Source organism: Chlorocebus sabaeus, chromosome 10, assembly GCF_047675955.1.
Source record: "Chlorocebus sabaeus isolate Y175 chromosome 10, mChlSab1.0.hap1, whole genome shotgun sequence".
Taxonomy (NCBI): Eukaryota; Metazoa; Chordata; class Mammalia; order Primates; family Cercopithecidae; genus Chlorocebus; species Chlorocebus sabaeus.
The window spans coordinates 12295239-12365883 of NC_132913.1; the positions used below are offsets into that span (position 1 = coordinate 12295239).

At 50.7% G+C, this 70645-nt stretch overlaps 1 protein-coding gene across 2 annotated transcripts; it reads right to left on the reverse strand.

Annotated features, from left to right (window-relative positions):
- Positions 1-3591: 3591 nt before the first annotated feature.
- On the reverse strand, positions 3592-45383 carry STEAP3 (STEAP3 metalloreductase). 2 transcript variants are annotated; one of them, XM_007964734.3, is made up of 6 exons: positions 45170-45383; positions 27298-27455; positions 22829-23328; positions 20584-21111; positions 13993-14157; positions 3592-6191 (listed from the first exon to the last, which is right to left on the reverse strand). In XM_007964734.3, exons 3-6 carry the CDS (start codon positions 23318-23320, stop codon positions 5910-5912), a joined length of 1467 nt encoding a protein of 488 aa, XP_007962925.1. In that variant the 5' UTR covers positions 23321-23328; positions 27298-27455; positions 45170-45383; the 3' UTR covers positions 3592-5909. The 2 variants fall into 2 exon arrangements, with proteins under 2 accessions (XP_007962925.1, XP_007962926.1); XM_007964735.3 differs by lacking the exon at positions 27298-27455 and having other exon boundaries at positions 45170-45381.
- Between the last annotated feature and the right edge of the window lie 25262 nt (positions 45384-70645).

Below are 70645 nucleotides of genomic sequence, written 5' to 3' on the forward strand. Positions count from 1 at the left end.
TGATTGCTTTTAAGAGCTGCTTAGTGTGGCTAACTGTAGCTTTACTTTTAAATTTGCATTCCTGCCTGGTGCTATACATTACACTTTCAGTGTTTTTGGATTCCAGTATTTCACTAGTTTCAGAAAATCCTTGGTCTTTCTCTCTTTAAAATCTGCCTCTTCACCATTCTTTCCTTTTGGAACTCCAATTATTTGTATGTTAGAGTTGTTCAGTTTAATCTTTATCTCTGTTAATGACTCTTTTATATTTTCTATCCATTTGTTTCTCTTTTGCATTCTGGGTAATTGTTTTAGCTTTTAAAATTCAATAATTTTCTCCAATCTGCTGTTAAACTCACCAAATTGTTTGTTTCTGATCATTTTTTATTTCTGAAAATTCCATTTTTCACCATGCCTGTGCCTTTATAGTATAATATTGCTTATTTATTTTTTGCAACTCTATTTTTTAATTCTTTAGATATTTAATATATTATTATCCTAAATTTACAATTCTGTTCTTCTAAGTCCTTCAGGTTTTGTTTCCACTGATTCTCACCTATGGTTTATTAATGTAAATATTAAGCTTCTTATGTGGTTGATCTGAACTGAGGTTGCTTTTCTTCAGAAAGGACTTGCATCTGCTTCTTCTGCCAGGAGCCAAGGAGAGCTATTTTTTGTTTGTTTGTTTGTTTTTGATTTTTGTGTGTGTTCCCATTTATTTTCTGTCCTGATGATTTCCCCTACTTCCTGCAAATTTAGTATTGCCTTAAAAAGTAGGTCTTTTGTTTAGGAACTAATTGTGTTTTAAGCAGAAAGATCCTTCAGGAAGTTAAAAGTCTGAATGAATTCTCTAGTTGTGGAACTTTTAAATGTTGGCTAAAATTAGATTTTTAAGAATAGACTCTTCATATATGAGAATTATACAAATAAGCTAGGTTTCTGGTCCAATAAATGAAATCAACACTCAATAAGCAAGAGTGATGATTACTCACTTTACGGGAGGATTGGCAGTGGAGGTTTTTGGTTGCCTACTGCATCAAAGTTCCGTTTGTGACTGTTCGTTTCTGAACAGAGAAAACAAAAATGAAGCCAAGGCATTTCTGAGTAACTATTAGAGATGACACTCAACTAAGACAAACTACCTAGAATTATTAAAGAAACTGGTGAGGGAAAACAGAATTTAACTAAACAAAAATCTACTTTGCACACTTCCCAGGAAACACAATTTGGTATATTTTACTCTGGATAAAAAATGGCTATAATCAAATTTTGTTTTTGTTTTTTAAACCCTATCAGTTTTTCTGGTCCGCTCCCTTTTCATTTTCTCCAACAATTATTTTCAACGGTTTTGTCCATCTTCAACCTTCAGAGCTAAACCTTCTTCCTCCCCTGTTGTTCTCAGCAGAAGGGATTGACTGTTTTTTTAAAAAAGAACAAACAACATCAGAAGGGAACTGTCACAGGCTGTGTCATCACAACTAGCCCCTCCCCTTAATACTCAGCCACTTCTTTTCCCCTTTTCTCCTAGTGGCAAAGGACAAGCTCCTCCTCCTCCAAAGCCACCTGTGCTCTGCACTCCATCTCTTCCCAATGTCCTCCAGGACTTTGTGATTCTCTATTATTCTCTCTCTCATCTTCCATCATTCCTTTTCACCTTGTTTATTCCCCAGAAGCATTTAAAACATGTTCAGGTCAGAACCATGGAAAAAAATAACCAGTCCTCCTTCAACCCCCTATACCCCTCCCGTTACCAATCCTTTCTCTTTCCTCTGCTTTACAGCCAAATCTCAGAAGAGTTGTCTAGAATTACTGTCTCCATTTCCTTCTTATTCATACTCAATTGGGATTTTACCCTCAACGTCCCACTGAAATTCTCACCGTTAGGTTTCCATGTTTCCAAATCTAGTTGACATTTATTGGTCTTTACCCTATGTGATTTCTTCGTAGCATTCAACACAATTTCAAACACTCACAGTGGACACAACACACAAACACACACACACACACCCCTTTAGTCTTTATCTTAAAATGTCAACTACAAGAAAGTCAATAATGTTTAGTTGAGTATCACTGCATTTGAAAAGCAATTTATTTATTGTAAGACTAGTAATTTAATAATTATTCATTATTACTGTTACATATGTATGTTTTAGTATAAATTACTTCTACTTTGTGTTTCAATTTAGACCTTACATTGATTTTAAAAAATTGTATGCCTAGGTAGGTTATATTATTTCTGAATTTAATTTCAGCAATTAGTAAAGAGATTTTCAAAGTATTTCTTAGAGGAAGTCAGTGATCTTTGATGGGACTGAGAATTTCTGCTCTAGTGGAGCCAACTGTCTCTTGGTTGAGACCAGGGAAGTGGCCCAGCACAAGAAAGCTTCTGCACTCCAAGAGCCAGCTTCATTGCTTTCGGGAAAGATTCAGTGTGTCAAACAGCTGAATGGTAACTTTCTCTCCTGAACTGATATGAGTGATTTTGGTGGTTCCTTAGATCTTACATGGGCTACCTTCGTAGTGGGTATTTTTCAAGTATTTGATTACTTCTTTGTAAAGTTAACTCTCCCAGCTTTATGCATGGGAGGACACAGAGGAGAAAAGTAAACCTCCAAGCACAAGATGCTTTTCACTTTGAAAACTGTTTGTCCTGAATATATTTCCTGGCCGTGGTTCTTTCTTTGGAAAATCCTTATCATGAACTCAAAATGGCAGGGCCATCTTTTGGTTATTGTTCCCGATCAATGGTTTTTAGCCACTAGACCACTTTCTGCACTGGGTTTCTTGTCTCCTCACCCTGTACCATAAGGCAGTCTGGTTGCTTCAGCAGGAAGGCTCGGCTGCGTGATAGGCGGGTGGTCTCTGAAGAGAGCTCCTCTTGTTTTCCTGATGGACCCAGGGCCAATGTGCCGCAGCCCCTGCGAAGCACAGAGTATGAGGCTGTGGCTCCTGGATGGAGTGTTTCTCCCTTTGCCTTTAAGAGAACGCAGGGGTCATAGCAGTGTGCAGACGTGTACCTTGCCAGGGCTGCCAGGGGAACGCAGGCTCCTGGGGAGGGTTGAGGGGACAGAGATGTGTGTGCACTGATTAGTGTGCCATAGACTACAGCACAGCAGAGGCAACGAATGCCATCTAAGCTCTTGTTGCTCGGAGCGTCCGAGGATCATCACCATCCAGGTCACCCAGGAGCTTATTAGAAATGCACAGTCTCAGACCTCACCCCAGACCATGAATCAGAACCTGCATTTGAACCACATTCCTAGGTGACTCCCAGGCACATTCTAATTCGAGAAGCTCTGCTGCTTTTACCTGCACTCAAGGCCTCAGACTTCAGACCACTCCAGGAAGCCTTCCTTTCACATCCCGACGCCCCCACCCGACACTCTGTCACCTGGATCTTGCCCATTTCCTCCCTGGCATGTCCTTTAGTCCCTTAGGTCTGCACATCTGCCCTTCCTCATTGGCCAGCTCTAGCACAGATCACTGTGTTCACCTTGGCAGTCCCAAGTCTTTGCATACTGCCTGCCTGAGAGCAGGCTCCAAGCTGAAGGCCTCTGGAGTCAGTGGATGAACGGATATGTGATCTACATGGCAGAAATAAAAGCCTGAAGCTCGCAGAAGGTTAGGTGTTTATTTGCACTGCTTTTTAGGCCGTCTACCAGGTTAAAAAAAAATTACACAGACTCTTTTGAAGGCATAGATTTTAGATACCAACCTCAGACTGTGGCATTTGGGATTTCCAGAGCATGTTGTTGAGGCACTTTTGTACCCAGAGGCACATGGAATTTACCAGGCTGCAGGGAGTGATGTGCTCTAGGGGCTGCTGCTGCCAGTAGCCTGGTGAGGTAGGGAAGATAGCAGTGGACACATGGTCAGGGCCCAGTACACAGCCCGCCTGCCTTTCATGTGCTGATTGTCCGGCAGGTGACACCTGTTCCCTCCTGCCACCCACCTTAGAATCGCTTCCCTCTTGATGAGCACCTTCAGCCAGAGGTGGGTGGGAAGGGGAGGACGTGCACTGGGCTCTGCTCTGTGCCAGTATCTTTGGTATAAGGAGCCATTCCCTGGCCCAGGGCAGGCAGCCAGTACCCACCAGGATTGGGGATCATTGTGGGTCTCCATTGCCCATGCTCTCTCTGCCTCTTATTAGTAGGGAATCAATGGGCCCTTGTTATGCCAAGGCAATGCTAAAATCTCTGCTTTACCTGCCCCCTTCTCAGTGAGGCTCTCTGTGGGCCACAGCTGATGCTCCATCAGTGCCAGTTTATGAGACAAGTTTCTACTGCTCAGCCTTGGCACAGCAGATGGAAAACACCAGCAGGAAGAGCTTCCCCAGCATGGCCTTCCCTGCGTCGGTCATATGCCTAATGAGCTATCCTTGCAGTGGGCTTTTCTGCTTTTCACTGAAGAACCCTCATGTGCTCCATAGACATGAGCTCATGAAGCCTTCCTGGGGGGCAGGGGCAGCCTCATCTGTGACGCTCTCTCTGGGCAGCCTTCACCGGCCCTACTGTCTTCCTTCTATCAGAAGATGCCTTCGGGCCCAGGAGACTCATCAAGACCTCACCCCCTTTGTCTTCAAAGATGCTTTTTTTGGTGGCAGATCACCCTGGTTCTGCAGGGGGTTGGGGGCTAAGCCAAGAACACCTGTTTCTCCACAGGGGAAGTAAACTAGAGTCAGGAGGAAGCAGCGAGGATGGCGTGTGACTGGACGACAGACGTCCTGTGGCCCCGGCGGTGCTCTCTCCTCTTGTGCTTTGGGGCAGCAGCATTTTAGGTGTATAGCTTTGGTGGAAACGTCGCTCCCCACTGTTTGGAAGTGTAATGCTCCATCAGGAGGAAGTTGGAGCCAGTGTGGTTTTCTGGGTCCTCTGCCGGAGGACATCTGGAGTCCCCAATATGTTTCCCCAGGAGCGACTTAATGAAGACAATCCTTCAGCCCAGGCAGGGTCCCTGAAAGGGCTCAACACTGGCGCCCGGGGAACTTCACACCCTAGTGTGTTCTCTCGCTCTGCCCCTTGAGCTGATTTCTAAAGGGTCTACTCTAGGCCTTCCTGGGAGATGTTCAAACTACAGATGGAAAGGGTGAGAAGGCACAGTGGTTTAAAGGATGCTCATCACCAGCTTAAAGGAGGGACGGAAATGACGCTTTGTTCTCAAGCCAGGTTCACTAATGGCTCTGGCAAGGAAGTGACTTCACTCTCACAGGAGGATCCATTTGCAGGCTCCATGGTGACTTCTGACTTTTAGGGAAAATGTCTCCCCGACTCAGCCAGGATGAGGTGCAGCAGCTTCAGCCCAATCCCCCCATCCTCCCACCACCCCGCAAAGGACCAGGCACAGACTCCAGGCTGACTGCCTGATTTTGCTCCTCCCCAGTCCTCCTGTTCCTGCCCCAGGTGGAGGGAAGAGATGCGGCCCCTGCTCACAGGCATCAGGGGTGACTCTGGGCAGAGCTGTTGCTTTCCTTCCTCCTTAGAGCTCCAGCTCTGCAAGAGCCTTGGGGGAGTAGCAAAAGGGGAGTTGTGGGGGTGGGATGGGCAGGGATACATCGAACCCACCACAGCACAAGCCTCTTCTATACAAAAAGTGTGTATATCTCTGCAAATGTCACAATAGCATGATCTTCTCTTAACATACGGCACTTGCTTTTAAATCTACAAGTTGAAATCTCAGAGACCCAACTTTTTAGCTAGCTATGTATAATTGCAAATCCTGTTATATATGTGGAATATATGTAAATACATATCACACATATGTGTGTATATCATTCTGAATAGTATTGCATACATTTGAGTCCCAGGAATTTGGACCTCAAACCTCCTATTTGCACACAGTTATACCACTCTGCACCACCAAGGAAAGAAAACCTAACAGGCCCAGGGCACCGTCCCTCGTGTGCCTGGTGTCCAGAGCCCAGGGCAGGCACCTCATACGTGGCTCGTCTTCTCGGCCAGGGCATGGTCCGTGGGCAGCGTGAACTTGATGGCGCCGTCCCTCTCCCAGCCCCTCCGGATCCTGGTGAGTCTGCGGCCGATGCAGGGCAGGAGAAACAGGGCTTTGGCCAGGATGACGACGCACGGCACCAGCAGCGTGAGCGTGAAGGTGGGAGGCAGGTAGAACTTGTAGCGGCTCTCCTCGAAGGCGCGGGTCCAGCCATAGGTGAGCGTGTGCAGTGTGCTCAGCACCAGGGCCACAAAGCCCAGCGAGGACTGTGGAGCAAAAAAAAGGCTGGAGTGAGGGCAAGGGGATGACAGATGCAGCAATCCTGCCAACGACTCATCTGTTGGCCTGGCGGAGGGGAAGGAGGGTGGCCTTAGCACTTGTGGCTCTGGGTTGGAACCCGAGTTCTATCACTCTTAGTGTGATTTTATGATAACTCTCAACTCTCTGTGCCTCAGCTTCCAGAACAGGAAAATGGTTAGAATGCTTCTATGCTGAAGGTGTCTAAGGACTGACAAATTCACGCGGATTCCTTACAATAACCATATAACCATGTTTTTTCCTTAACTTGGTTATTTGTATCTCTGGAGGCTGCTGGATGATTTCAGATGGAATTAAGTTCAAAGAAGTTTAAAAAACATTTAAAGCCTGCTGCGGTGGCTCTCGCCTGTAATCCCAGCACTTTGGGAGGCCTAGGTGGGCGGACTGCTTGAGCCCAGGGGTTCGAGACCAGCCTGGGCAACATAGTGAGACCCTGTTTCTTCAAAAAATACAAAAAAATTAGCCCGGCTGTGGCTGCATGTGCCTGTTGTCCCAGCTACTTGGGAGGCTGAGATGGGAGAATCACTTGAGCCCAAGAGGTCAAGGCTGCAGTGAGCCAAGATTGTGCCACTACACTACTGCACTACTGCACTCCAGCCTGGGTGACAGAGCAAGACCCTGTCTCTAAATATATATATACATATACGTGTGTATGTGTGTGTGTGTATACAAATTTTACTAGTTATGTGTGTACTTTAATGTATATTAGAGTAAAATGTGTCTGCCTGTATACCAAAATCATAATTTCACAGATAACATTTGGCCTAAGTTAAGATCAGATAAAAAGTGGACTGATTTTAAATTAGCTTGAAGATAAATGCAGAGTAAATAATTTACAGATGGCATGTGGATTTGGCACCAGTAGTGAAGGCCCACTCATGGGGCCTGTGGTCTGGGTGACCTGGCACCATATAGAAAGCCCCAGAACACCACACAGATGCCCTCTGTGCATGCCAGACCTTCACCTCCCTGCCCCATGCTGGGTTATAAATATCCCGCGTGGAAACCGGGCTGGGCCTACTCTTCCCTCTGGAGGAGATTAGTGACCGTGGGGAGAGGAGACCGTCCAACTCCAAATGGAAATGGTCCCAGCCATTTTACAATGGAGCTTCCCACCCCTTGAACCATGTGTGGGCTTTGGTGGGTCACTTCCAGCCAAGAGTGACTGATCCACCACCCAAAGCATGACTTTCTGTAGGAGCTGCAATGTGAAAATGGCTGGGAAGTGCTGCTCTGTGACTCCAGTCTCTTGGCATGTATGAGTTTTCATGGACCACGAAGGAAGAGATCCAGGTTCTACTGTTGGTGCTGGTTCAACGGATATGAACCCTGGGCAGTCCACTTAATCAACTTCAGTGGGAGATAAGTAATTTCCAAAGCTAAAGTCAGAGGGGGAAGTGCTGGGTAGGCGCAGTCGCCTCCATCTAGTCCCCTAGACAGGGCAGGCAGTGACACAGCAGAGGGCACCGAGAGCGAGGGAAGAGTGCCACAGGGGGGCTCTGACTGAATTCTGCGAGCACTGGGGAGCCACTGAGAGCTTTGGGGCAGGAGAGACCATGTCTATTACACAGGGATGGAAATAGCAATGACCCATCAAGCAATGAACACGTATGCGTTTTCTCCAAGGAGACATTGCGAGGGTGTAATTTAAATGTGGCGGCACACCGAGACCTCTGGGTGGTCTCTATGGATTCCCTTCTAGCCCAGCTTGTCAGCATCAATCCAGAGCCTCGGCTGACAGATGCTTCTCATTTGCACTCCCCTCAGAAGTGTTTCTAAGTGGGTCTGATTCCACACTGGGCCCTGTTCTTGCTCCTCCCTGGTGTGTGTGTGTGTGTGTCCCTTCGTTTGCACCTGCTCCAGAACAGACACCAGGACGGTGAACGTCAGTGAGTGAAAGAACATGGTGTGGGAGAATTGCTTGTAATGCTTTTGCTAAAGATGATAATAAACATTTTCCAATGGCTGCACACTACAGTTTCACAGACAGGTTCTCACGTTCAACATCCTTGGGCCGAAGTAAAATAACCAAATAAAACCTTCTCTATCCTTCCTCACCCTCTCTGGTTCTTCTTGGCTTTGTGTCCACTTCCAGAATCTTCTTGGCCTGGTCTTTAACAACTTCTGGCTCACCACGAAGAGTGAGGAAGCCACCGTGGGCTTTGTGCTGTCACTCACAGTGAATTCCTATCATTTTAATGTAGTCACCTCCCAAAGAGAAGCCTCCTTGACCGTCAGTTGCACACGGAAGCAAATCCTTGCCACTTCCGGAAGTGCCTATCAATAATTCCAAATCCCCTGCAACTTCTCAGCCACCCCAACTTTTCTAAATTCTAATCTGTTGATGTGGAACACTGTGGTTAAAAAGGTCCCCAGCACTGACCATCAGGAAAAAGTCTTGGCCGGGTGTGGCGGCTCACGCCTGTAATCCCAACACTTTGGGAGGCCGAGGTGGGCGGATCACCTGAGGTTGGGAGTTCAAGACCAGCCTGACCAACATGGAGAAACCCCGTCTCTACTAAAAACACAAAATTAGCCAGGTGTTGTGGCACCTGCCTGTAATCCCAGCTACTCGCTTGAACCCGGGAGGCAGAGGTTGTGGTGAGCCAAAATCATGCCATTGCACTCCAGCCTGGGCAACAAGAGTGAAATTCCATCTCAAAAAAAATAGTAAGTCTTGACGTCAATCACCCTGATGTTCCCCAGCCAGGTTCCCAGCCCGAATTAACTGTGGGCCTTCCCACCCCTCCTCATTGTGGACTTACTGGTGTTGCTAAGATGGCTGGGCGATGCCCTTTATCCCCGAGAGTTTGTCAATCTGTGGCTATCAGACTGTGGTTTTCAAACCTTGCTACACATTAAAATCACCCGGGGAGCTTGCTTGGGTAAAATATTAGTGCCCAAACCCCACTCCCAGAAATTCAGATTAAATTGGTTTGGGGCGGGATGTGGGCATCTGTTGTTTTTTAAGGTTCGGCAGATGAGGCTGATCGGCAGCCAGGACTAAACCACTCATGTAGGAGACTGTCGTCACCACACCCTTCTAGCTTCAGGGTGAAAAGTCCACACGGGCCCCTCTGCTCAGGTCACGTGACTGGGGAAGACCTGGACCTATCTGTTCCTTAGACGAAGCCCCACTGAGAGCCTTTTGGCGCCCACCTCTGTGTCGTGACGCTTTTCCAGAAGGTGCGGCAATGGGAGCCTGTCCAGGCCTGGAAAGCCAGCCTTAGTGGCCCCAGTGAGGTCTTTGCATCTCCCTCGGGCAGCGTGCCCTGTAGCTCCAGTGTTTGGTCTGTGTGGGCCACTGTCCCCAGCCCCTGATCTGGAGAGTGATGAATTTTGCTGGACACTCTGGGCTCTGCACAGGGACAGTGTGGAGACACTGCTCCGAGGCCCACCAGTGGCAGTCACCTCCTCCTGTTCATATATCCTCATGCTTGTGCCATCCAAAATCCCACGGTGCAGACAGCAGGAAGCTCCAGCCTCAGGCTAGTGGTTCATAGCAAGGGCTGACAGCCAAAGGCCAGCCAATAACAAAGGGCCTTTGACTTTCCTGTCCCAGTGGGAAACCTGCATGATTCCAGAGAGTTTCTTTCCCGAAAACTCTCCTTGGGAACAATTTAAAAATCCCAGAACCCAAAGAAGCCCAAAAGAAGGAGAGGGATTGTCATGAGGCAATTAATAAGATCCCCAAGCTAGGGCCATTTTTATTATATGTAAGCTTGTTAGCAAAAAAGAAACAGCCAGGTCGTTGTAGCTCCTGCTGGTGCTCAATTACTATGGCACGAAGGGGCTTTGGACAATCGCTCACGAAGTTGGGGTCAGGCTGGTCTTGTCATTATTTCAGGCAGGTGGCTGGAGTGGGCAAGGTCACAGGCAGTTCCTCTAACTCCGGGAGAGAACTTAGGTTCTGAAAGCTGAACCCTCATTTTTCTGTGCAGATGAGCTGCTCTGACTGGGGTATTTTGCAGTCTAACATCTAATAATGTTTAACTGGCTGAATTGGAACAGTTAGCACAACCCAAACCAAACCAAAACGATAACAAAAAGTACCCAAAGGAACACAAAATAAAATGTAACACTTTGAAAACAGCTTTGGGAACAAAAGGATAAATGCGTGCGCAAGTCACCTCTTCGTGGAATCAACATATTGTTTCAATGGTTTTTAGCTAAATAAAGTGTCTGAGATGTTTAAACCAGAGCGACTTCACCTTGAATGGGGGCTGGGTAAAATGAGGCTGAGGCCTACTGGGCTGTGTTCCCAGGAGGTTAAACATTGCTAGTCACAGGATGACATAGGAAGTCGGCTCAAGATACAGGTCATAAACACCTTGCTGGTAAAACAGGTTGCAGTAAAGAAGCCAGCCAAAAGCACCAAAACCAACATGGCAACGAGAGTGACCTCAGGTCATCCTCATTGCTCATTATACACTAGTTATAATGCATTAGCATGTTAAAAGACACGCCCACTAGCGCCATGGGAGTTTACAAATGCCACGGCAATGTCAGGAAGTTACACTATATGGTCTAAAACGGTAAGGAACCCTGAGCTCTGGGAATTGCCATCCCTTTCCTGGAAAACTCATGAATAATCCACCCCTCATTCAGCATATAATCAAGAAGTCACAATAAGTATAAGCAGCTGGGCAGCTATGCCGCTGCTCTGACTATGGAGTAGACATTCTTTTATTCCTTCCTTTCTTAATAAACTTGCTTTCACTTTACTCTGAATTCTTTCTCACGTGAGGTCCAAGAACCCTCTCTTGGGGTCTCGATCGGGACCCTTTTCCAGTAACAAAAGAATTACAGATCTAGGGGTCAGCCACGGCTCCTCAAGAATCACGGCTGTCCCCGTGGCGTGGTGTCTGCTGTGGACATGTGTGTAGGGGAGGGTGATGGGGCTCAGGTAGCTTCTCACTGGCCGTGCTAACTTTGAAGGAGAAGGTTGCAGCTTACCTTAAAAGCCAGCATGCCACTGTTGGCTGCATGCATCCTGCATTTAACGTGTCCAGCTCAAATCCTCTTAATGACCATGTGGGGTGGACACAGGCACAGGCGAGCAGCAGAAGCTCCGAGAACCTAGGAAACTTGTCTGATGATGTAGGCAGGTAAGTGTGGGTTTTGGGACTGAAATTCAGGTCTTCTGGCTCCACTGTCTGTGTTCCCTGCACTGGAAGTTGCCACACACTGTGGCATGCGCACCTATCAGTCACTCAGGGAGCTGCAAAAATAGTCTGCCAGAGCCATCCCTCAGCATCCGAGTCCATGGATGGGAGGCAGGCCTGGGTTATCAATTTCTCAACCTATTTGACAGGGACTCGCAGTAAGAATCATGTTTTCCTCTGCTGCCCGGTAGACAATGAGGTATGCTACGTTTGCAAATATAACTAGCAAATCCACATAACTGAAAACGTATCCTGACAACATGCAAAACACTCCACTGTTTTCTTTGTCATTCTATTTTATTTCATTCTTAAAATGCTGCTTGTGATCCACGGAATCAATTGCATGATCCACTAGGGAGTGTCCACCAGTTTGCAAACACTGACCTGGACCACTTTTAGGCCCAGCATTGGAGTTCCCTGGCCTCTATCTCACTGTCGCCTACTGAACTCAGAAACGGATGGCTGGTAGCTTAGTCAGGGATAATGGAAATGTGGCCAGATACCCTAAGAATAATAGCAACATGCTTTTTATTTTTCTTTCACGCATAATCTCTTACTGTGGCTCATAAAATCCCTGTAGGGCATTAACTCGGTTTTTCAGGGGTGTAAACTGAGGTTCCTGGAGCAGACATGCTCTGCCCACACTTACAGAGCAGGGTTGCGGGGAGGGAAAGCTGGAACCCGGGCTTCCCAGGCGACGCTGACAGTGCCTCCTCCATATTGACATCTGGTTTTTGTGGATGGAAGGCAGGCATTGATTTCCACAAGTAAAATCCTGCCTCTCTACCCACTTAACACCACCCCGCTCTTGCAGTGGCAAAAGGACTGTCCTATTTGTATTTCAGCGCTTTAATATGTAAAGTAGAAGGCAGCTGCTAGGGTCTCAGTCAGCTCTTGCTAACAAAATCAAATCCGCCGGCTTTCTCTGGCAGCCAGAGCCAGGGCATGTAATCTATGGCTGCTTAAGGGAGCAGCTTTCTGGTGAGGGGAGCAGCCTGCAGTCCATTTTAATTGTGGATAAGCCGTGCACGCCAGATACTTCCAGGTAGGAAGAGGAAAATCCTAGATTTGGGTGTGAGACACATGGGGATTAGTGGCAGAGAAATAAAATTCTTCCCCTTCTCATATGCTAGCATGTGTCAGCCCTGAGCCCTCCTCCAGGGACCTTCTGAGATGAGCAGAGTCAGGGAGATTCAGAGGCAGACACACTTTAAAAAATACATGGCTACAACTCTGTGTTGTTCCAATGGATGTGAAGCATCCCTGGTCAGGAGCAATTAATTTGGATTACATAAGAGCATTACGCTGTCACTGTCCCTGAGTCCTATACCACGTCCTCCCTGCACAGATTTCTGTTGATAGTGGGGGTGGATAGGATGGCTGTTCTCTGCCCTGATACAATGGCAGGATACAGCATTAGTCAGCTCCCACCCAAGAGAGGGGAGGAGTTAATCCGCCAACACTGACCGCAGATTCTGTGTGGAGAACAGTGGGAGATGCCAAAGAAATGTAAACAATGTCCCCGCCTCCGTTTCCTTTATCATGGAAAGATGGCTCTGCCTGTCTTGTTCTCTATTGCATCACAGGCCTAGCAGGATGCCTGGCCTGCAGTAAATGCTCAATAAATGTTTGTTGAATGAACAAATGCAAAAAAAAAAAAAAACTTGCCACTAGCAGCATTTCCCAGAGTATGTTCTGTGGAGTTTGTTTGTTTGTTTGTTTTAGAGACGAGGTCTTGCTATGGTGTCCAGACTGGACACTTGAACTTCTGACTCCTGGAAGGATCGCTCAAGCTCCAGTGATTCTCCCACCTCAGCCTCTGTTAGTAGCTGGGATCCCAGCCACATGCCACAGTGCCCAGCTTGTGGAGTGCTGATAGCTGTTATTTGGAAAAAAGGAGGGGGAGGGTGCTAATGCTCCAATGAGTCTGGTTAACAAAGGTTTGTTTGTTGTAGATGTTATTAGAATTTTTGATGTGCCAAAGTGCATTGTGATCTCTTAGAGGGAAGTAAATCTCAAATTCATTTGATGACAGACCTCCCTTTTCCGGATTGTTTCATAGGAATGGCATCCTTGGGAAAAAGCTGTGCCGCCTCCCCTATAAACTGGGGTCCTAATGCTTGTCTCCCATCCATGCTGCATGAATCAAGGGGTTAAGGGGAACAACAGAGCCAGGCTGAGATGAGGGGTGGAGGGTGGTGGACCAGGCTCGCTCACTCCCTAGCCCACGGACTCCTACCTAGACCAGCAAAATGTCCAATGACTTCATGTCATTCAATTTTGTTTGGAAAGCCCAAGAATTCTAGAAGCTGAGAACAGTGGACCCAGGGCTCAGTGTCCTGGAATGTAATGTTTTCCCATGCCTGTGTCTGGCTTCCTCAGGTATTGGCAGGTTAAGTTTGTAGCGGGCAGCCCCTATCAGGAGGCTTGGATGGGCCCTCTGGGTCAGGAAGGCCTGGCATCTCACTGAGTGGTCCTGCTGTGCGGATGATCAGAGCCCAGGCAGTTCTCAAAGGTGGAGCACTTACTCATGAGAGGTGGGCCAGGGCCACGCTGAAGCTTGCCAGCAAAGAGACTACTTTACCTGAACGAAGCTGAACTCCCTCCAGTTGAGCGAGTTTGCAATGGATGGCAGTGAGGTCACGGCCAGCAGGGACAGCGTGCCGAGGGCCAGCACTCCCAGGGAGAGGTAGATCTCCATCCGCCAGACCTCCTCCTCCACCCAGAGGTGGCTCTTGTTGGCCAAGACCTGACATGGATGGAAGGAAAAGAAGGAGAACCTTGAACGCTGTGGCAAAGGCTGGTGCCCTGGGAGGGCAATGATGAAGGACACGAGAAAGATGATACGGCGAGTACTCACACTGCACCTGACACTACCCGGGTCTGTGACAAGCATTTCTCAGGCACTAATTCATCGAATCCTCAAAACCATCCCACGAAGTAGAGATCACTATTATCCCATTTTAGAGATGGAGGAAATGAGGCACAAAGATGAAATCACTTTCCCAAGGTCACATGCAGCTAACAGATGTAGAGCTGGGACCAGGACCCACGCACTCTGGTGCCAATGACTGGGGCTTCTGGGGCTTTCACACATCTGCCCCAGGGCAACCAATCAGAACAGTCACATCAGCAGAGTAAGGAGTCAACTAGAAATCCAGCCCTTAAGCATGGCTCTGTCTCACGGTTTTCTGGCCCCAGAATCCCAGGACAGGAGAGAGGAGCTCTTCTAGCTCAGAATCCCCTCAGCCAATGAGCTTACACCCTACTGGCTGCTTCCTTTCCCAGCCTGTCTCACCCTGAGCCCTCTGTCTTCCTGGACCCCCACACTGCCCCTGTCACTGGTTCACACTCAGGACATACAAAGACACAAGCAGACACTGAGCCCCCAACACTCCCTGACCCAAAGCTCTCAGCCTCCCGTCTCCCTACCCAGTTCCCTACTTCTTCCTGGGGCACACAGCCTTGGCTCAACTTTGCCAGGCAAGAGAGACTGACGGCCATTCACCAAGCAGTTCAGTGAGCACTTACGAAGCACCTACTGTGTGCCAGGCCCTGGGCTACAGAAAATAAAGATACTTGCCTTCACCCTGCCCTCTGAGAGATCTGGGGCCCCCACCAAGCTCCAGGACACATAAATTGGGGAGCCCCTATGAACCTGGAGATTTCTGACCCTTCTCTCCTCACCTTGCCACTGAGCCCCCTCCTAACCTGGCCAACGCTCACTCGCACAGTGCCCTCGTGAGGAAGAACTTTTATCAAGGTGCAACTAGACCAGGTAGCAGAGTTCCTGGAAGTCAAAGTGTTCTCTGCGAATCACTGTGAAATGCTGGTACTTTAATTCTATAATGTCAGCAGAACAAGGAACAGTATTTCCATTAGAAGATGTGACTACACTTTAATAGGCTGCCTCTCAAAATAGAATGACTCATACAGGTTTTTTGAGAAACAATTTCAGCAGGAAAAAAAAAAATAATAATAACATGAGCTCAGTTACCAGATAAAATGTTAAAAGTGAATCCACTAGGCTGAGCAAAATGGTTATATAGCTTATAAGTGAAAGTTTAAAGAAACAGAGAAAATGCCATCCATTGAGTGCTTTTCCTGCAATTTGTGAAAAATGATTGCCTCTGTTCTATTTTAGGGCAGGCCTGGCTCACTTTGGTGACTTTAAGCCACTAAGGGACCAGGAGTCTGGGGACCCAGCCTCTTGTCCTGACCACCAGTGGCATGTGACTCTAGCAGGTCTGTCTCTGGGCCTCAGTTTCTCTACCTGGGAGGTTTGGATGAGGTCCTGTCTGAAATTCTCTTGATTTTGCTTGTGTGCCTGCTGTGGTTGAAGTCACCATTAGCTGGAAAGGCATGCAGAGGGCGGAGAGGTCTCCTCCGTACCTCTGCCCAGAGAAGTCTTACTCACATCTCGCAGCATGAACTGAGTAAGTCATCTCCTCGCTGGAAGTTGTTTGTTCTTGAACTCTGCTTCATTAGTCATTCCTCTCTGCGTCTCGGGAAGATCAGGCAGTTAATGTCACAAGGCAGAGTTTCGATGATTACACACACATATACCACATTGGCTTGCAGAATGTCTTGTTTTTTTCCTCTAATATTTCTTCTCTGCAGTGACGCTGGGAAGGGAGGGATGAGGTGGGCAAGGGAGCAGTGGATGGCGAAGAGCCACATGAGGACTGAACCTAAGCCAGCCTGAGGAGTCCATGAGATTCTCGGCCAGCCTATTAAACCACAGTGCTGCGCTCAGAGCTCCCCGGTGGCCAGTGGCGCACATGGCTAACTGGAACAGAGGTGTAATAGCTCGCCTAGTAAGTCTCTATGTTTAGAGATGATCAAGTTCACCACCTTGAGAAGGCGAAGGAGAGTCGTCATCAACAAGAGAGGGAAAGACAGCATTCAGGTGTGGGATTTCACTCTAGGTTGCAGATCAGACGCTGAAGGACCAGTGAGGCTGCAGCATTAGCCCCTCTCCATGTCTTCACAGTGGGTGATGGATGGGAAGGGAGTGGTTCTGACTCACTGCCTGCCAGACTCAGAGGAGGAGGGAGTGGCAGGGTGTGGAAGGGCAACCTGGGGGGCATAGAGACCACAGGCCTGGATTCTGACGCTGACTCTGCTACTGGTGGGCAGTCATGAGACCCTGGGCAGTTCCTTTGTTGGCTCATAGCATCCTTGTATCTTGCTGTGTTACTGCAGGACTAAAAGCATTACGTTTGTGGAATGAGTAGCATGGGACAGGCACACGGTGGGCACTTAATGTAATAAATGGCTGTTGTTCTCAGTGGCAACAAGGCAGTTAGGCTAATTCTTGCTCCAAACTCTACGTGCACTCCTCTTAAGATGCCTCGTATTGGCTTTGTGGTGGGCAGTTAAAAATCAGTCACTCAGTGAACATGCACTGGGAACCTGTGTTAGGAACCATGGACCCCAAGGTGTGGAAGACCCAGTCCTGGACCTCTGAGTCGGGTATGAAGCAGTGTATAAGAAAAATAATAGTATTTACAAAATACAACAGATTACAGAGGCAGGTATGGGGAAGTCAGGGGAGAGGCTGTGGGAGCTTAACAGAGGTAGGGTTTTGAAGGAGGAATAGGAGTTTGCAGGCTGTCAAGGTGTCCCAGGGTGGGCATGCCAAGCAAGAGGAATGAGCTCTGCCCATTTAGAGGACAGTATGGGACCCAAGTGTTGACACGTCACAGGAGAAGGGGAGATGAGGCTGTGGAGGGAGTCTAGCTACATAGTGAGGGTTCTACCATTACCCCAAGGACACTGGAATCACTGAACCTTTTCAGCAGTGACATGGTCAGATGAACGTTTCAGACCGACCATCCTATGCCAGCCATGTGCAGATGTAGCTTGGGGTGAAGGTAATAGGAGAACAGAGTGCAGCTTAAACATTTCTTTGATCTTGATCTTTGACTTTGATCTTGAAATGTGTACTTCCAGGGAAATACACAAGCAAAACCAAAGGCCCTGTACAAATATCAGTTATTGTTGGTAATAATACAGGCTGTAAACATGGTCTCAAAGGTTTTCCCTACAGTTGGGATACAGCTTTGCCTCCTAATCTGCAGACTCAGGGCTGTAAGGAAATCTTGGAGGAGTTTCTTGTGCCTGGACTAATGTGCTCCCTGGACCCAAGGGCCCCGTGGGCAGTTGGGGTGGTGAGTGGATGTGTGGCGACCCTGTGGTGAGATGCCCACGGGCTGGCAGCAGAAGCCACATATCAGGCCTGAGCTGCCCAGAGGCCCTGCTGTTTGGGGCTGAAGGCAGAACAGCCTCAGGTGCCCAGGCCCAGAACCACGGGTATGGCTTACCACGGACCGTCCAGAATCTGCTTGGATGTGTCCAGGCTTGGGCACCTCCCCACATCTGGGCTGCTGTGTGTCAAGCCCCTGCCTCCCTCTGACCATCCACCCGACATACCCACATCAGCCCTGGTTTTGCCCTTAAGAACTCTGCAGAACAAGTTTAAGCCCCTTTGCGTGAGAGGCCTCCGGTGTCTCTGACTGATCTCGTCCTGCGGGAGGGATGGTTGCCTGGCAACCTCACCAGGGCCTGCAGCCCTATAGAGTTTCGGGACGTAGGGAAAATGACCTTGCATGCGCCCCTCTGTGCCCTGGTATTTGCATCAGGGCAGAATCGGGTTAACAGAATATCAGGGAGAGCCTTGGCAGGGCAGAGAATTTAGACAAAGGCAGTTGGAGGGTGGCAGGGGAGGGAGGGAGCAGTGGTGTGTCTTGCTGTGAGGGATAGTGGGCACCGTCACCGTCTTTCCCACTGCTGCTGGAAATACCTGCCAGCTCAGGGGAGAGGGAGTGGGCTCGTCCATGCAGATCTGCCCCATCCTGGGCAGCAACATTGTACTAGTCCCCAAGGAGCCCCGCAGAGCCTCCCGCCAAGGGGCTGGCGCTGTGTAGAAGTCAGTAAGAAAATATCATCAAAGAGCATCAAAAACATTAGCAGTAGAAGAGAGCTTGGTCTACCCATCAGGGCCCTGAGGACAAAAGAGGGGCAGTAACTTGCTCAAGGTCAAGATCTTTGTTGCAGTCAGCGATGCTGGAGAGCATGAGTCCAGGCTCTAGCCTTCAGGCCTCCACACTGCCCCACAGCAGCTGAGGCAAGCAGCCAGATGGTCTGTGTCTTTCTTACTCTTTTCTGTGGCCCCAGGGCCTGGCAGAGTAGGTGCTCAGTGAATGAGTGAGTGCATGACCTAGTTCTGAAATCATTTACTCAATTGTTACTTTAGTTTCCCTGTAGAAAGCAGCGTGGGTATAAGCATGGATCTGGAAAATAGCTGGATCTGACTCCCAGCTCTGCTACTTACTGGCTGTGTGACTTTGGCCAAGTTACTTAACCCCTCTGTGCCTCGGATTTCTCATCTATGAAATAAGGATAGAATAGCACTTGGCCTACAGGGATGAGATGGGGTTAAATGAATTCACAGTGGTGTCTGAAGCTCTTAGAATGGTTCCTAGAACACAGCGAGCTCTTGTTAAGGGTTCATGACTGATTTCTTCCCTTCCTCTCATTTCCATCAAGCATCTTGCTTTTCTGCCTGGAGTCTGGGGTTCTTCCTTTGTCTTAGGAAAGTCTGAGCCCACAGATGCAATGATGCCAGTATCTGTGGGTGGCAAAGGATGAGGGCAGTCGAGTAGCTGCTGGCAGAGAAGCAGCAACCCTAAGAGTGAGTAGGGGCTGAGGTCTGTGGTTCTCAGGAGGTGCCCAGCCCTGCTTCCCAGTCCTGCCAGTCCCCCATCCTCGGAGGGGAGGGCCGAGCCTCAACAAGGTCCCTGCATCCTGAGCAGGAGCAGGAGCTGCAGGGGCTGCCAGGCTGGAATGAGGGGTGGATGAGAAGTGTCTCACCGGCACCTGGGCCGAACCCTGTTGGGTGACTAGTGTCCTGGAGTGGGCAGGACCTAATTACCAACCAGACCCAGGGCTGGGCACTGGAGGTGGAATTCATTTGGAGAAAATAAAGACAGACAGTGTTGCTTGAAGATGTGAGCTTGGGACTAAGAATCAAGCCCCGTGAGCTTGTGGACCAGGAGGGAGCATCAGGGGCCTGTTTCTGTGGGCACAGGTGCCAGCTGATGCCTGGGTGGTCCCCACCTGGTGTGGCCTGAAGGCCCTCCACTTCCCAGGAATCCTGCTGGCAACCAAGTGCCATATGGATTTTCTAAATGAATGATTAATGCCACCCCCAGTAAAAAACAAAGAACAACAACAACAAGCCCAAATCTGGAACGCTGACTCCTGCAGCCTCCCCCATCTCCGCTGACAGCAACTGTCTCTCTCAGGTGCTCAGACCCAAACCCCAGAGTCATCCTGGACCACCCAACAAAACCCCGGGCCCATTCCAGCAGCAATTCCGTGCACTCCAGCTTCACATGTGCCTTCGGGATCTCCTTGCTCCTCCACTGCTCCCACTGCCTCCAGCCTCCACAGCCTCAAATCTGGGCATATGCACGGCCTCCTCACTGGCCCCAGCAGCTAGCTGCTTCTGACCTCCTACAGTCTGTTCTCAGCCAAAAACCAGAGAGAACCACTTAAAATGTCAGGCAGATCAACGCCTAAATTCAAACCTTCACCAGCTCCCTATTTCACTCAGAGCCTAAGGCTGAAGCCCTTCCTCTCAGGCTTTGCCTGCCGCCCGCTTCTTGCTCAGCTCCAGCCACATGGGCCTCCTGGCTGCTCCTCCAACATACCAGGCATACTTCTGCCCAAGGCCTATGCCCCGTGGCCTGCAACACCACCCCAGCGGGCCACCAGCCCCTCTCCTCTCCCTCCAGCTCTGCTCACATAGCACTCACTCTGCAAGGCCTCCCGGACCATCTTCAAAGCCGCACCCCCACCACCCACCCCTGCTTTCGTTTGTGCCTTAGCACTCCCGATCCTTTCAACGCCCACTATAATTCACTGCTGTATTTTGTTGAAGTCTGTCCCAGCTGGGATGTACCCATGGGGGCAGGAATTTTCATCTGCTTTGTTCACTGATACTCAAAATCTTGGGCAGGAGGATGTGGGTGCTGCCCCATGAGAACAGAATCTGCAGTTGGCATCTGGTAAGGCTGCACCCGTGGGTATCGGCTGCACCTGGTTGGTGGGGGGCACTAGACAAGCATGTGCTGAGTTGCCAGAGGGAGGAAGGGCGTGGGATGGGTACCTGCTTGACTGCCAGGTTGACCAGGTCGTAGCGGTGGGCGCGGCGCAGCGGCAAGCAGAAGCTGTAGAGGGCGTGCAGGGCGGCGCAGAAGAAGCTGAGTAGCCCGATCTGCTTGCGGTGCTGCAGCCAGTGGTCCAGCCAGTCGGGGAAGCGCTGGTACTTGGTGCCGCGCCGCAGCTGCAGGGCAGCCGCCAGCACGCCGGGCAAGTACACCAGTGACAGCAGCACATAGGCCACGCATGGCAGTGTGGTGTTGACCACGGACACGGGCAGCTTGAAGAACTTGTTCTGGCTCTCCTGCATGTAGGGCTGCAGCACGTCCCGGACGAAGTTGTAGGCATAGAAGCAGACGAAGAGCCCCAGGGCCAGCAGGGTGGGCACCTTCCAGGCCGGGAGGAGGCGCAGGGGCATGGCCTCCACTTCCCGGGCTGATGCCAGGGATCCCATGTCCACGGGCATGAAGCCCATGGCGAGCGCCATCTCCGAGACAGCACGCTTGGCTTCCGGCTGGTCACTGCAGATGGGCACCTGTGGGAGGAAAAGCGGAGCAATCAGACGGGGTCACAGGCCACAGGAGTGGGCAAGGCCTCACTGAGCAGCTGAGGAAACTGAGGCCAGAGGGGCAGGGACTTGTCCAAGTGAGCTGCCAGTCAGTGGTACAGGTGGGAGCTAATGGGACTCTAGCTCCCAGGCCAGGGGTATTTTCTCTGGCACCAAGGCCTCCCAGCCTCTGGCCCAGCTGCCTAGCCAGGCCAACTATTCAAGGAGAGAAGCTGCGAACAGTAAGCGCCTTGCCCAGCTCATGGACATCAGCAGCCACGAGCAAAATGCTCATCCAGGCTGTCCCCATGGGCCCCTGACACGGCTGTTGCCAAGGCTGTGGCCTGCCCTGGGAGCTGCTCAGCAAAAGAGTTTTGCATATGGTGCAGGATGGGCAGCAGTGGCTGCAGCTCCATCCCTCAGTTCAGAATCGCCCCCCTTGATGATGTCTCTCGGCTCAGTAGGGCCCTCAGTCAGCACATAAGGTCTTCCACGAGGCAGCTCCAGCCTGCCCTCTCCACCTTGAAGCCCACTGCTCTGACCCACGAGGTCCCCCTGCAGACACATTGGAGTCCTCAGATCCCAAAGCACCCCGTGGGCCTTGTTGACACTGCATTGGTCAGTCTAGTCTCAAAACACAGACTGAACACCTACTCTGTGCTGAGCTTTACATATATGATCTCTCTGCCTTGCCATGAGCCCGCAGGTAGGTACTATTGTCTTCATTTTTCAGATGAGAAAACTGAGGTCTAGGAGCATTATTTCTTATCTCTGTGCCTTTTCAGATTGTTCCCTCAGACTGGAATGCACTCCTGCTCCCTGAGCCTGACAGCATGAGGTGGGCCTAGGTCAAAGCCCTCCTCCAAGTCTTCTCCAGCCAGCCTGCTTGCTCTGTTCCCTCCACACCCTGCACCCAACACTCCCCACTGTTCCTCCTGGTCCATACCTGGGAGTCCCGTGATGCAGCCTGTATTTAAGGTGCTGTAGTCAGGTATAGCTGGGCACCTTGAAACTATCTTACAGAGCCTGGCACCTGCGCTGGACTCACTGGTGGAAGTTCTCACACACGTGGAGTCTGGCATTCTTTCGCCAAGAAAATGCATTAAAAACCAAGGTGGCATTAAAAACCACGTTGTCTTGGTAAGAACTCCTCATGGCAAGAAATGTATGCAGCTCTAGCTGTTCCGTGGAGCCATTATCTAGCCCCAGAAAAACCCGCTGTTGACTTTTCTGAGAAATCAGTTCTTGGAAGCCCTTAGAATAAATAAGAAAAAGTTGGAGACATGCCTGCCTTCCTCAGGGCCTGGTACATAAGTGTGTTACTTTCCTCCTTCTGAGTCCAACTCTAAAAGCCAAGTCTCTCTCCTTCTTGGTTCCAAATAGCAAAAAGCCATCAAACTTTTCCTCCTTGCCCTCTAGGAAACCCAGTTACCATAGCAGAAAGAACATGGGTTTCAGATCCATAGGAGCTGGGTTCAAATCCCAACTTACCAGCTATGGGATTTTGAGTAAGATCATTAATATCTTTGAGCCTCAATTTCCTGTTCTGTAAAATGGAATTTTGCAGTGATGCAGGATTAGCTATGATAATATACCAAAAAAAAAAAAAAAAAAAAAAAAAAGAGCCTGGCATGCTGGCAGCACTCAATGAAAATTAGCCATTTATATTTATTGTTATGATGGATATTATTCCCCCAGAACCTACCTGCCTATTACCATCCCTCGGGCCAGCCTGCAGGGTCCAGGCGGAGATGACATTGAAGGCCTTGACCACTGTGCAGGTGGGGAAGAGGGAAGCCAGGTACTCAGCATTGGATTCACGATGCTGAAGGTGCTCTTGCTCTGTAGGGTTGCTCACATCCACCAGGATCTTGCCAGCCAGCTGCTCACTGAGACTGCACAGGGAAGTGTAGTGCTCCCGGAACACAGCCACAAAGATGACCTCTGGGGAGCTCACTGCCTCCTCCTGGAAAGTCACTTGGGCCGCTGAGGGGAACAGCCCGGCTGTGCGTTTGGGGTTGCGGCTCCCCACCACCACTTTGAAGCCAGAGCCCACCAGGCGTGTGGCCAGGGAGCGGGCAAAGTCCCCGCTACCCAGGATGCCCACTTTGGGGGCCTCATCGGGGACCTTGGCAAGGCTGCTATCGCTGTCCACCAGGTGGAGGCTGATCAGTGGCTTGTCCATCTCTCCTGACATTTTGGTGGCTGCAAGAGAAGTCAGGAACCTGGTCAGTGGAGGGCTCCTGGACTGCCCCTTCTGCCACCTCCCTCCTCTTATACGTCGTAACTACACGGCAGTCAGACATTCACCCAGCAGGTGTTCACCGAGTGCTACCACATTGCAGCACCAGGGGAACAAGCTGAGCACCACACAGCCCCTTCCCTGGGGAGAGCACAGACTCAGGAAGAGCAGGGAGGACTTCTGCCCTCCACCCTTTGTCCCTCCTGCTGAATTATTTCCTCGAGGACAAGCTGGCAGCGTGAGAGTGCTGGGAAAGGGGACTCTGGAATTTCCATGACCAATGTGATGCAGTGCCATACTTCTTTTCAAAAGGATGATGCAATGGACAGTGTCACTAGCCAGGAGTGACCATCTAACCCCAACCTCACCATCGCTGGGTGTTTGATGACCAGGAAGGGTGAGCATGTCCCTATACCTGTCTACATTTTGCATCTTGGAGCAGTTCTTCTTATGCTGTCCCTGAAGGATGGTGAACAGCTTGAGGGCAGGACCTCATCTCCTCTGACCTTGGATCTCACTGTGTATCATAGTCTGGCACAGAGGCAGTGCTCAGTGTTTGCTGAATGAATGAATGACTGAATGAATGAATGAACACCAAACCCTGATCTCTGAGGCCAGGACTGGAGAGACATGTGAATGGGCCCCTAAGATAGGGTGGGTGCCCTGCCATCTTCTTTGCTGAGCCCAAGATCTGAGTGGATGTGGAGGAAACCCTGGACTCGGGCCAGCAGTCTACAGTAAACTTGGATGGGAAAAATTATTATATATTAATTGTCACCAACTTCTAACTAAAATTTGCTATTTCCTTTAAGTATGAAGGAAGGCAACATAATTTTTCATTAATACTGGCCAAGATTATATCATAAATTTACCTGTAAATAGTTTATCCTAATACTATTTAAATTAAGCACAAATTTAAAACTATGCTAGGAGGTGCAGTGACTCACACCTGTTATCTTAGCACTTTAGGAGGTCAAGGCAGGAGAATGGCTTGAGGTCAGGAGTTCAAGGCCAGCCTGGGCCACATAGGGAGGTCCCATCTCTAAAATAATAATAATAAAAAAAATTAGCCAGGCACAGTGGCACATGCCTGTAGTCCCAGCTACTCAGGACACTGAGGCAGGAGGATCGCTTGAGCCCAGGAGTTGAAGACTGAAGTGATGACACCACTGAACTCCAGCTTGGGTGACAGAGCAAGGCTGTCTCAAAATAATAATAATAATAATAATAAAAGTAAAAATAAAATTATGGTAGACATTAGATCTGCCACTAGAGCTTGTTATTTAATGTGCTAATAAAGAAGCAAGCGTAATGCTACTGTAGTCGTTTTTAAAAAATATTTTCACTGTGTTTCCATATAATATGTTTCCTTTGTAACCCTAGGCTATTTTATTTGGTGCCTGTAAGAACATTATTCTGAGCAGAAGTCCACAAGCTTCACTAGCCCACAGTTCCACAGGGCTTAAGAACCCCTGCCTCGAGGCAGCAGAGCAGTCGGGGGTGACTTTCAACACCCTGCATAGGTGTTGGCCTCTTCCCACTTTTCCACAACACTCTCCTGGAACCTCTGGACAGGTAAGGAGTGGGTCCAGGGACTGACACAAAGATGGGGCAGAGGGACCAGGAGGCTGGGCCTGGCTCTGCTATGAAACAGCTGTGTGTCTTCAGACAAGTCTGTGTACCTCCCTGGGCCCCAGCTTCCGTCTTTGTCAATGGAGTTCACAATCTCTGCTCTCAGATGACAAATAATGCAATCTTAAGAAGTTTTCGAAACTGTGGTTGTTCCTTTTAGAAGGCAGCAGCAGCAGCTCCTGTTAATGGAATGCCTTTCCTCGGGTGATGGGCCTCTGGTCCTCACAAGAACCCCAGCAGGTAGATTCAGTTATCATTCCCACTTTACAGAGGAGGCAACTGAGGCTCAGGGAGGCTCGGGAACTTGTTTCAGGCAGCACAAATAATTGAGGGGAGGAAGAGCAGGAGGCAGGTCTGTCTGTCTCGGCAGTCAGAGTTTCACTCCGTCTTACTGCCCAGACAGAGAACAGTGAGCTTTCCAGAGATGTCCCAGATTGCTGCAGAGCTGGGACCACACTGGCTGGGACGAGAGGCCAGCTGGAAGGAGGTGCATTCTCAGTGTCAAGAGTCAGGGGACGTGTGTTCCCGTCCTGCCTCTGCCAGCGTGGGAAACTCCCTTAGCCTCTTGCGCATCTTTAACGTGGTTTTCAAACATGGCCCTGCCTGTCACAGGATAGCAGGGATTGGCTGATGTGAGACACTGAGGGGTTGCTTTTGTGGGGATCGTGCTTCCCGAGTCCACAGATGGGGCTGGCACACCTGCACAGACGTGCAGGCACCCGCCAAGACCCCCACCCCACACACGCTGGGCACAGCCACCCTGAGAATAGGAGACGATGTTTTCTGCCTGGTTCTGGGAGCGTTTCCTGGGTGGTAAGCTACATTTTGTAGGTGACAACGGGCCTCCTGACCCATCCTATAGTGAGTCCACGGCAGGCGGGTCTGCACCAGGCCCACGAGGCTGCTCGGTCCAGGAGCCGGGCTCTAGAGCCAGACCGCCTGGATTCTGGTCCTGACTCTGCCGCATTTGAACTGTATGACCATGGGCCTGTCTGTGCCTCAGTTTTCTCAGCTATAAAAGGGAGACCATCGCAGCACTTCCCTTATGGGCAGGTTATAGGAGTAAATAAGTCAATTGTGTAAAGCACTTAGAACAGTGCTGGGCACATAATAAGCACCCAGCAAATGGCATTCAGTAATCACTAAGGAAACACTGGCTGCCAACAGAAACGAAGCTCCATGCCAGCAGCAGGGCCCGGGTGGAGGGAGGGCAGAAGTCCCTGCCAGTACCCTTCGACCCCAGGGAAGGAGGATGAAGAGCTGGGTGACAGTTATGTCAGCCCAAGGGCCTTGCAGATGGCCTCAGGGCTCACAGGCCAGCATCTGCAATTTCGGCCTAGGTGAATTCAAATCCCTCTTCTCCTGCAATCGGGAGGGCCAAGGCTCCCCTTGTGGTCAGTCAAGGCTGGGACAGATACACCCAGGCCTGTCCCCAGCCGCAGGGAGACACAAGTCCTGGGGAGTTTTGCCCTGATGGAGAGGAAGAGTAGCCACCCTGAGGCCTCCGGACCATCTTTCCAACATTTGCTAACGATTTGGTGGATCCTAAGTAGGACCCGTCCGGACAGAAGCCTCTCCGCTATCTCTGCCCTCTCTGTCCCCCCTCCCTCCCATCTCCTGAGTGACTTTGTGCTGAACACTCCTAAGGAGATGAAGATGAGTGAGAAGTGGTCCCCACCCCGAGGACTTACAAGCTAGTGTGTGCTGGGGGAAAAGGGGCTTGAATAAAACCCACCGCCGATGACTGGACACGGGGCAGCTAGAGACAGAGCTCAGGCATGGCACAGGTATGGCCCGGGCTCTTGCCCAGGGGGCAGCTGAAGGAGAAGCAAGGGTGGCTTCACTCAGACGTGCATCTGAGGATCCCTGAAAAACCTCGAATGATTTACCTCGAAAGGAAACTGAACCAGCCCAAAGTGAAGCAAGGCCAGCGATCCAGATTTTGAGTCCTGTCTTTGTTGAACGCCAAAGCTAATCACAGGTGGGAAGGGATTGCCCGGGCTGGGCCTTGAGGGTGTTGCTCAGAACCTGACTCGGTATCTGCTCCCTTCCAGGGAGCTGATACGGAGGCTGCCGCAGCCGAGGGGAGCTGGTCCCAGCTCTGCCTCTAACTGGTCCTGGGACATAGGGGGTCCCTGGGCCTCTCTGGGTGCCTTCTCTAACAGGAGCTGCTGCACCAGCTCAGTTCTAAGCCCCTTTCAGCCCCAGGAGTCTAGGGAGCTATGAAAAGTCCTAGACTTATGGTTCTAAGGGGCCCTGCTTTTCAGCTGTAGGATAAATGCAAACTAAACGTTAAGCACCTCCAAAGCTTCTCTTGCCACCAAAATGCAGCCCGCAACAGGAAAACGCCTGGTTGTAACGCCGCCTTGTGTTGCTCCCTAGGCGGCCTCTTCCTTGACCTTTCTGATGCAGGAGCAGAGCCACTCGGCTGGGAGGAGTCAGGCAGGTGGATAAAGGCCTGGGGAGAAATCATGGCCTCAAACGTCATTCAGTAGCTTGGTGCCTTTGGGCAAGTTACATAGCTTCTCTGTGCCTTAGTTCCCTCACCTTTAAAACGGAACGCTAATTATACCTCTCTAAAGGCTGTTTGAAGATGAAATGAGTTAATATGTGTAAAAGCTCAGAGCTCTTTTCTGACTGGTTGTATGTGCACTTGTGTTCCCTAATCTTGTGTGTGTGTGCACGTGTCCTGTTCTTGTGTGCATGTGTGCTGCGTGTACTCTTCTCTAACTTCTTCATGGATGGTGACCACGTTCAATTCTTCTGCCCCCTCCTGATGCTCAGCATGAACCCTCCTGCTGAAGGCTGGCAGGGGTTGGGGGCAGGACAGGTGGTACATGTCCTGGAAGTCTCAGAGGCCTGTCCCTGCGGCCTGAGGTGAGGGTGTGACTAATCCTGTCTGGGCCCTGGTTCCCTGGGGGTTCTATTTATAGCACTGGAGAGGGAGCAGACGGGATCAGATTGCAGCTCTGTGGGCCAAGGCCTGTCTCCTGCACGCAGACCTGCCCACCTCTCCTCCCAAGCTGTGGACAGAACTGCATGGAGGCTCGGGTGTCCCGGTCCCCTCTGGGTCTCTGCCCAGGCTTGTCTATCCCCTCCCTCTTTCCGGCAGAACTACAGCCTGTATTTATGGCTGGGAGCCACGCCTGGCCCATGGGCCTGCCTGCCAGCTGCTGTCTGCTGTTGTGCAGGTCACTAATGGTTAGCGGTATGACATCCACAGTCCCCTGGCCTCTTCTTCATGGACACTGATCACTTTTCAGACATGAGTGGCCGGGGCAGGCTGTGGCCACGGAGAGTTTGCTGTGAGGTCGGTGTGGATGGAGGGGCTGGGGCCACCGACAATCAGAGGCTGGCTGTGGTACCCTGCAGCTAAATGGAGAAGGGGCAGCCTGCAGGCCAAGAACGGGGTGTCTCCCACACCTCCCATGTGGGGACTGACTGAGCAAGGAGAGAGAAAATAACCCAGTCCTTGTCCTCAAGCAGCCCACCGTTATCTTCAATTTTTTTAAAAAATTGTTATTTATTTATATATTTATTTATTTATTTATTTATTGAGACGGAGTCTTGCTCTGTCACCAGGCTGGAGTGCAGTGGCGCGATCTCGACTCACTGCAACCTCTGCCTCCCAGGTTCAAGCAATTCTCCTGTCTCAGACTTCTGAGTATCTGGGACTACAGGCACAGGCTACCACGTCCGGCTACTTAATTTTCAATTAAAAAAATGTTTTTTTATCTGGTCAGTAAAATTACATTTGGGGGCACATATTCCTATTACTGCTCTATTTCTTTATAAGTAAAATACACTGAAAATGTACGCTTATGCAGCAGTACCCTATAACGTTGTATGTGGTATAAATCATATGTAAACAAAGGTAGGTGCAAGGGAGGCTCTGTATGTCCTCCCTGCTCTCAGGGAATGAGCCTTAACAAGCCCCGAGGAAGTCCACACACACCCTGGAGACCTTTGCCCCCTGGGATGGCCAGGCAGTGGACTAAAGTGTTCAAGGTCTCCTGACAAGGGCACTGACTTCAGACAGCGGGGACTGGGAGGATTCCCGCAGGCGGTGGGCCTGAGCTGAGCCTTGACGAATTGAGAGTGAGCCCAAGAAAAGCACTTCAGAAAGAGGGGCCTGCATTGAGCAAAGGGGGCCCAGGATGGCCAGAGTGCAGGGACACATCAGCAGTGCGTGTCCCTGGGTGAACGAGTATGTGCCCACAACCAGCACCGGGGCTCAGCAAGCCACAGGTGAAAACGTCAGTTCTTGCACACAGCCTGGCCAACATGGTGATACCCTATCTCTACTAAAAGTACAAAAACTACCCGGGTGTGGTGACGCGTGCCTGTAATCCTAGCTACTCCGGAGGCTGAAGCAGGAGAATCGCTTGAACCTGGGAGGCAGAGGTTGCAGTGAGCCGAGATCGCGCTACTGCACTCCAGGCTGGGCGACAGAGTGAGACTCCGTCTCAAACAAAAACCAACCAACCAAACAAAAACAAACAAATTATTGCACAGAACTCTTTTCTTGACTGAAAACGTGTAGCGAGGGAAAGAGGAAGGAACTGGGTCTGGGGTCTACCCTGAGTATCTTCTCACTGGGAGGTACTGGACATGTCAGTCCTTTCTCTAACCTGTTTTTTCATATGTAAAATGAAAATACTGATTTTCCCTCAAGGGCATGAAGTAGCCAAGGCCCATATACACCTGGGGCATTGCTCTGTGGCTGGGCTGTTTCTGGGAGTTCTTCCCCTGTGGTCTTTCTTTTCACGTGCTCCTTGTCCACCCTCTGCGCCCACTTCCCTGAGCTTTGGGAGGGCAAGATCGCTGCGTTTTGTTTCACACGCACCCCGAACCCCGCACCATGCCCGGCCCGCTGTAGAGGTTCTGTGCATCTATCTGCCTGACTGCACACACCACTGGAGCCTATGTAGCCTCTGGGGGCAGAAATCCTTCCGAAACGCAGTACAAAATCAGATCCTCATCCAGCACCCCAGGGATCACCCCAACCTGCCTGGGGTTCATCTTCAGTTTTCACAGAGCGTTTGTATAAGCTCTGCCTCTTCTCTCATTCTCAGGCCTTTATGGGCGCTGTCTGTCTGCCTGCTCGCCTCTTAAAGGCCCCCAGGTCCTGCTAATTCGCTGCTGAGGAAATCGAAAGAGTACAACATCGAGAAAGTGAAAAGCCAACTCGGAATGGAGAAAAGTTTGGCAAATCATATATCTGAGAAGGGACCTATTTCTAAATATCTGAAGAACTCTTACACCTCGGTATTAAAAAGACAAACAACCAAAAAAAAAAAAAAAAAAAAAAAAAGACAAACAACCTACATAAAGTGGGCAAAAGACTGGAAAAGACACTTCTCCAAAAAAGATATACAAATGCCCATGAAAAGATGTTCAGCATCATTAGCCCTCAGGGAAATGCAAATGAAAACCACAATGAGATACCACTTCACACCCACTAGGATGGCTACAATGATAGATTTTTTTAAAACACAGGGAGGATGTGGAGAAATCAGAACCCTCCTACACTGCTGCTGGGATTGTGAAATGGTGCAGCCGCCGTGGAGAACAGCCTGGGAGTTGTTCAAAACATTAAACAGAGTTTCTACATGACCCAGCAACTCTACTACTCTATATATCCAAGAGAAGGAAAAACGTATATCCACACAAAACCATTTTCACCCATTATTCATAATACTCAAAAAGTGGAAACAATTCAAACGTCCATCAACTGAGGAATGGTTAAACAAAATGTGGCCTATCCCTCCAGTGGAATCATATTCGGCCATAAAGAGAAACTAAGTACCCGTCCATGCTCCAACAGGGATGAACCTTGAAAGCATTACTCTAAGTGAAAGAAGCCAGTTACAAAAGGCCAGACATTACATAATTTCATTTATATAAATGTCTAGAATAAGCAAATCAATAGAGACAGAAAGTAGGTGAGTGGTTGCCAGAATGGGGGATTTGGAGAAAATGAGGAGTGACTGCTCACAGGTACACAGTTTCTTTTTGGGGTGATGGAAATATTCCACAGTTGATTATAGTGATGATTACACAACTCTGAATACACTAAAAACCATTGAATTGTATACTTTGAATGGGCGAGTTGCATGGTAATGTGAGGTATAGCTCAATAAAGTTATTTAAAAAGTTGTTACTTAAAAAAGGAAACTGAGATACGGCAGACTGCTACTAGTGTGTGTAAACCAAGAGTAAACATGTTTTGGATGAGAGCTTAAGCAGGCTCCATGAGCCTAATCATTGGATGGATTTTTAACAACAATGTTGGTGGCTGCTGTGGTTTGGAGGTTTGTCCCCCCAAAACCTCATGTTGAAATCTGATCTCCAATACTGGAGGTGCACCTAACAAAAGGTGTTTGGGTTATGGGGGTGGATTCCCTCCCTGGCTTTGGGGCGAGCAGAGGGGCAAGTAAGTTCCCTGTTAATTCTCACTGTATTAGTTTCCTCGAAAGCAGCTTGTTAAAAAGAGCCTGACACCTCCCTCCCCTCTCTCTCTCTCTTGCTTCCTCTGTCCCCAGGTGACCTCTGCACACATGGTACAGATGAGGAAATGGGGCTCAGGAAGGTGAAGTGACTTGCCCAGGCCACCAGCTAGCAAGTGGTCAGGTGGGATACGAATCCACCCCTCTGCTGGGCCCTTGCTGGCTGACCTTGCAGTTTACTAAGGTGACTGATCCGGAATAAATCCAGAGCATTCAAATGTTTGCCTTCCTTTGGCCTCCACCATGAGTGGAAGCAGCCTGAGGCCCTCCCCAGATGCAGATGCCTCATCTTGAACTTTCCAGCCATCAGAGTCATGGACTAAAAAAACCTTTTCTCTTTACAGATGCCCCAGCCTCAGGTATTCCTTTATAGCAACACAAAGACCACACTAACACAGTGACTCTGCCACCTTCTGAAGTTATTTCCTGTTTGTTTTCCACATAATTGAGGTTCCTAAGCCCCATGACCTCTGGACAAGTGAGGCTTATATAATCAGTACCATTACCTGTTGTTGTTGTAAAAATGGTGCCTTGGGCTAAACTGTCCTCTTGGCCTTTGCTCACACAGCTGCTTCTCTGCCATCCATGCAAGCAGAGAGCCATTCCAGGGCCCAGGGGATGATGTGTGTGTGCCAAGTGCCCGGGTCTGAGGTCTACCCCACCAGCTCCTGGGTCAGTGAAGAGGGCAGATGTGTTCCAGGGGGTGTGGGGGAGGCGCCATCTGCTACTTACCCACATGGCTGAGGGTTTATAGAAGGATGTGCAGGTGGAAACATGCACACAGCTGCAAATCTTCTAAGTGGGGCATTAGGTCCCTCTTCCTCCTAAAGTCATCCCCTCCCTAACCAGGCAGAAGGTCATTTCAGCCCCTGGGACTCTAAATAACACAGCTGAAGCCACAATTTGTCACTGAGAGCTTCCCTAGCCAGGCCAGGCCACTCCCCACAATGCAGTCAATGGGACATGGGTCCCACCATGCAGCCAAGACATGGGCTCAGGAAAACGTTAGAACACTCGGATTTATTCCAAATCAGTCACCTTAGTAAACTGTCAGGCAAGGGCCCAGTAGAGGGATGGATTTTCATATCCCACCCGACCACTTGCTAGCTGGTGGCCTGGCCAAGTCACCTCACCTTCCTGAGCCCCATTTCCTCATCTGCACTATGGGGTGATGTTCCTCACTTTAATGAGCTGTAGGAAGGATTATATGAGACAAATAAAGTGCTATGCTCTGGGCCTTTTAATTTGCTCATTTTTTTATTTTATTCCTCTCTAGGATATTTTGTAAATCTTCTTGTCTGGGTAAAGCAGAAATAGATGCACCCAAATCAATACACAGTGTTCTCTGCCTAATGGAAAAATTTACTTTAAAATTTTCTAAAAATGTGCTCTAAGATAATGGCCTGGAGAGACATACCCATTTCTCCCCAAGACAATTGGAGGAAAAGACCTGCTGCTATTTGGGACTCGGGAGTGGGAAGAAGAAGGTGGAAGAGCAGAGCAGGAGATCTGGGGTGGAAGGAAGAGTAGGAGGGCCTGCTGCTCAGGGCTACAGCCCTGGTGGTTGGGAACTGGGGCACTGGGCTCCTTAAGCCCTCTAGAGGATGCTGGTCCTAACATCTGGCTCCCTGCTAGGGACAGTCATGCCACTGGGGTCTCCAGGCCACTTACCCTTACAAGGATCAAGCCCACACCAACTGCTCCTCTGCCTCCATGGCCCTCCAGAGCAATCCATCTCACTGGACAGTATTGTTTTCTTTCCTGCCTATCTTCTCCCCAACTCCAAGCTCCTCAAGGTGAGAACTAAGTAAAACTCCCTTTTTCAAACCCCAGCACTTAGGACACATCAGGTCAAACTTGAGCTGCATCAGGATCACCTGGAGGACTGATGAAAACATATTTCTGGGCTCCACATCCAGAATTGCTGGTGCTGCTGGTGTGGGGACCACACTTTGAAAAACACTACATAGGCACTCAGGAAAGGGCTGTGGAAGGGGTGAATGAACTAACCACTCACTTGCATGCAAGAGCAACTCAGTTCTAACTTTTTTTCCCCTGGGTCTTTACAGTTGGCCCAGCTCCCAGCCCACTTGGTCCAGAAAGTCCTCCCTGCTTATGGGGACTTCGAGTACTCATGCTCTCTCTGAGCTCCTCTAGGTCTTGAGAGTCACATGTATATGCCCTGTCCCTACACACCCCTTGGCTGCCCGGAGCTGGGTCTCTCAGGTGAGATGGCAGTGATCAGAGTCATCGTGGCATTGTTAGCTGAGTCAATGAAACGAATCCCATGGGGACCACTCCCTGGCTACATGTGGGTCATTAGGCCCACTGCAGGCTGGGGAGAGAAGCAGTTCTAGGGACCATAAAGATCTTGGGGATCCGGGAGCCCCCTAACATCTTGACTGGGAGGATGTTCCCAAAGGACAGAGTCTCCTGGCTGACCAAAAATCCAGATGTCCTGCCTGCTAACCAGGAATCTCTCACTACCGTGCTTTGACAGCCCAGCCTGGGAGAACTGCTCACTGGGACAGTTCATTACTACCCACTGCCAGCGTATGGGAAGGATGATGGTCAGTGCCGGATGGGAAGGGGAAAAGGAAAGACCAACCGTCAGCACCAAGGCCAGGGGCTTGAAGCAGCAGAGGGGGTGGGGCATGCTCAAGCCCTATGGTCCCTATGCAGCACAACTTTAGGAGGTGCCATTTACATAGTAATCGCTGTGGAGAGCGCCCTCTGCACAGCCTGTGCAGTTTTATGCAATGGTCTGTCCTGCCAAACCTCCTCTGAGAAATTCTCTTATTCGTTATTCCCAGAGTACCTGCTGTGTACCCAGCATGGAGCAAGGCGCCAGGGCCATGCAGGTGGCCAAAGATGACCTGCCCTCTTAAGGCTCTTAGGAGAAAGGCCAGGTATACAATGCAGGAAGGAGTAAAGTGCTCGAATGAGGGGATGACTGGGCGCTATGGAGCCACGGAGGAGGGCTTTACTTTGCCCATGGAGGCCAGGGAGCCGGATTGTGGGGGCAGCCAGCTCCCTATGGGCCAGTTAATCCAGCCAGGTTGGAGGCCATCAGGCAGTGGCAGCTGAATCTGCAGCCTCAGCGTCTGGAGCTGAGTGGTTTCTTGCTTTCCAGGGAGACCTGGAGCTGCACAAACCCTGGGACTGGTGGGTCTTGTAGGCTGTGGCTGCCCCCACCCCTCCCCTTGTTATGGCATAGGATTTACTGAATCAGGGATGGGCCTCAGCCCTGCTCCTGGGCAGGGCAAGCCATGGGAGTAAGAAAAGGGCAGAGTTAGCCAAGACACACAGAGGCAGCTCCGGGTGTCTGCCACGGAGCTCGGCCTGCCTCACATCACCTGATTTTTGGGCTTAGGGATGCGCGCCTTCTCCTGGTTTGTCCAGCTGCTGCACTGCCTTTTTCTGGAAGCCACTGAGGGGCCCTCCCCTGCCCCTCAGTGGCCTCTTACTTTGGATTCCCAGGGATACCGGAAGTCGGCCTCCACCCTCTTAACTGCTCTGCTTGGGGAGAGTCGTGCAGCCACTTCCCAACCACCTGCCATGGGCCAGCTCCAACTTTTGCAAGAGCTCTGACTTTTGCAACAGCTTTGACGTTTGCCAGAGTCCCAAGAGCTCAAAAGGCTGGTCCAGGCAGCCTGGGGGGAGCAGCTCCTGGCTTCCACCTGGGTCTAGGACAGGGAGGACTGCGCGCTCTGGAACTAACTCTGCACTTTTTGTCACCCTACCATTGGCTGCACACACTGGTTCTCTTGTCTGCCACCTCATTGGATGGGGGCCAGTAAAAAACTCATTTATGTGCCTCTAGCACCTACTGGGGCCTGGCACACAGTAAGTGCTCGATACATTTCTGTGGTTTGAATGATTTAAGACTAGATTCTGAGGGGAGTATTTGTGAGTCATAGCTGTTCTCCCCAGAACCTAGCTGGGGCTCTCTCATACTCAGTGGTGATGAAATAATAACACCATGAGTTTCTAATCCCTTCTGCAGCTTGGGGACATTGTTAGACCTAGTCAAGCATTTCGCTATTTGATAAACTTAGTAACACTGAGGACTTATGCACAGATGAATTTAAACACTGGAAATGCATATTAGCAAAGAGACTGCTGCAGCTCTGGTCAAAGTGAAAATCAAACACCAGGTCTAAGGTGCACTGAGGGGCAGCCTGGTATGGGGGAACTCATGAAAGGAGCCTTCAGGAATGCTGAGTCAATGGCTTCAGGGTTTTTGGAGGCTTCTGGGCCAGGGCATAGCAACCATTTGGAGGGGGTCTGCCCAGTCTCCATTAGGTGGGGGTGTCAGGGCAGGTGAGGCCCAGCTGCTGCCATTGGCAGATGTGCTGTCTCCTTGGCCCTTCCAAACCTGTGTCTGTCTGGTCTGTGTCTCTGGCCACTTCCCACCCAGAGCTCTTGCTTTCTTTCTGCTTAGGTTACAGGCTTAATCTTTTTCCCTGGGAAGTGCCTTTCCCCCAACTAGCTAAATTCAACAGGAAGGCCCAGTGCCTCTACAAGGCAGAATTAAGTTCCCCACCTCTTATCTCTGCGGCACAGGTAACAGGATGTAACAAACATACGGTGGTATGTACTTTCCCTTAGAGGTCCCAGGGGTAGGTGGTGGGGGGGCCCTACTCCCCATCCTCTCGATCACCCCTGCCCACATGCTAATATTAGTATTAAAACTAACACCCTTGGATATGAAAAATCTACATCTCCCAGTCAGGTGAAGTGAATAACAGCTTCTGCAAAGTCTTCCCCATTTTATGGATCTGAAATTTACAATGTAAGTCAAAAGTAGGGCACATTTTATGCAAATAAGAAGTTTTCAGGGAAGTCCCCCACGCTGTGACTGCCCCATGTAGCAACTCCGGGCCTCCCCTACAGCGTGAATTCCATCTTCCCCAACAGAGAGGAGCTGGGCAGGCATATCCCAGCACCTAACAAATGCTGGCATGGGCACAGCTGCAATAACCAGGAGTCAAATGCAGAGAAGTGCCAGCGAGGCGAAGTCGGGGATCGTGCCTGCGTATGTGTGTACAAGGTTTGACCTGCAGAAGGCTATCATTCCTTCTACTTTGCAGAAGAGAAAACTGAGGCCTGGACAGGTTAAAGGACCTCCTCCGGGCCCCGAGTTGGCTCTTGCCTGCCCCAGTTCCACTGTGCCCTGGGGCCGTCCAGTCCCTGCATTCGAGCTGCCTCTGGGGTGGCGAGGGCCTGCGGCTCATTACTCGGGACGTGAGTAACAGCTGGTCACCCGGTCAGCACCAGGCTTTGGTGTCTTCTGCTTTCTTCCCCTTCAGTTTTCTGTCTCCTCAATGAGCTGCTCCAACTCACACTTTCCAGCCTCTCATTCTCAGGCTGTTTCTGCAAATCCAGAGCTGCCCGCTATCCCCAAACCCCCAGGCTTGGTTCTCACTGGGCCTGGGGTCCAGCAGGCCCCACCTGATCCAAGGTCCCTCTTGCTATCCCACCCCTAGCCTCCCACAGCTGACCTGAGGGGAGAGAGGATGGAGGATGCCAGTCTCAAATCATGGTTTAAAAGCTTGGTTATAGCCATACACATCTAATTGGTATATTTCTATTTTCTCTGTGGGCATTTTCCCTTTCTGATGGACCCTTACAAACATTTTACTGTTATATTTCTTGTAATACTGCCTGGAATCGTTATTTAGACATCATTAAAAAATTATTATATTTTTAAAAGGGAGGCTGAGAAGTTCCTACAAAAGAGAATACAGAAAGCTCAAGCACACTGGAGCCAATCCCCACTGAAATACACATGCGCGCAAGTTAGGTCTGATGGAAAAGAGTTTATCATCACGCCACTTTGCAAAATAAAAGTGAATGAATAATTTAGAGAGCTTTTTACAAACATCTAGATTTTCGAATCATTCTAGAAAAATCCGGTTCAATTACTCGCAGCAGCAGTTCCGTGCTAAACCAATGCAGAAATGGTTACCAATAAGAAAAATTTATAATTCCCAATGGGCCTGCATTCCACAGAAATGCATCATAAACATTAACATCCTTACACACACACACACACGCAACTGTGTGTGATAAATCCTTGAACCTTTGACTTTTAAAAGCCTCCTGACTTAATAACTTGGACTCCCTTTCCTCAAAAGGGGGCCATGAAAATGTGCAGATGATACATATTTCCCATTTTATACTGCACTTTTTGCAGCCTGCTCCAAGGCAGTACAGATCTCTGGGAGGTGTCAAGTTCCTCGGACCTCCTGGAGATTCAAGGGACACCCTCCAGCTGGCCAGGGGTCAGGGGGTTGGAGAGCTGGAGGGAGGGGTTTGCACAGGACCCATGCCACCTTGGATGTGCGTCATAGCCAGATTTACCAACAGCAGGCTGGTGCGACATCTGGCTGACGTGAGGGTCTGAGGGTCTGGGGCTCTCAGGTCACTCGACAGCCTCACCATGAGGTGAGCCACCTTTCTGGCTCAGTCTCCAACCAGGACAGCCTGGCTTTGGTTCTGACTTTTGGTTTCTCAGGAGACGAGGGACCTGCCAGGGAGAGAGCCTGCACGCCAGCTCTTGGCCACAGGGACTTGACCGGGAGTGGTGACTGATGCTTGGTTGGAGAGTGCACTGAGAGAGCGCAGCTCTGGCCTGCTGCTTCCTGCTCGGGGAGGAAACCTCACTGGTGATAATTAGTGGCTCAGACTCAAGTCTCTTTGCTACAGGAACTGAGGTGGGACGACCAGTAGAACCCAGGATGCATAAAATGAATAAATGTCATCTAATGTGGGCACACACACACGAGAGAGAGAAAGAAAGGGAGAGAGGCATTTACTCTTCGGGATACAAAGGCAAGCATAATGGCTGCAGAAAGTGGCAATTTATCAATTTCTGTGGGGGAAATTTATTGCAGTCACCATGGTTGCCACTGGCTTAGTGATAATGCTCTCAGCATTTGGTGCCCACAAAGGCTTCATTGTCATCTTTACTTGCTTGTCAGTGCTCACAATGGGGAGAAAGACAGACAGACAGACAGACCCACAAACAGACGACAGCACTTGTCTCTGGGGCAAAGCATGGACGGGGGCTGAAGAAGACACAGGCATATTTCTGCTGGCTGGGGATGGCTTTTCAGTGGACCTTGGAGGCCACATCGGCAGCCCAAAGGAGGCTGGAGGTTTGGAAGCTTTTGTGTTGTTGAAGTGAGTTATGTGCAAGTCCATTCTTAGGGATAAGTGTATTCTATTGTTTTCAACCTGTTTGGAACCCAGCGATCTTGGAATAAGGCACATCTAAGTATCCCTGGCATCTTTATCTCAAGCCTGCGTGCAGAACCTGTTTATCAGATCCCTGAGCATCTGATAAACAGGTTCTGGGCAGGTTTCCTCTATCATCACCAAACACCAAGCCAAGGCCTCATTGTTCTCTGTGGCCCCCTGGGTCTCTTCTCTTCTACTGGAGTGAAAGCTCCTGTGGGCAGGGCTAGATTGCTGAATCTCCGCGGAGTCCAGCACAGGCCGGTAGGCAGGGACTGACTTCCACTACCCCTCCTTCCGGTCCCTGCCCACTCCACCCCCCACCACAGCCAATGGCATTCCTTCCATCTCAAATCTTGACATCCTCCTGGCGCATCCCAATCCCCCTTCCTTGAAGATCCAGCCCAAGGCCTTGGGCACTTAAGGCACCTGCCATCTCCCCCAACCCCCACCCCTGACAATCTCTCACTGCTTTGAATTCAGAGAGGCAGCTGTGTTCGTTGGTGGACCTTGCTGGACAGAGCATTGGTGAATTCCGGTCCAGCCATGTGCTGGCTGTGTGACCTTGGGCAGGCTGCGTTCCCTCTCTGTCCTGATGATTAAACAGTGAATGTGAAACCCCTAAACACATGTCTTCCTTAGGACTGCTCTTGTGTGCACCTTTCCTTGCTCTGCTGTGGCCACTCACTGCACATGGCCCCTCTGCCACTCTGGGGGCTCTGTGGTCAGCTGAGGGAGGGACCTATGTGCCCTCCACCCCTGCACATCCTCACAGTCCCTCACATCATGCTCTGCTTAGGTGAAGCTGGTGGATACCTGTTGAGCCAGCGGGTCTCAGGCAGTGCTTTCAAATGTTCGTGAACACCAGAATCGCCCGGGCAGTTTAAGTGGGTGGGTTTCTGGGCAGCCCCAGGCCCAGAGTCTCTAGTTCAGTGAGTGTGTTGGTGGGGGGTGGACAGGACTCTATTTTCCTATCAAAGCTGCTGGGGGGTCTCCAGATCTCTTTGGAGAAGCTGCACTGTGAGGAAACCGCACCTGAGGAAGGCAAACCTTTCTGTTGCTTTTGAGAGTACAGGAGCAGGAGAGTACACGTTCCTGGAGGGCTCCAGGTCAGCGGTGACAGCTGCCCCCTGGGGTTCTCACTGAGACCTTGGCTCTACCCCAAGCTCCCTCAACCTTGGGACTTCCCCTCCTCTCAGCACCCCCTACGCAGCCGCGCCAGAGGTTAAAGGTCACGGGAGGGCAAGCAGCAGCCCCACTGGAACTCACACCAGCCCGGGTGACGCAAGGTTTCCAACCTCCAGCCTTCAGATCTGGGAACACCGGGAGGGCAGGGCTTTCCCAGATGCCCGCCCCTCCATCTCCCCATCACCCTGATTTCTGGCTGCTGGGCCCAGCCCTGTCTTGCTTCCTTCCCTTCCAGTTCCAGGTAGCACCTTCTTTCTGGCCAGTCCAGAGACATCTCCAAGGGCCAGAGGGTCATCTCCAGAGGGCCCGGCGTCACTTCCCACAGCTGCTCTGGCCTTACACCCAGATTGGGGGGATTTGACGGCCAATGGTGGGTCCTCTCAAACTCCACTGCATTCAGTGTGCTACTGACCCTCGTGCAGGCCTGGATGGTCACCCAGAAAGGCCCCTTGGATGCCAGCAAGCCCACTGTGGCAATATGCAGGCCAGACCTCACCCGGAGGGCCCAGCTCACAGCCACTGTATCCTCCAGCTGTGCACCCAGAGTTCACCTTCAGAGAGACCCTCGCCCTGACTGGGGGTGTACTGTTACCCTCTCAAGACCACTGGGAAAATCAGGCACCACTCGCCACAGCCTGCTGGCCACCCCACCAGTGGGATGCTTATAGAAATGGGAAGCAGCCGGGCATGGTGGCTCACACCTACAATCCCAGCACTTTGGGAGGCCGAGGCAGGTGGATCACCTGAGGTCAGGAGTTCAAAACCAGCCTGGCCAACCTGGCATAACCCCGTCTCTACTAATAATACAAAAATTAGCCGGGTGTGGTGGAGCACACCTGTAATCCCAGCTGCTCGGGAGGCTGAGGCAGGAGAACTGTTTGAAATCAGGAGGCAGAGTTTGCAGCGAGCCGAGATGACACCACTGTACTCCAGCCTGGGTGACAGAGCGAGATTCTGTCTCAAAAAATAAATAAATAAAATAAATAAATAAATAAATAAATAAATAAATAAATAAATAAATAAAAGAAATGGGAAGCTTGTTCACTCGCAGACCCCAGCATGCCAGCTTTGGGGGCCCTGCTGTCTCCACATGAACCGAGACAGCTGACACCACCAAATAAAGCTTAGTGGGCCCGTTCACCAACCCCAAATCTCTTTACATGTACCGAAGTCGGCTTTATAATCTTGGCGTAGTATTTTTTTTACATGTTTAAAAAGAAGGCTTACACAGGCGATGTTTGCTGAACTCCCACCTGGCTCTCATTAAGCAGAAGGCAGAGATGGAGGAAGTCACTGCCTGATTGAGGAACAATCAGTGCTCACCTGTTGCCTGCGCTGCCTGGTAACTGTGGGCATGCCGAAGACAGACTGACTGGGAAGAGTTGAATATCGAACAAATCTCCAGTGACAGTGTTCTTTTTTTTTTTTTTTGAGACGGAGTCTCGCTCTGTCGCCCAGGCTGGAGTGCAGTGGCCGGATCTCAGCTCACTGCAAGCTCCGCCTCCCGGGTTTATGCCATTCTCCTGCCTCAGCCTCCCCAGTAGCTGGGACTACAGGCGCCCGCCACCTCGCCCGCTAGTTTTTTGCATTTTTTAGTAGAGACGGGGTTTCACCATGTTAGCCAGGATAGTCTCGATCTCCTGACCTCGTGATCCGCTCGTCTCGGCCTCCCAAAGTGCTGGGATTACAGGCGTGAGCCACTGCGCCCGGCCGATAGTGTTCTTACAGCACTGAAGCAACCAACGCCTGGCCCGTTCGGAGGAGTGCTCATGAGGCCAGGGCACACCTGAAGAGGAACACACTCTGCCCCTGGGTTGAAATGACAACGTAAGAGTTTCTTAGCCACGAGCAGTCACCTGTCAGCCCTCACCGCAGGCACAGAGGTTGATCCCTCCGGCTCAGTGGGTGAGGGGAGGGGGTGTCTCTGGTTTTGCATCCTGGCTCATTCACATGAGCAATAGGTCCCGGGCCTCACCGCCACGCGTCTCCTCACTCAGATTCACACGTACGCAGAGGGCATGTGTGTTTGTGGGGTGATTAATGACAACACTCATCCTGCCAGCAGTGGGACTCAGCTGGTCTTGGAGTGCCTGGCTCAAAGTTAGTGCTCAGTAAGTGTTTGTTGAATGAATAACCAATGAGGCAGAATTTGGACAAGAGAATGTGGCGGTGAGTTAGTGGCTAGGAGTCTCAGGATAGGGGTGGAAAAAAAGAAGTTGGGGTCCATATGTGCTTGGAAAGTCATGTGGTTGGGAGGATAACACTGTCGACCTCCTAAGAGTCTCCAGGTACAAATGAGCTCCTGTAGGTAAAGTGTTTGGCCCGGGAGCCGGCACATGGGAGGTTGAATGTCAGTGATGAGGACTGGCATTTCAGGCGAGATGGTGGTGTGTGGCATGCCAAGGATGTGACGGTTGGAGCACACAGAGGCCCGGGACCCGTGGGAGGCTGTGTTGGACAGGTGGGTGGACCCAGCTGCAGGAGACTGATGGGAGGAAGCGGGACTTCAGTAGCCCAATGTTTGAAGACCACCTAGTCTCACCCCGACCCCTGCCCCTCTCCTCTCCAAGTTCTGTGATCTCCAAAGCCTCTCAAATTGGGATGGCTTGGCAGGGGTGAGGGAGGAGCATACACCCTTCCAACCCCTAGAGGGAGGAAAGGCGCCAATTTGGCCTTAGGTTCTAATAACTACTTAAACTGGTCAACATCCTCATTTTAAATCGAGAGGCACCTCCCTGGTCTAGATGCTAGAAAGCAGTTTCATAGTACTCAACCTGCTCAGCTCAGGCCTGCCCAACTCAGGAAGACCTGGCCACTATGCACCGTGGGTGGACAGGAAAGAGCAGATCCAGCCTCAGCTGGAAGACCAGGGAGCCCGACTCCCCGAATGACCTGCTTCCTTCCCCTGCCCCAGCCTGCCTGAACCTCACCGTAGCCCGCTCAGTTGTTCATTTGCAGCTAGACAGGGAATGCAGCAGGCAGCGTAGACCGCCAGTCTGGGAGGCCTCAGCTAAGACAGAGTTGGGAACCCTGGGGCTTGGAGCCAAGGCCAGCTCTGCCACAGAGTACGGAACCTGGAGGCCACTCTCTGGGCCTCAGTTACCTTCTTTAGGAAAGTCAGTGGTTTGGTCTAGAAGAGTACTGGGCCTGGAAGGCCCCTCACTGGTTAACGCACAAACCTGAGGTGAAGAAGGAGGGATCTGATATTTACTGCACTCCTAAAATTCAGCACTTCACACACTTAGTCCCCCAGGTAGGCATCCTTGTTTTACGAGGATATCCTGTTTGAAGCCCTTGGCAAGGTTTTGCAAATGAACAGAGGTTCAGAGAGCTGAGGGCTTCATGTCAGGGGGTAAGGAGCTGAGATTTGGACTCATCCATCTGACTCCAAAGCCAGACTCTCCCCCCAGCACTCAGCCAGCGACCTTTACCCACCCAGCTCTCAGGTGTGCGCCTTTGGACTTCACTCAAGAACTTTCACTTTTTAACTATCTGAAGCCCTGCCCAGCACCCTGGTCTCTGATAAGCCCAAGGAGGGAAGGGCTGTGGGCCAAGGATAGGAGACATGAATGGGAGAGGAATCTACCTGTTTGACATCTCTAGGCTGGAGAGGGCACATGTGTGATCCCAGCTTGACCTGGCCTGGTCCTGGGGACCTCAGCAAACCTGGGGCAGGCTGTTCAACCTCCAGGTGGACACGTGGCCCAGTCTGAGTTCCCTGCTGGCTCTGAGGCCAGCATTAGACTGTGTCAGTTCCATACCTGCTGCCACATTGCCTGGCTGAGGCCACCTGCTCCATTTAAGCCCCTTCAGGACACTAGTGACACCATCTACCTCACTCCGCCCACTTACCCATCAGACATTGGCTAAGCACCTGCTCCCTGCCAGCCCCTCTGCAGGCCACCGGGGACACAGATGAGTAAGACACAGTCTGGGTCCTCCAGGTGCTCCTAGCTGATTCAGTCAGCTTTGGATGGGACTTCGGGATCTATATTTTTAACAAGGCTTGCAGGTGACCGAGGGGACACACCCACGTGAGACCCTTTGGTTTTGTGGACCTTCTGGTTCCCAGCACTGTATTCTTGGGGCTACCAGAATCCTCTTGAGGACACAGCCTGTTTCACCCCACTGGTAGGTTCCTCTGGGCTCCAAGTCAGATAACTCTGGGTTCCAATCCTACTTCTGCAACTTGCAAGCTGTGTATCCTTGCAAAATATGTGGACTCTCTGAGGCTGTTTCTCCATTTTTAACAAGAGATAATGGTGCCTTCCTGTTGTGAGGATTAACTGGGATATTATGCACAAAGCCCTAAGCAATAGGCCTGGCACACATAAATGGGAATATCTGCTGTTAATTATATTATGGCTGCACTCTGATGGACAGAAATACCTCCCTGGGGCTATTTCCAGAACCCCCCACTTCTGGAGTCCATCTCTGAGGTGGCCGTGGATACCTGGGAGGCCTCTCCGTGCCCTCTGCCAGGGCTCCAGCAGGACCTTCCTGCTTCTCCCCACGGATCCGGCTTTCTGGTCCCCAAACGGCATATTATCTGGGCACACCCTCCCCTTCATTTACCCAGAGTGACCAAAGTTCCAACCACACCTCTCCGGGCCGCCTGTCCCCAAATTTCGGGGAAGTGGGCAGGAGGGGGAACTTTGTCGGGCAGGAAGGGGAACTTTGCCAGGCAAGAGCTCTGCGGGCAGAGGCGGGCACTGGTCAGACCAGCCTCCTCCTGGGGACCAAGGTCCGGCGCCCCTGCCCAGCCCCTGCCCCTACCCTGCCCGGCTGCGAAGGGACTGGGAGGTATGGCGAGGAAGAGCCTGGAAGATCCCGCCCACAGCTACCAGCCCTCCTTTGGGACCGCTGGCCAGAGCCCCAACTGTGGGGCACACGGAACCTGTGGACTCAGCCGGGGTCACCTGGAGGGGCGCCCACGTCTGCACCCGGGGCTCCGGAGCCTGCTCCCCGCCACTGTCGCCGCCGGCCCTGCCCAACTCGCATGGCGCAAGCGGCTTCTGCGCCTAGGGAAGGAAGGCACGCGGGGTGGGGGCCCCGAACCCGGTTTCTCTGCCGCCGGGCGCACGTGGCTCGGTCCCAGGGGAGAGGGGTCGCCTCCAGACGTGTGGCGGCACCCGAGGTCCGCGCGGCGATCGCGCAGGGTGCAACCGGGCGGGTGTCTCGGGGACCCGGCGCAGCACACAACCCCGCGGAGACCGGGGGAGGGGTCACTCACCTCTGCGGCCAGCCGCTCGGAGCAACCGCGGCAGCTGAAGGTCCGCGGCGAAGGCAGTGGCTCGGCCCGAGGCTCCTCCTCTCGCGCGCCCCACCCGCCCGGGAGGGCCGGACCTGCAGGGGAGGTGGCCGCCCGCCAGCCCGCCGCAGCTTATCCGGCTCGGCCACCTCCCCCGGGGCCGCAATCAGGAGCCGCCGGGTCCTCGCTCCCCGCCCAGCCCTGCAGGCCCGGCAGCGGTGGCGGCGTCTAACCACCCTCCTCCCCTGGCCCCAGGCAGGAGGTCCCCAGCCGGGCTCCAACACTTCCTGATTTGCAGTGCCCCGCACACGGCTGAAGTGAGCAGAACTCGGGGACCGCCTCTTAACCCGGCCAGGGAGGGCACCGAGGCCAGGGTGACCTCTAGGCCCCCCTCTCTTAACCTGAGGAGCACCTCGAATCCTTGTCCATTTTATAACGGAGGCCAAGTGGCAGCCATGGTTGCAGGTGGGAAGAGACCAGGGCGCCAGGTTGGGTCCGGATCCCTTCCGCCTCAACAAGGTTGCACCCAGGCCTTTGTGGTCCTGCCCATCTCTGTCCCTTGTCCACCCTTTTGACCCTTCCCAGCAGTCCTCAGGTTCCAAGACCGGTGGGATGGCGGGCACCTTTCTCCCGGAGCTGCCTCCCTGTCTAGGCCTTCTGGGCTCTGAAACCCTACCCGTCCCCCGCTCCCCCTGGGGCACTGCTCGCTGCCCTCCGCACTTCCAGTGCCGATGGCTTCACAGCACAGCAGTGAGGCTGGGCATAAGTATGGTGAGGCCGTCTGTGGGCGCCTTTCTAGAGGTGTGCGCCCTGGTCCGAAGCCCTTTCTCACCTGTGGTCACAGTTGCCGGCTGCTGTTATTCTCTTCACAGGTGAGGAGATCCGGGCTTTTCCGCTCAGATTCGTGGAGGCTGAGTGGGGGTTCCTGACCCCTGGTACTCTTTCTAGAGTATTCCTGGGGGGCATATTCTATTAGCTTCTGATGAGGAGCCTCAGGTTATTTTTAGGAAGTCTAAGAATCCTGTTTTCTGGGGAGCCAGCCTCTGTTGGGGAGATAAGCTTCCAGAGGCCAGAGGCAGGAACTGGGCCTCAGGGAAGGCCCCACAACCAGACCCCAAAGGGTACGGTAGGGAGGAAGAGGCAGAGCTCTGGTCTCCCTGTGGAGGGAGCGCTGCTGTGAGGGCCTTTTCCTCCACCCCCAACCCCCACCGAGACCCACCTGCAGGCGGTTTGCTTCCCCCTCCACACAGCTTTCCTCCTGCCCGAATACCCACCTCCCAGCTCTCTGCACAGCCAGGGCCCAAGGCCAGAGCCTCTCCTTTCTCTTGCAAGAAGTTTCCTGTCCCACCTTGCCCCAGGGCAACACCTCTTGTGGCAATTCTCACAGGTCCTTTATTCATTCAACACTTACGGTGCTTCAGGTGCCAGACAGTGTTCCCAGTACTGGAGACACAGGTGCCCAATGGAGGTTCCTGCCCTTAGGGTGCCAGGGCTGGTGAGTTGCCCCTGCAGTGGGTTGTAAACTTTGAAAAGACAAGACCTAGTTCCTAGCCCCCTCTGGTGCCCCCAATATGCTCTCCCCACAGTAGCTGCTCTTTTGAGGCCTGCTTCTGCTGACAGGATGGCTGAATATCCTTCCTTTAATGCCCAGGGACAAAAACTGAGCTTGGGAAACGCAAACACTGAGAGGTCTTCCAGCATCTTTGGAAGAATCCCTGGGAACCAGTGTCTTTTTGTGGAGCTCTGCATGCATGAGTAAGAGAGAGGGAGACTTTTTTTGGTGGGGGGGCTCTCCATGAGTAAGAGAGAGAAAGGGAGACAGTTTGAAGGCTGGGCTGGCAGAGGTCTACAAAGGATTATCTTAAAAGGAACGTGAATTGCTGGAAAAAATAGAGGGGTCTGAAATTTCTCACAGAGAGGGAGGGAGGTGAACACCCTACTTGGGCCCACACACCTTGGCAGAGAGGGCACCACCCACGCCATTGACCTTTGGTGTTTGTTCTGTCCACTGACCCCTGGACTAAGGGGGCCTTTTGAGTGTGAGCTTGTCTCACCTGGCATAGGGTCAGATGTTTCCAGAAGCTTGAGGGCCAAATTTCTCAAAGCAGACGAGCCCTTTCCTACTCCAGGGAGGAGTGCAATGTGCTGAGCTTTGTTGAGCACCTTCTATGGGCCAGACTCTGGTGTCCTCCACCAAGGGCAGAACAGTCAGAACCATGCTTTCAAGATATTTGCCAGATCGCGTTTCTCCTCTGCTCAAAACTCTTCCCCCTCCCCCAGCAAAAGTAAAGGCCTTGCAATAGCTGTGGCCCAGTGTGATTGGCCTTCTCTCCTCCTCTGTCTCCCTCTCTCTGCTCACACTCAGTCCCGCCTCAGATAGATCTGACAGGATCCTGACCCTTGCCATTCCCCTTGCCTGGACCCTAGGTATCCCCAGGGACCCTCCCTACCTCCTTCAAGTCTTTGCTGAAAGGTCATGATCTCTGTGAGGCCCACCCTGATCACCCCCATTCCTCATCCATGTACCTGTTTTCTTTTTTTGTTTTCCCCATAGCCTGTATTACCTTTGAACACACTATCAAATAGAGTTTTTTGGACTGTTTTTCAGTAACTGTCTTCTCCCATAGAAATGTGAGCTCCTGCTGGGCAGGGATTTTTATGTTTAGTGAGTTCTGTATCTCTAACGGCTAGAGCACTGCCTGGCTCATAGTAGGTGCTCAGTAAATACCTGTTGCAGGAATGCACACCCGTCCTCGCCCTTCCTCGCCTCTTTTAGCATCTTGGAAGTGTCCCCACAGCTCCTGCCCATTCTGCTCTCCTCCTTTGTATGCCCCCAGCTGGCTGATTCAGAGGGGTGCTCCACTCGTGCACTTAGGGACGTCTCTGCCCCCCGAGTTGCTGAATATTCAATGTTCAGAGCCCCCGGGATTGCCCTTTTCCTTGACGACCAGGCTAGCTGTTTGGCTAAGAAGAGAATAGTATCCAGGAAGAAAATCTAGATTTATTTCTTATTTGATTAGGAAGGAGAGGGGTGTTGTTCACCCTCAGCTTCTTGGATTAATCCAGCATTTATAGGCTGGGACAGAGCAGATCCACTTCACAAAATAAATCCTACATGAAAACGAGAGGGTCACGGGAAGCTGTGTGCCCCAATGCACTCTGACAGCCCTTGCCAGGAGCCGGGCCACTTGGATCTGGTCCTGCCCAGGCCATGGTGGGCCGTGGCCTCAGGAAAGGTGCCGCTCCCCACTGATACTCTCCCCACTAGATCAGGTGCTGCAGGGTTCCTCAAAGTTCTGGGGCACAAGAAGCTCTTCCCTATGTGAGGCTGCATTCAGGGTAAAAGGGAGGCGTTGTCTTTGCCATCTCGTTGGGTGGAGGCGCATCAGCAGCACTCAGAGCTGAGGCAGGGCAGGTAGTGGGAGAGGGCGCTGAGCGGGGAGGCAGCTGACAAAGGAGTGCTGGAGCCTGGGACTGAACCTTACAGACTCCGCTTTCCACGGCCCATGATGGTGAGCCAATATTGTACAGCATTGTAAAGTGTGGCTTCCGGGGCATTAGGGCACCCACCCCCACATACACACACCAAATCTCCCTGCACCCCAGAATTTGGAATTGTACTGGAGCATAAAGTTGTCCTTCTTTCAGTCTTCTCTCGAAACATGAGCCCTCCAGAGAGAAAGTGCTGTCTGAGCTCTGTGTCATGAGTATCTGTGTATCTGCAGGGAGATGTAACTGTGGCCAGCAGGGGAGTATGGAGAAGGTTTGAAAGGAAGTTGCTTTTTATTTGTTTATTTTGGCTCAAGAGAGCATTGACAAAGGCAGTTGCTGAAGGAAGAGTGGATCAAAGATGCCGGGGTGGAGGGTGGGTCAGGGAGCAGGACCAACCGTCTTTCTGAGGGAGCTTCCTGGCACATAGTAGGTACTTCAACTTTTGTGTATGATCAATGGTCTTGGCTCGTGACTAGACCAAGATTGCCAACCAGGATGGAAGGAGGCTGACCCTGCACACCCCGGAAGCGTTTACAGAGCCAAGGAAGAGATTCTTCTTGCCCGTCCATAACATTGCATTGCCTTTCAGCTGGGGGATATTAGAAAGGTACTCACTACTAGATCATGGGAGACGCCTGGGCTTTAACCCCTTGCTGCTCGGAAGGTGGTGATCGTGATGGCCTGGGAGGGTTTTAGGATGGCAGAGTGTCAGGCCTACCCCAAAGCTCCCAAATTAGAATGGCATTTTAACAAGACTCCCTAGGAGATTGTATACATGTTTAAGTTTGAGAAGCGCTGGTTTGCATTACAACCAAGGAAACTCACTACTCCCTGAACACCTGCATCAAGGTAGATTCACAGAAACCTAGAACTGGACACTTCCCCTCACCAGGGTGCATGACAACATCATACTCTTTGCTTGCTTAAAAGTCCTTGTGAGGCAAATAGTCTGATAATCATCTGAATTTCTAGAAATATGGAGTAAATAACTCTTCCCTTTTCAACACTCAGTGCCTATTACACAAAGCTCCAAGAAAAAAAAAACATGATTAGTATGTTTACTCTTTTCCCATAACTAATCGTATTTCCCCTTTTACTGTGGTAGCCAGGATACTCAGGCACATGTTTGTGACTATATCATCCTTATTAAATATGTTTAAATGCTACTTTCTTTCCCCTAGTCCATGATTTTTTTGTCTGATTTACTATTAGCCTTATTGCTAAGCTTTTCGATGTAAAGCCATCCCAAGCAGCCTTTGGAAAAAGTCAACCGTGTAAGCAAAATAAATAGGAAACATCTGTGCACTCCAGTAAGGGAGCCCTCTTTCCCCTTGACTGCTGTCACCTTTCATGGTCGTGGCACGTCCTCTGCTGGATTTTTGAGCCAAGGACAGAGGGTTTGGGAAAAGGAGGCCTCCTTGGACTTCTGCCAGGAGTTACTGAGACAAGAAAATCCAACCAGTTGCAGGGCCACTTGGGGGTAAATCTGCACTGGATGTTCACACCGTGCCTCTCTCTGCTTCTTTCCTGACCCTCAGAGCCCACCTCAACACATCTGGTGTGTAGGGTGCTGTCTGCCCCGTCAGACCACTCTCCACACACAGCCTGGGGCAGGAACAATGGGACAGGTGGCTGGCGCTCACTCAGCACAGCAGGGGTGGCGGAAAGACACATGTCAGCTGAGGCTTAGCTTGAGGTCAGGCAAGTCACCGCCAGGTCACAGCCCAGCCCAGCATAGGCAAGATGTAAAAGTCACTGGCCTCAAGGTCATATGCAAACACACTGTGATCAGAAGAGGAGATAAATCCACCCCACAGGGCTGGGATATGTTTCCGCATACCCAATTCTGTTTTCTTGGTCTTGGCCCTCAAGGGGAGGGAAGAGAAGGGAAGTGAAGTTTGCTGAAGTCCCACCTGGGGCAGGCATCGTGATGCATTGAGGTCAGCCCCCTTCAGTCCCCACTGAGACCCTGCAGAACGGGTGGGATCAGCCCCATTTTTCAGATGAAGAAGTGACTTTTTTTTTAGCATCACGCTGTGAGGAAATGGCAGATCCAGGATTTGGACCAGGTCTGCCTGACTCTCAGATCTTCCACTACCTTTGACCCGCTAGGTGGAGGGCTCCTTGAGCTGTGGCCTACACACCTGTGGAGACCCCTCAGTACTGAGGACTAGGACCAGCTCAGTGTGAGGGCCCAGCAGGGGCAGTCCATGCAGGGAGATGAACCTGGGGCATTTTCTCCCAAACACTCCTCACAGAGCTCCCTGGTCTGCTTAGGCAAGATCCTACCAGCTATCCCCAACCACTGGTTGTGTCTACCTGAGATTTGCACAGCCTGGATGCAGGTCTGTGGAATATCAGGCATGTCACCGAGAGTCTGGTTCTCTGTGGTGTACTACCTGATTTCATGGACACAGGCACAGAGGGCCATCATCTCAGAGCCATCTTTAGGCATTTGCTGGTTACAGCAGCCTGGAAGAATCCAAGTCACTGCAAGAAGAAATAAGGGAGATAATGCCTCAAGACCCTCCCTCAAAGGTCTTGGGCCACAGCTACCCAGGTTTGGGGCCTCCAAGGAAGAGGGGAGGTGAGACCTTGGCTTCTAGAGGCTTCCACAGGGTAAAGGAACACGCACAGGCTTTGAAACCACATGGACCTGGTTCAAATTTCACTTCTCCCCTAAGTCTCCATTTCCTCCACTGTAGAATGAGTATATGGACCTCTCAGCAGATTGTAAGAATTAAGTTCCCAGGAAAGTGCTGGGCACTTAGTAGGTGTTCATTAAAAGGCTGTCAGATCATCTGAAAGGAAAAGAAAGAGTGTTCGGAGAGGAAGGCAACTACTAAAGAAGACAGTTCCCAAAAGAAATTTACCTCCAGGCAGGCTCTGCTCCTCTCCCTTGGGGAAGGTCTTCTTCCTTATCCTGTGCAATGATCTAAACCCTCCTCTTCTCTGAGAAGCCCTCAGGGAACTTGCTGTTCTCTGGCCTCCCCTCTCCCACAGCGAGGAACCCCAGGTGGGCAAAAGATGCCAGTGGCCCCTCCTCCTCTTGTCACATGAATAGTAGGTGTTGTTGGCACCCTGGTCTGGGAATCAGGAAACCTGGCCATGCCCCACCCACATGGCTGGCTGATTCATAAAATCTCTTCTTGTTGGACCTCACACTTCTGCCAGTTTGAGGTGTCTGAGATCTTGGTGTTGGAAACTTCCCCTGCTGCTTTGAAGGTTGCTAGGAACAGGTCCTGCCCTGTGCAAGGGCAGAGGTGCCCTGAGAGGCGCTTAAGGAGATGGGGCTGGGGAGGGAGGAGGCAGATAATAAGAGGCCTGGTTTGCCTTTGGTGAGAAATGAGGCTTTATCATGCTGGCGGTGGGAGCCCAGGAAGATTTTAGGAGGTATGAGTCCCTATGTGATCATAATAGCTAACATGTTTTTGAGTGATTGCTGCATCCCAGATGCTGTTCTAAGCATTTTGATTGTATTAACTCATCTGATCATCATAATACATTTTCCGTTTTTGAATTTGGAAACTGAGGAGGTTTTGAATTGGAAACTGAATTTGGAAATGCAGGAGGTTAAGTCGCCTGTCTGATGTGACATAGCTCAGACAGTGGCAGAGACAGGATTCAGGTCCCTGGTTCTGTTTTGGTTCCACCTCCTACTACTACATCTCTGTTGTCTGGATGCCCTTATTCATCTCTGAAAAGACTTTCCCCCTGGTAGCCACAGGGAGAGTGGACCAACAAAGGAAGATGCCAGGCTGGGATGAGCTTAATGGGCAACTGGCAGGCAGAGTCTCAGCACTGTGTTTTGAAGTCTATTTGGGGGACTCAGTAAGTCTTGTGTGTAGGGAGCCTGCCGCCCAGGCCAGGGGCTGAACATTTAATCAAGGAGTTCAAACAACTGCCTGCAGCAGGCCTCTGGTTGAGGCTGAAAAGTCTGCAGAAAGGCAATTTAGTTCAGGTCCTATCCCTTGACTGCTGAGTCCAGGAAGAGAGGTGACTGCTAGCCCCGTGACCCACCTATTGACTTTGACACCTAAAAAGAACAAGGTTTTTGAAGTTACAAGAACCTGGGTTTGAATCTTGAGCCTTGGTGTTCTTACTGATCAAATGGGAACATTAGGTAGAGTAAACCAAGGGCAGATGGTGCAATGTAGGCCTTGAACATATTGAATTCCCCGCCTCGCTTCGCCTGTGAGCCCTTGGCTCCTTGTCCTTCACCACAATTCTGTGGATTTCAGAAGCTCAGTGGGGGGATGAAAGGAGAATGGCAGAAGGCAGGCTGCACTCTCCCTTGGCCCCGAACCCAGCTGGAGGGCCTGATTTGGGTGGTTGCAAGGTCCAGTTTTCCCTTAGCTCTGCCATTCAGTTCCACAATCTTTCCTGAAGCCCCAGAAATCCTCATCCTTGGCGGCCCTTCTCTTCCCTTTTCTGCTCCAGGCCCATGTGATTACTCTTATTCCTTGGGGTGCACCAGCTTGGGTGAGACCCCAGACCTTCCCCCTCCTGGGGCCTCCATCCCAAACAATCCAAGGAGCCTGAGATCCCTGCAGATGCCTGGCCCCGCCCACCTGGACATGAGGACCGCTTATACCTGGATAGGTGAAGTCGCTTTGAAGCCTGGAGAAGATCCTTTTTTAAAAAAAATTGATATATCAGCCAGAGTTGGTGGCTCAGACTTGTAATCTCATCATTTTGGGAGGCTGAGGCAGGAGAATCCCTTGAGCCCAAGAGTTACAGGCCAGCTGGGTAACAAAATGAGACCCCCATCTCTACAAAAACACAAAAAATTAACTGGGCATGGTGGTGAGGGCCTATAGTCCCCAATACTCAGGAGGCTGAGTTGGGAGGATTGTTGGAACCCCGGGAGGTTGAGGCTGTAGTGAGCTGTGACTCTGCCACTACACAGGAAAATAAGAAAAAAAATCAATTAAAAAATTAATTGATATATCATAGTTGTACATATTTTTGGGTACATGTGATCTTTTGGTACTTGCATACAATATGTAATGATCAAATCAGGGTAATTGAAGCATCGCTTCAATGCTTCAGTTCAAACATTTATCTTTTTTTGTGTGTGTTGGGAACATTATAGTTCTTCTCTTCTGGCTATTTTGACTTATATAATAAATTATTGTTAACTATAATTTCCCTACCAGACTACTGAGTGGAAAGATTCTAATCTGGTTTAAATTAGAACTGCTGAGACGTGGGAGAGGAGCAGAGATGTTGCGACCCTGCCGTCCCCAATTAACAGGAACTTCTAATGGTAGACACTACAGGCAGCGGGTAGGAGCCCCAGAGCAGGGTTCAAACACAACACGGGACAGCCCCAGGGTAGACATTTGCTGCTGGAGGTGGGAGAGGAGCTTCGAGTACCTTCTTGTCATGAAGTTCAGGAGGTCACATCTCTGCTTGTGCCCCTTCCTGGAAGGCAGAGCTGCCTAAATGCAATAATTGCCTACAAGACACAGTGGGAATACAGTGATATGCAGATTTATGCAAATAGCATGCAAATGCAGTGACCTTAGGCTGAGTGCCCTGGGATGGCAGCTGGTTGGGGATCGGGTGCCCCCCCTCTTTTTTTACTTCTGATTTTGCCTTCAGCCCCCTGAGGACCTCACAGGGAGAGGCCCACTGCCTTCCCTCCACACAGCCCCTCGTCACAGCAGGCTTCAGAAAGAGACAGCAAGCAACTATGGTACACCCTGTGCAGGAAGCACCCTGGGCATTGAAGGGACACCAGAGGGGAAGATTCCAGGCACATGCATGGGCATTGTGCAGACCACGTGATTCAGTGCAATGTCCTCATTTGATGAAACAGGACAGCAAGGCTTGGAGAGATGTGGTAGATTTCCATCACACAGCCAGCCGTGGCAGAACCGGAATCCCATCTAAGGCTGCCCGACTCTGATTCCACGCTGTCTTTGCCATGCTGCTGCCTACAATGCTGTGCCAACTGATCAATAAATAATGTGCCAAGGTGTGTGTATAGATGTGGGCATGTGGTCACCTAGAGCTCCCAGACCCTTTCTTTTTTCTTTTATTTTTTTGAGACGGAGTCTCACTCTGTCATCCAGGCTGGAGTGCAATGGCGTGTTCTTGGGTCACTGCAGCCTCTGCCTTCCGCATTCAGGCAATTCTCCTGCCTCAGCCTCCTGAGTAGCTGGGATTACAGGTGCCCATCACCATGCCTGACTAAGTTTTGTATTTTTAGTAGAGACGGGGTTTCACCATGTTGGCCAGGCTGGTCTCGAACTGCGGACCTCAGGTGATCTGTCCTCCTCAGCCTCCCTAAGTGCTGGGATTACAGGCGTGAGCCACCGTGCCCAGCAGCTCAGACCCTTTCTAATACCTTCTGATCCCAGCAGTGGGGCCCAAGCCCACCTAACATGGCAGCCCGGATGTACCTCTCAGTTCCTAGGCCTGGTGCCTGGCTCAGTAAACCTTTTTTTTTTTTTTAATGCTTGAAAGCTCATCTTTATGGTACTTAAACTCTATTTCAATTATTAAGGGTCTCTGTCGCTTTTTTCTTAGGGCAGACTTGTCCAGGCCAGACCACACTCTGTGGGGATTTGGGAGTAGGGTTTTCTTGCTGCAAGGAATAGATGTTCTTTAAGGCAGTCATCTGGGAAAGAAGTTAATCCTAAGGTGAGGAATTAGGGGAGCCTTACACTTGAAAGGGAGGTCCCCTTTGGGCCTGGGGAGCATTGGTCTGAAGGTTCAGGTTTGGAGGATGCAAGAATATCTGCTGGCGAGAATTGAACTGGAACCTCCCTCCTTCCCCCTTCCATCCTAGTCCCCCCCTCTTTTTACAAAAAAAAAATTATTTTATTTATTTATTTATTTATATATTTATTTATATATTTATTTATTTATATATTATTTATATATTTATTTATTTATTTATTTTTTGAGACAGAGTCTCTCTCTGTCGCCCAGGCTGGAGTACAGTGGCTGCATCTTAGCTCACTGCAAGCTCCGCCTCCCGGGTTTACATCATTCTCCTGCCTCAGCCTCCCGAGTAGCTGAGACTACAGGCGCCCGCCACCTCGCCCGGCTAGTTTTTCGTATTTTTTAGTAGAGATGGGGTTTCACCATGTTAGCCAGGATGGTCTTGATCTCCTGACCTCGTGATCCGCCCGTTTTGGCCTCCCAAAGTGCTGGGATTACAGGCTTGAGCCACCGCGCTTGGCCTTATTTTTATTTTTTAAGATCGAGTTTTGCTCTTGTCACCTAGGCTGGAGTGCAATGGCTCGATCTTAGCTCACTGCAATTTCTGCCTCCTGGGTTCAAGTGATCCTCCTCCCTTAGCCTCCCGAGTAGCTAGGATTACAGGTGCCTGCCACCACGCCTGACTAATTTTGTTTCTTTGGTAGAGATGGGATTTCACCATGTTGGCCAGGTTGGTCTCAAACTCCTGACCTTAGGTGATCCGCTTGCCTCTGCCTCCCAAAGTGCTGGGATTACAAGCGTGAGTCACCATGCCTGGCCCTATTCCCCATTTTAGTTCCAGAGAATTAAGTAGACATAGACATGGATTGAGTGGAGCACTAAGATTGGGCTGCCACCTGTGAAAGCTGAGAGCGCTGGACTTGGGTTAACTCTGAGCTTTGAGGGTATTTACTCGAGCTCACAGCTGGGCCTAGCTGTTCTGTGGGGAACCAGGGATCCCATTCTCCCTTCGTGATCCCACTGGAGAGAGCTCATCCATGGGGTCATTAGCATCCATACACCATCAACATGGTGGACATTCCAGAGGCTGGAGGAAGTGCTCTGCCCTTGGGAGCCAGTGGAGACAGTTTTCTGGAAAGTACTCAGAAATCACGATGGTGGGATTGGGGTAGGGTGGGAACGTATACTTTGTGAGGGGATATATTTTTGGGTAGAATGTAGTAAGGGACTAAGTATAATGATTTCAGCTTAGAAAGCAAGAGTGCTGGCTAGGCACGGTGGCAAGCTTCCCAAGTAGCAAGGGTGCTCTCTTTTTGGGAGTCACAGGCTGGTCGGCTCAGAGACCCATATATCCCAGCCTGGCTCTGACTCAGGGATCAGCCAGGCAGAATGTGGTGGATTAATACCCAACAAGGCCAGGGTGGTGGCCAATGGCCAGAGCTGGTCAGAGGCTGGAGTGGCCTGGTGTCCAGGCCCAGCAGCCAGACTCCTCCTACTGCTGGTCTCTGAGCACTGAGACTCCTGCTCAGTTGCAGCATTTGGGAATTTAACTGGATCCCAAATGAAATGAGACACAACTTTTCACTTCCCCGGACATCACACAGGGACCATGTACAATTGTGGGTAAAATGAGGCACTACATCCCACAGCGGAGGCCCAAGTGCTTGGCAGAGGGCCATCGGTAGCTGAGGCTGCATGGAGAGCTGGGCTACGGGGCGGTGCTGGGCTTCTTGCCCAGGCAGGACAGAGGTGGGGGTGGCCTGAGCACTTAGTTGGGGATGGAGTCTCAGTCTATTTCCCGGGACCATTAGTGAGGCAAGAGGCTGCTGAAAAATTTAGCACAGGTCCTGGTAATGCACTTTGGAGAGGAGCCTCCCCTCAGGTGCTCCTGTAACATGGTGTGGACTGAGCCCTGGCATAAGGCGGCCAGGGCTTGTCTGCCTTTTGGAAAATGACAGTGAGGAGCAAAACAAGGAGCTGCCCCCACGGACTTCCTCAAGTGCGTGTTTGGACAGTGAACCTGAAGACTGGGGTGACTCTAGCATGAACCCCACTACAGTCTCAGGTCCAGGAAACCGTCTTTGACTCTCACCCTGGGGTTCCGCCCTGCTGCCTCGAGGTCCTCGTCCCTGTGCTGAAGACAGACTCCATTCCCCTGTGGGGTCACGGAGAACGATACCCCACAGTAGGAAACGTTGGCAGGCTGAGCACTGTGAATTAAAAGAAAATGCAAGACCTTAGAAGTTGCCTCAGAACTAAGAATTTTCTAACCTTCTCTTGTTTCTCTTCTGCCCCCTCCCCAAGTGCAGGGAAAAGGGGCTTTCTAGAATTTCCTTATCTGACTAAGGAAACTTCTTTCCAAAAGAAATGCGGCCGGGCGTGGCGGCTCAAGCCTGTAATCCCAGCACTTTGGGAGGCCGAGGCGGGCAGATCACGAGGTCAGGAGATCGAGACCATCTTGGCTAACACAGTGAAACCCCGTCTCTACCAAAAAATACAAAAAAACTAGCCAGGTGAGGTGGCGGGCGCCTGTAGTCCCAGCTACTCGGGAGGCTGAGGCAGGAGAATGGCGTAAACCCAGGAAGCGAAGCTTGCAGTGAGCTGAGATCTGGCTGCTGCACTCCAGCCTGGGTGACAGAGCGAGACTCCGTCTCAAAATAAATAAATAAATAAATAAAAACAAATGCAACTGTCTTAAGGCCCCCTCCCTAGAAATCTCATCAACTAACCAGGAAAGATTAACCACCCACCTGCAAGGAGAAAAGACTAGAAGCTGTCACCAAGCCCAGACTTTTCATCTATTCTTCTGAGGGCGGCTTTGAGGGATTGCTAGGCAGACTTTACCTACATAGTAAGACAACCTTTGTTCACAGTGCAGTTTTGCCCCTTACTTTCCCTTAAATTGCAGTTCCATTCAGCTTCCTAAGAGGACATTTATAGGAAAATGTCTGCCTTCTGGGTCCATTTGATTTCGCTCAAAATTATTTACTAACCTTGAAAATTACCTACCCCCATTTCCCTCTCTCCTATGAAGAGGGTGCTATCTAAACTTCAGTCATCTGGCGCTCTTCTTTGAGTCTCATATTTTGCATGGCTCCTGTGTTTATGTATGTTAATACATTTGTATGCCTTTTTCTCCTATTAATCTCCTATTGTCCCTTCATTTCCAGGGAACAATCAGGGGGGCCTAGTGGAAGCTTTCCTTTTACCCTTACACTCCCAGTCAGCCCCAGAAGCCCTGTTTTTGAGGTAGAAGCCTTGCTATAAGCACTCCTGGACAGAGGTCCTGCATGAATGTGCTAGTGGGAGGAGCTGCAAGACAGGATACTCTCTCAGCTGATGCCGGGGCTCGCCGGCATCAGTGAACTGGCTGTGTTGCAGTCTGCAGGGCAGCTCCTGTGTGCCAGGGGCTCCACAGGCATCATCTCTGACATATTCAGTGCCCTTGTAGGAAGCCCCTCCACATACCTGTTTCCCAGTTGAGAACACGAATCCTTTAGTGGTAAGAACTGAAGGCAGGCTGGGCACGGTGGCTCATGCCTGTAATCCCAGCACTTTGGGAGGCCAAGGCAGGTGGATCACCTGAGGTCAGGAGTTCAAGACCAGCCTGGCCAACATGGCGAAACCCCGTCTCTACTAAAAATGCAAAAATTAGCCAGGCTTGATGGCGGGCACCTGTAATCCCAGCTACTCAGGAGGCTAAGGCAGCAGAATCACTTGAACCGGCTTGGTGGAGGTTGCAGTGAGCCAAGATTGTGCCATTGCATTCCAGCCTGGGCAACAAGAGTGAAACTCCGTCTCCAAAAAACAAAACAAAAAACAAACAAACAAACAAACAGAAAAAAAACTGAAGGCAGTTGCATGGTGCATGGTGCTTTATGAAGAGTCAAGCTGAATGCAAATCCAGCCTCAATTTTTTTTGTGCTGCAGCAGTTGAATCGTGATGTTTCTTCCGGGCCCAAGAGTTCTCCTTTTGATTGGCAAATATTCATCTTTTCAAGCCTTTATTGGGTGGTTGGTTTGTCAAATGGGTATAAGGCAATGGTTTTCAAGCTTTTCCACCTTGCACACCTAACCCCATAGACACATAATCAAATAGAGGTTATACCTTCGTGATTGAAGCAAAAGTGTTATGAGACAAAAGTTGCCCTTAGGATATGTGATAAGATCTGATATTTTACAATTTTATTCTTTTTCATTAAAGAAAGAGGTTGTTGATCCTAACCTCTCATAAAGCTGAAAGCCAACATTTGTGAACACTGGCAGGTGGCTGTGTGTCAAGGTGAGGTGTCACGAAGCACACTGTGGTCACTGTGGTGGTGGGTTGGATGTAGCTTTTTTGTCTTCCTAAACTGGAGCCAGTGTAAGTGAAGAATGTAGATGGAGGGTTGTCCCAGCCACACACCTGCTCTGACATGTACCCTGAGGGTGTGGCAGGGTTCAGAAGCATCCATTCTGCATCCTGCAGGGACACAGGATTCCCTACAAGGCCTGGGTGCCTTTGACTTAGTCACTCTCTCTGCTCCTAGTTCCTCCTCTGAGCACTGAGAGGGTTGTAGCCTATAACATCCATGGGCCTTTCCTGCTGGACATTCTGAGTTGGTTCCAAGTTAAACTTGACTTCCTTCTCCCTTAACCTTCCCCACTTTTCTTCCTAGCCTGTAAAATCCTGCCCAGTTAGAGGCCAGAGCCACGCGTGGACAAGCCACTGGAGGCTGAGGCGGGTGGCAGGAAACCGCCTTGGCAAAAGTTATGACACATGAGCCATGTGAGCCCAGCGATGGCTGGGAGCACTTCTAAAGCCATCTGAGAGAAATCCCCTTTCTTGGTTATTTCTACCCTTGTATTATCTCCTCCTCATTCTATGTTAGATGCCCTCTCCCCTACTCGGGATTCCAATCAGCATCTGGAAAGCACTTTTTGGCTGGAGCCCTGAACCCTCCTGCCTCCTCTGGCTTAGGCTCCAGTCCCTAGGGCAGATGTCTTTGCCTGGCATCCCACCAAGAGCAGAGCCACAGCCTGGGCATGTGTGCCTCCATGCATGCAGTTTATTCGGGAGGAGAGCTCAGGGGGTAGGGTGAAGGGCTGAGGGAGTGAAGTGGAGAAGAAGGGGAAGCCAAGACAAAGGTGTGTTGTTGAGCTGATCTCTATCCCACTGGAAGCTTCTGGGGAGTGCGTACGCTGCTGCTTCCCCACCCTGCGCCCCACATACCTACCGCATGGCTGAGGGTTGCTGCAAGAGTCCTTGACAGGCCTGCACTCCTGAGCTGTGCGTGCCTGTGGGACTGGGCTTCTCAGGTGACTGATGTCACAGTGTTGAAGAGGCCCTGGGGTTGCAGGAGAATAAAAGCCTGCAGGGGGCACACCAGGCAATGCTGTGGTTAGAGGGTGGCTGAGGGTTGTGAGATGGGCACAAGAGGCATGTGATACAGCCTGGGCAGCCCCAGCGGGGCCACGCAATCCAGACGCTGACTCACATGCACCTGGTGAGTGTGGGCACAGTCCCTGCCCTCAGCCACATCATTATCTAGCTAGGGAAAAAAGACCAGATATGCCAAACAATTGGTGAGGCCACAGGACCTTACATAATCCGGTTTCACAGCCTGTTTGCAATGGATGAGGATGTCAGAGCTGGAAAGAACTTCAAGGATCCTCTTGTTAATTCTAGTCCAACCTTCTCACTTAGAGATGAGAAAAACTGAGGTTGATTTATGCGTTTGTGTAATGACTATGCCCATTTTATAAAGTGAAAAGGGAGAGAGGTTAAGCGGCTTCCCAAGGTGGCCCATGTGTTGAGTGATTCACCATTACATCCTAGAGGAGTGGGTGACTATGGGTGACTGTGGATGAGGCAGGGACAGGGTGGGGAAGGTCAGCTTCCAACCTCCTCCGACTTTTGGTGCTGCCTGCGGAGGGGACTCCTTGTTATTTTGGGCACATCTAGGAAGACCTCAGGACCTTTGCTAGAATCTTTGCCCATGTCCTGTAATTATTAATGGGTATGGATCGACAAATAAATGCTTAAAGCGAGGGCTCCCTTTAAAGAACAAGCATACATTCCTGTAAAATTTGGATTCCTGAAATAATATGAATACTCCTTCTCTTACCTGCACTTCTGCTTTTGTCTCCTTAACTTTGGGCACTTCATCTTTCTCTCCCTGGGCCTCAATTTCCCATTGTATGTAACCCTCCTAGTGCCTTGCATAGATGCATGCTTGATGGCCAACTGGCTGGTTGAATGCACGGGCCAGCTCACAGAACCACTGATGGAAGCAGCCTCAGAAATAACATCCAGTCTCCTCTAATAAAGGTGGAGAAATTGAGGCATACAGAGAGGAAATATGGACTGCTTTCTAAATACCCACAGCAAATGAAGGAGGCAGATGCTTCACTAATACCAGGTGATAATGTCATAGCAGAGGTGTGTACCAGGAACACAGGCATCCGCAAGAGAGGCATGGTGAAAACTGTTCATGCTGCTTTGGACGGTGAGAACTGAGCAAAAAGGCAGCCTTCAATTCCCCAGATGCCATGGAGGTTTTGCCAGCATCACGCTCCCTCCATCCCTCCTCCCACTCCTGCAATGATCATCAGAGTTCTGCCCACAACAGACCTGCACTCTGCCTCCTGAAGCAGGACACTGGCCCCTCCCAGAATCTAGGGAGGCTAAAGGGAAACTGGCAGAAACCACAGGCAGCTGGAAATCCAGCTAAGGTCATAGGGCAGAGACTGCCTGGCCATGACACTGTGGCCATTGGTGTGGACACCAGGTGCTACCACTGGCCCTGCTGACTTTGTTGCTGGGGGTGGGGATGCCACATTGGCCAGCAGGATATTTTATTATTCTACTTAATTATATTATATTTATTATATTATATTATTTATTTTAGAGACAAGATCTTGCTTTATCACCCTGTTCAGCGACACCTCACCCTGACACGCAGCCACCTGCCAGTGTTTGCAAACGTTGGCTTTCAGCTTTATTAGAGGGTTGGATCAACAAACTCTTTCTTTAATGAAAAAGAATAAAAATTTAAAATATCAGATCGTATCACATGTCCTAAGGGTAAGTTTTGTGTCATAACACTTTTGCTTCAATCGTGAATGTATAATCTCTATCTGATTATGTGTATGTGGGGTTAGGTGTGCAATTGCTGGGCTGCAGGATGCAATCATAGCTCACTGCAGCCTTGACTTTGTGGGCTTCAGAGATCCTCCCACCTCAGCCTCCTGAGTTGCTGGGACTATAGGCATGCTCTAATTTGGCTGGTTATTATTATTATTATTATTATTTTTACTTTTGTGGAGATGAGTAAAATTGCTATGCTGTCGAGGCTGGTCTCAAACTCCTAGCTTCAAACAATCCTCCTGCCTTAGCTCCTCAAAGTGCTGGGATTACAGGCATGAGTCACTGTACCCAGCCCGCAGAAGGACTTCTGACTGGCCCTGCTTCTAGATGTCACTCACCATAGACCCAAATCCCTGGTGGGAGCATCTGACTGTCTGAACTTGGGGCATCTGTCTGCTTCCAGCTGCCCAGGCCAAGAAGAGTAGGTTGGGGCCTTTTAAGCCTTCCTCGAAGAGGCAGGGCCTAGCCCTCCCTAAGATTCACCCACTGGCCCATTCCTGAAACATGGGGAGGTGGATCAGATGCCGGATCCAACCTACTGTGTATTCTATACCTTCCTGGCCCCCTGTACCTACCCTGTGCAGGATGCAGACCTGACTTCAAAGAGCTCACTGACATCAGAAAGAGGCTTGAGACTGAGGACCCAGGAGACGCCAGCCCAGCTCAGGGCAGCCACTTTCATTCCAAGGGTGCTGGAGAGGTGAGGACAGCTGCTCATTCCACCTATAAACTCTGCAGTGAGCCACCAAGAACCCCGAGACCACAAGGGGATTTGAACAATAAGTTCAGTCCTGTCCCTCTCCCTCCTTCCATAAACTGCACTCAAGAAGGAACCATACACTGCAGAATGTCCACCACTGCTAAACAGAGCTCCGTTAAGGTGCTGGAGTATAGTGTAGACCAGCGCTTCTCAAATTACAAAGCTTGCAGAACTCACCTGGGACTTTTATCCAAATACAAATTCTAATTCAGTGGTTCTGAGGTGGGGCCAGAGGGTCTGCATTTCCAAGTTCCCAGGCCATGCTGCTGATCTTAGATCATCCTTTAAAAATTATCATTGGCTGGGTGTGGTGCCTCACTGTAATCCCAGCACTTTGGGAGGCCGAAGTGGGCGATTTGCTTGAGGTGAGGAGTTGGAGACCAGCCTGGGCAACATGGTAAAACCCCGTGTCCGCTAAAAATACAAACATTAGCTAGGTGTGGTGGCGTGTGCCTGTAATCCCAGCTACTTGGGAGGCTGAGGCAGGAGAATAGTTTGAACTGGGGAAGGGAAGGTTGCAGTGAGCCGAGATCACACCACTGTACTCCAGCCTGGGCGACAGAGTAAGACATTGTTTCAAAAAAAAAAAAAAAAAAAAAAAAAAAAAATATATATATATATATATATATATATATATATATAATTATTTTTAATAGTGACAGAGTCTCACAGTGTTGCCTGGGGTGGTCTCAAACTCCTGGCCTCAAGACATCTTCCCACCTTTGCAAGAGCCACTGTGCTTGGCTAGTGTAGACCCTGTGGGAGATCTGCAAGGGGTGTGAGCAGGGCCGATGCTGAAGTAGGGAAGCAGGAAGAAGGATTGGGTTACCAGCCCCCCTCTCCCTTCTCCCCTTTGCCTTCCACACACAGCCTCTTGTCCAGCCACTCCCTCTTCCTGGAAGGGCCTTACTGACAGAGTGCTGGGAAGCCCTCTCAGCCCGCCACAGGTCTTAGCAAGGGCCACCCCCTCCTTCAGGCCTTCACCATGTCTTGGACTCTCCCACTGCCAAAGCCTCAGCGACACTGTCCTTAGACCCAGGCAAGCGGGCTGTGACCGGGACTGCACTTTGGAAGGCCTTGCTATCTTCCTCTGGCCATCTCCTTCTCCAGGGCCCGAGAGAGCTGCAGAACCCGAAGAACATGCCAACCTGAAGCCTGGGCTCTCCCTTCTAGATCTTTATCGGGCTGTGCTCCACTTGGGATTTTCTGCCCGGGTGGCATCAAGATGGCTTCCAAGCCCTACTGGGACTCTTGGCTGGGTTGTTCCTCCTTTCCTGTGAGCAAAGGCACAGGTTTGTGTGCACCTGGAGGTTTGAGAGGAGCTAAGGGCGCTGACTGTGGAGAGAGTCTGCATGCAAGGAGCTTGGCTATGAGGGCTGAAGGGTCTCTGTGTGTGTGCGAGCCCCTCATGGGGTGGGACAGGGCAAGGGGTGGGAAGAGGAAGGAGCTGGACCACAGGCCAAGGCCTGGCTCTCTCATGCTGTCATGTTCCAGCATGAAACCCAAGGAGTCTGAGAATTCTAAATTCTAACTCTCTCCCACTTATATCCTTGCCTCAGTCTCCTCAAATGTCAGGGTATATCTGTCCCATCCCTGTGCAGGGCCGCCACTCTGTGTGCAAGGCCACAACTCCCCGTTCAGGGCCGTAAGTTCCTATGCAGGGCCGCCACTCCTTGTGCAGGGCCACACTCTCTGTGCAGTGCCACCAGTCCCGTGCAGGGCCACCACCAGCCTCATGCAAGGCCACAACTCCCTGTGCAGGGCCATAGGTCCCTATGCAGGGATGCCACTCCTTGTACAGGGTACATCACCTGTACACAGTGCCACCAGTCCCATGCAGGGCCCACAGTCCATGTGCAGAGCCACCACTCCCTGTGCATTGCCACCGTTCTGTGCCTGCAGCTGCCCACCTGGCTGACTGTGAGGTCAGCCTTGTTCTCCCTGTCTCTCCAGTGCCTGTGCAAGTGTGTAGGATGAAGTCAATGTCCAGTGAAATTTTCTGTATGCCTGAAAGAGGAAAGTTGGTCTGATAGGTTGGATCACACTTAAACCAGTTATAGTAAGGCTTACATGATAAAGAGCTTCCAGTGAGAAATAATGTTGAAACAATGTTCAGTCCGAGACTTTAACCTTGTGGTTCCCTATTGGCAGAATGTCAGATACTTCGGCACCTGGCTGGGGGGATGGGGATATTATTATTTTTTAAAATTAATATTAAAGTTGAGTATTTGATTAAGCGTAATCATACACATGATACAAAAAAATTCAAAATTGTGCAACATGAGAAGCATTACTCTTGTCTCCTCGTCCCCATGGTCCTTCCTTGAAGACAACTTCTGGGATTCATTCTTCTTCTTCTTCTTTTTTTTTTTTTTTTGAGACCGAGTTTCACTCTTGTTGCCCAGGCTGGCGTGCAATGGCTCGATCTTGGCTCACCGCAACTTCTGCCTCCCAGGTTTAAGCAATTCTCTTGCCTCAGCCTCCTGAGTAGCTGGGACTACAGGCATGTGCCACCATGCCTGGCTAATTTTGTATTTATAGTAGAGACGAGGTATCTCCATGTTGGTCAGGCTGGTCTCAAACTCCTGACCTCAGGTGATCTGCCCGCCATGGCCTCCCAAAGTGCTGGGATTACAGGCATGAGCTACCACACCCGGCCCCTGGGACCCATTCTTAGGGATCCTTCCAGAGCTGGTCTGTGCTATATAAGACCGTCACAAATGGTAGTAAACGATGTACACTGATCTTCACCTTGTTTTTTCCTTCTTAGCAATATATTTTGGGGATTGTTCCATATCAGAACATGTAGACCTTTCATTCTTTTTGATGGCTGCAGAACATCCTTTATTTACCCAGTCCCTCTGATGAAGAGTTAGATGGCTTTCACGCCGTGCTTTTTACAAACATTGTATACGGGGGTTTTGTACATATATATGAGTGTATGTGTAAGATTAATTCCTAGGAGTAGAATTCCTGGGTCAAACGGCATGTACATTTGTTAATAAAATGTCTACAGGTATTTCCAAATTGCTCTTGAGTAGGGGCTGTATCAAAGCGCACTCCCAACAGCATGTGAAGATGAGGGCGTTTGTTCCACGCAGGGGTATGAGTCATAGGGTTAGGGGCTGAAAAGGTGCAAGTAAGTTTCCCAGGGCTCATCAGAACCCACCGACATGGCATGCCCAGTGCTTGGCCTGGAAGATATTTCATAGTTCTCTGACTGTGTCATAAGTGCTAATTTTCTGAATGCAAATGTTTTGCCAGGGCTTCTCCTTCCTGATGGCAGAATTGGTCTCAAGGGCCTCTGTTAGGCCTTGGGGCCATGGCTGTCAGGCTGAAGGAGAGACAGCAGGAACGTTCCTCTGGCCATGCACCGCCTTGCATTTAGAGCTGATTGGCCCTGTGGCATGCTCATTGCTCAGCCAACAGGAAATGGCAGTGGCCTAAATAGCTTATTCTAAAACAAGCACTCCTTCACTTGCTCTCCAGCCTCATCCATCAGGCTGTCCATCTGTCCATCCATCCACCCATCCATCCGTCCGTCCATCCATCTGCCCCTTCTTTCATGCAACATTTATGAGCAGTGGTTCATGTGTGCTTGAGAGCTTTGAGGTGATGGGAAAGGAGGGGGTAGAGAAGTGCAAACAACATGTGATGGGAAAGGGGATGGGGTAGAGAAGTGCAAACTACACGTAAGACTTTGATGACTCATGTGCTGATGCAGGGGAAAGTCGATTATGACAGGTCCCGTTTATTGAGACCCACTGGATTCGGGGGCCTCGGTAGGCACTGGGCTGCAGAAATGGTTTGAAAAGCACCACCTCTTCCCTAAGGAGATCAGGGTCTCCAAGGGAGGAAGGACAGTCATGAAAAACCAATACGAGGGAAATGTCCTCCCCGTTGTAGGAGCACTGGAGAAAGGGATTAATTCTTGCTGGGAGTGAAGGAATGTCACATCATTTTATTTTCTTTAAATCAAATTAAACTGGCTGCAAGTTCCCATTTGTCAAGACAGATGAGAAATCTGTATCTGTCAGGTTTGGGGCAGGACTCACCCAGGGTGAACATTCAGGGAAGAGCCCTCTGGACTTCTCCTGTCATTGGATACTCTGATAAGTTCTTATTCTAGTAGGTGTGTCACTCTGCTTCCAGGCCAGGCTGCAGCTTGGGGTCTTCACTATGGAGCCTCAGGATTTGATGGCAGCCCCTTTAGGAACCTCCCGTATGAGGTTGGCTATCTGCTTAGGAAGTGGTTCAGGTGAAGGCCTGGGTTCCTGCCCTTCTAGAGACCCTCCCAAATCTCTAAACCTTAATTTCTAGGCCCTGGGGAAGACTTCAAATGCTTCTTTCTCTGGATCCCAACCTTCCCAAACATTGGTATCCTTTCCTTCTGGGGAAATCCAGCTCCATCAACTTTTAATTAGCTCAAACTTTCGAAAACAAGAGCTTCGGTGGGTGCCTTGTTTCCCTGGGTGCCTTGGCAAGTTCTGATTTTGGCTGGCTGAGCAACATGGAATGGAGAACAACCTGAGGGAACAACAGCTTGGTACCTTCTTGTTAACAGGAGATGAAAACACCTCCAGTAGCACAGGGGATGCTGCTCTGGTCCTCTCATATCCCTTTTTTTGTTTTGTTTTGAGACAGAGTCTCACTCTGTTGCCCAGGCTGGAGTGCAGTGGTGCAATCTCAGCTCACTGCAACCTCCGCTTCCCAGGTTGAAGTGATTCTCCTGCCTCAGCCTCCCAAGTAGCTGGGACTACAGGCGTGTGCCATCACACTTGGCTAATTTTTTGTATTTTTGGTAGAGACAGGGTTTCACCGTGTTAACCAGGATGGCCTCAATCTCCTGACCTGGGGATCCGCCCGTCTCAGCCTCCCAAAGTGTTGGGATTACAGGCGTGAGCCACTGCACCCAGCCCTCATATTCCTTTGACAGTGCCTGTGCACCCATCGCTGGGTTCTGGCTGCTTTGTGGCCCCAGCACCTGTGACCCTCTTAAATGGCTGGCCTTTGAGGGGGTGCCACCGTGCTGAATGCATGCACGGACCGCAAGAGTGCTGGGAGCTGGTATCCTCCTGGGGCAACCCTGAAACAATGACTGACTGGAGCTGGGGTGTGAGAGCCCAGCTCCCTTGCAAGTCAGTGTAATTTGTATCAAGCTGAGGCTAGGACTTTGCCTGGAGCAAAATTTTCTTAGTTTCTTCCCTCCCACTCTGGTTCCCTTATCCAGTTCTCCTGGGCACGCCCTCAATCAGTTGCATAAATGCCCATCTCAGGGTCTGCTTCAGGGGACCCCACCCTAGGGCATCCAGTAAAGAAAAAACACAAATTACTGTCTACTTCTGATGCTCTTCCAGTGAATGCAATGAATGTGTTGTTTCAAAGCAGTTTCCCAGCAGAAGGGGTCCCTGAGCCCACCCAGGCTCCATTGTCTCAACTGTGTAGACTAAGCAGAGGCAGCTTCCCAGAGCACAGATGAGAAAGATGTGACGGCTTGAGATGACCACAAGCTCAGGGAGCCCCTCATTGGGCTCAGCTGCCTTAAGCGAATGCCATCGTAGTGGGAGAGGCGTGCTAGTAAAGCTCAGGTCCAGAATCAGGGAAATGAAATCCCACTTAACCCTCCAAGGTCATATGTCTCCGAGGTTGTGGGTTCACTGGGGGCTGTAGTTAAAGAGAGACTTTCACAATCTGGATGGAACCTTCTAGGTGACCTTGTCTGGGATAGTGAAGGGGCTGGAAGCCAAGGTGTGTGGCCCAGGGCAGCTTGTTCTCTAGAAACCAGAAGGGGGACTTGGTCTTTCTGAAGCAAATGGGGAAGGCTTCATAGAGCAAGTAAGGTAGGCACTGAGCTTTGCAGGGTGAAAGGTGTACACCAGGGAGAAGAAAGGGCAGAGATAGCTTAGTCTTTGACTTACCGTGTGACCTTGAGTCATTTTACCTCTCTAAGCTTCATGTTCCATTTACGTAAGATAGGGGCAATAGTTTTATTTATTTATTTATTTATTTATTTATTTATTTATTCATTTATTTAGATGGAGTCTTGCTCTTTTGCCCAGGCTGGAGTGCAGTGGCGTGATCTCAGCTCATTGCAACCTCCGCCTCCCAGGTTCAAGTGATTCTCCTGTCTCAGCCTCCTGAGTAGTTGGGATTACAGGAGTGCACCACCATGCCCGGCTAATTTTTGTATTTTTAGTAGAGATGGGGTTTCACCATGTTGGCCAGACTGGCCTTGAACTCCTGTCCTCAAGTCATCCACCTGCCTTGGCCTCCCAAAGTGCTGGGACTTGTTTATTTATTATTTTGAGACAGGGTCTCATTCTGTCACCCAGGCTGAAGTGCACTGGTGCGATCCTGGCTCACTGCAGCCTCTGCCTCCCAGGCTCAAGTGATCTTCCCACCTCAGGGTCTTGAGTAGCTGGTACTATGGGTGTCTGCCATCATGCTCGGCTAGTATTTTTTATTTTTTGTAGAGATGAGGTTTCACCATGTTGCCCAGGCTGGTCTTGAAATCCCCGGCTCTAGCAATTCTCCAAACTTGGCCTTCCAAAGTGCTGGGATTACAGGCATGACTCACTGTGCCTGGCCAGTATTACTTCATTCATAGAGTTCTTGTGAATATTAAATAAGCTATGCATGTGAAGAGCTAAGGCATGGCTTGGCATGCAGCAAGTGCAAAGATAACATCAGCCATTGCTGGTATATTTGTATGATGAGGAGCTGAGGAAACTAAAGATTGTCTACTTGAAAAACGCCTACATGTAGGTCAATGCCCAGGTGAAATGGGAATATCTGATGATCACCTCATTACTTCCTTCATCTTTGACTTGGCCAGCTCCCACTTTGGGCATCCCTGTCTGTGCCGTGTCATGGATGCTGTGGCATGTTGCCCAGGTCCCCTTCTGCACGCAGGTACTCATATCCCTGGCTGCTGGAGGAGCAATGGTTGCAGCCCTCTCTGGGAATTGCTTTCCACTGAAGGCAGATGTATTGCCCAAACTCACTCACGCCCCCTCTGGGAGCAGCCCACATTATAGTGGATGAGACAGGGGTAGAGGCCAGTCCTCTTGCCTCCATTTGGTACAACTCTGAAAGCCCATCCAGTTTCAGAGTTTCTCGTGGGTTCTTCTGATATCTCTGTTAGGACTGCGCCTTGGTTTAACTTCTCCCTCTGCCTCCTTTTGCTTCTGTCATTCCCTCCCAAGTGACAACTTCCTGCATGCAAACCCCACCTGATGCATTTTCTCCATATCTGTCTGTATACTTGTTTGCTTCCACCAGTAAAACTGGAGAACTTCTTGAGGGCAGGGGCCATGGGTTCTTACCACTGTCTCCAGCACCTACCATAGAACAGTGCAGGCTGGGCGCGGTGGCTCAACCCTATAATCCCAGCACTTTGGGA

Bases quoted from the DNA above. Each gene is read 5' to 3' on its own strand.
- STEAP3 (XM_007964734.3), bottom strand. From the start codon at position 23,320: ATGTCAGGAGAGATGGACAAGCCACTGATCAGCCTCCACCTGGTGGAC. The intron at 21,112-22,828 runs GTAGGTTCTGGG...TTCCTCCCACAG, and splicing joins CGAGGGATGGTAATAGGCAG to GTGCCCATCTGCAGTGACCA. The intron at 14,158-20,583 runs GTACCCATCCCA...CATCCATGTCAG, and splicing joins TCAACCTGGCAGTCAAGCAG to GTCTTGGCCAACAAGAGCCA.